Genomic DNA, 72,089 nt, shown 5'->3' on the forward strand with positions numbered 1-72,089 from the left:
ATGCATAACATCCAACAGATGCTCAGAAATGCATTATCAATTCAATAAAGGACAGGCAAGGTTCTCATAGGTGATAATAAATCCAAGCAGATATAGATGCATGTGCAAAGGCATGCAGGCGGGGACAAGAATGGCTAATTTGTGTGAATGGTAAAGACTGAATGGAGCAGATTTTGCATTAACACAGTGCTCGGAAGGGACTGGAAACCCATGGCATCAGGGTGGCTTTGCCCTATTGGCATGTGGCTCTTAGGATTAATGTGTACAAACTCTCCTGTGCTTTATATTGTTGGATAAGCAAAACTTAGGATAGAGAGTATAGAAAAGATTTCTCCTCCCCATCTTCCCAAGAAATGCAGATTCTCAAGGGAAGGAGAAATTCAACTCAGGAATCATAGACTCTTTAGTGTTCTTCACTCCCAAAACAGTAATCAAGCAGGCGTGGTGGCTCTCATCTGTAATCTTGCCATTTCGGGAGGCTAAGGTGAGAGGATCACTTGAGGCTGAGAGTTTAAAACCAGCCTGTGCAACAAAGTGAGACCCTCATCTCTAGAAAAAAAAAAAAAAATAGCCGAGCTGGGTGGCACACGGCTGTAGTCCCAGCTACTGGAGACGCTGAGCCCAGGAGTTGGAGGCTGCCATGATCACACCACTGCACTCCAACCTGGGTGACAAAGTGAGACTCCATATCAACAAAAACAAAAAAACCCAGAAACAAAACCCAGCAATCAATTTATAATCAGGCTCCTCCCACACCTCTCTTCTTAGAGAATTAACAAGGTTATAACTCATATATTGAAAGCGAACACATCTTCCAAGGCAAACCCTTGACTGTTTGAATTTCTCTGATGAGGCAATCTAGAGACGCATACTAGAAACACAGGTCTGGACCTCAACTCTTTCAGTATGATTTGTGTGGCAGGTTAGACCCAAACCCCAGAGAGATGTCTTGGGTCTGCCTTCATATGCCTTGGCAAGTAGTCTGCACATTAGCCCAGGGAACATGGCAACAGTGGAATGCATCCCCTTTCTTTCTTCTTAAAGAGAAACCCAACAAATCTTGCTATCCAATACTTTAAGGTTTGATTAACAAGTACCAGGTATCTATAATGCATAGCAAACATCTTCATATCTTTACTATTTATGTCCATTAGAACCTGCAGACTTAGCATGTTAGTAATAAAACTTTTAAAAAAAGTGTTCTCTTCCCTCTCTCTACCTTAAACCTGCTTCTCTTTATATCTCCAAAATGTTCGTGATGTTCAAACCCAGAATCCAAGTAGAATTGGAAATGAACAGGTTAACTTACTTTGCAGTTCTGGACTAAATCAGAAAACTATTTCCAAGTTTTGCTGATCAGTTGGCAGTGAAAAATTTCAGTTTCCACCTCACATTTTATTAATTACTTGTTGCATACTAGCCACTTTAATGAAACCTCTTTCACTGAAGTTCTGTGGTTTTCGTTGGTGCTCCATTCTACTCATTTCTGCTGGGTCAGCTTGTCCTTCTCTCTGATTTCAATCACCTATGGATACGCCAATGACTTCCAAGTCTGTACTGATGAGATGAAGCATATCACTTGAGTTCAAGATTCAAATGATCAACTATCTGACATCACTTATCTTTATCTCAGATTTAACATACTGGTAATAAGACATTTTTTTTTTAAAGTGTCCTTTTTAAAAAGGCATGGTGGCACATGTCTGCAATCCCAGCCTACTCAGGAAGCTGAGGTGAGAGGACTGCTTGAGTCTAGGTGTTCAAATCCAGCCTGGGCAATATAGCCAGACACCGTCTCTTAGAAGAAAAAAAAAGTGCCCTTTTTTTCTCCATCCTGAACACAATTCTTCTATATTCCTAAAATGTTCATGGCATATGTAGTGATTTAAAAATATGTTCAGAAATTCTTTCCCTTCAAGCGATGGAGCTTATGTGTGGACTGACTTATTTCTAACTAGAAGAAATATGGCAGGTCATGAAAGACTTCCTCCTTGTTCTTTGTCTTGGATTGCTTGCTCTCAGGTGGGCCAGCTGCCATGGTGTGAGGACTCTCAGGCAGTCCTATGGAGAGGTATATGTGGCGAGGATCTGAGGCTTTCTGCCAACAACTAATGAGAAACTAAGGCCTCCCACCGATACTATGAGTGAACCTTCCTGGAAGCACATGCTCTAGGCCTAATCAAGCCTTTAGAAACTGCAGCACCAGCCAAAGCTTGACTGCAACTTCATGAGACCGTTAGCCAGAGGGACCCAGCTAAGCTGCACTTCGGACTCCCGATTCACCAGAAACTGTAATAAATGTTTATTGTACTAAGTAGTTAAGTTTTAGGGTAATTTAATACACAGCAAATTGGTTATAAATAACCAATGTAGCATCCAAACCCCAAATCCAAAAGCAGAAATGGTTAAAGGAAATGAACACCTCAAATGAACTTTCTTCCCACTCTAACCACACTCCTTCTCCTGTTTTCTCAATGAACATCACTATCATTTGCCCATTATCCCAAATGAGAAATCTGGAAGCCATACTCCCTACCAACCACATAACCAAGTCTTTTTTCTCTTATATATCACTTGAGCCCACCCCTACTCCTACTGCTTTAATTCTGGGCCTTTACCAGTTTTTAAAATTACTACAACGCAGCCTCCCAACTCTTCTCCTTCTCTCCCTACAGTGTTTCCTAGCTCCACTGCATTCTCTAGACTAATGGCCAACAGGAGCCTTTTCAGTCACCTATCTGTTCATGCCATTTATCTTATTAAACTTCACTACTGGTTCCCACAATGCACAAGAAGAAATTCAAATGTCTTAGCATGGCATGTTTGTCTTTGTCCTACAGTTTTCTCTCTCATCTCCCCACTCACAACCTACAATCTGGCCACCTTTGGCCTTTAAATATGCTGCTTTCTTTCTTTGTGGAAGATTTTTCATTTCCCCCTTATAACTCCTATTCATTTTTAAAAGACTCAGCTCAAGCTTTATCTCAGAAAACCTTTCTTAACTCCAAGGATCTGGTTGGATGACTTTCTTATATTACCTTATCATAGTACTTATCACAGATCAGTACTATGTTCTCCACTAGAATGTAAGCTCCTAAAAAAAAAATCTGCCCTTTCTACACATTCATTTATTCATGCATCCAACTTATACCTACTGAGCAACTACATAATAGGCACAATATTAGGTGTTTGTTACTTAATGGTGAACAAATGTAAGGCATAATCAAATATATGGAAAAAAAAAGAGGCTTCATTATGCACAGGCGGAAAACTAGCTTTATATATTATCAGGGTTATCTAAATATATGGCCAAGATAATTTCAAAATAATAACTTGTAGGATCACAGATTTTACTATGTAAAAAAGTAATGTTAAAATAATGAAAGCCAAACCTTTCTGGTAGTCAGAAGTCTGAAGCAATCATTGTCCAGTTTTTTTTTTGTTTGTTTGTTTTTGAGACAGAGTCATGCCCAGGCTGGAGTGCAGTGAGGCCACCATAGCTCATTGCAGCGTGGCACTCCTGGGCTCAAGGGATCCTCTTCCCTCAGCTTTCCAAGTAGCTGGGACTACAGGAACACACCACCACACCCAGCTAACTTTCTTAGTTTTTGTAGAGACAGGGTGGTCTTGGACTCCTAGACTCAAGTGATCCTCCACCTTGGCCTCCTAAAGTTTGGGGAATACAGGCCTGAGCCACCACACCCAGCCCATTGTCAGCTTCTAAAAGAGCAAATTCCAACAAAATCCCTGCCTCTCCCTTGGTTCATTGCCAAATGATTCACAACTAAAACATTTCTAGGATAAGTGACTTAAAAAAAAAAATCTCAGTGTTTTAAAAAAGGGAATGTCAGGATAAGGAAATAATAGATTTGGATACATAAAACTATTTTTACTAATAATTACTTGTTAAATAATTTTAAAAATATCCTATAACCAAAAAAATCAAAACAAAACCAAACTTGGTTGAAGAAGATAAATATTTTCAAGAGATTTTTAGGCTTAATTTCTTATATTAACATAGAACACATAAAAAATTTCAAAAACAAAGCAAATATTGCCTAGAATCACAAACTTGTATTTTACGAAATACACACATTATTTCTGAAAATTTTAGTGTTCATTAAAGAACAGGGTTCTAAAAATTAAAGTTTGTTCCTTTTTAAGCCCAAATTTGCTACAGTAACATCAGCTGATTATGCCCTTTTCTGAATTCATCTGTGGTCCTGGAAAATTTACTCAGTGTAAATGAAGAAAAAATAGCTTATCCTTTAACATATTAACCTTGTTGTTTGAACAATGAAATTTTTTTCTGGAAAATATACTCATCTCTGCTTTCAGTAGTATATTTCAACACTCAGTGTGAATCTGTACCAAGAGATAGAAGCATTGGTCATTAAATCTGTTACACCACAAACTTTTTAAAAAAACAAACTGATAGTTACCCAGCAAGAAAATGATAACTTGTAACTTTTCAGAGGCAGGGAGTTTTTTTATTTTTGGCTTCTGCAATGGAATCTCACCAAGTTTTTAAAGGTATTAACTTTATTAACCTGCAAGAATCATCAGTTTAAAGTAGTATGTAACAACTGTCAAAATGAGTCAGAAACAAGGTTTACAATGCTCATAATTACATCTGACAATGGTAATAGTTAACCTTTTGAGCTAGTCTCAACAGACTGGCAATATATAATTCAAATTATTAACATAACGAATAATAAGAGTTGTTCCTGAAAAAAAAAAAAAAACAAATTATTTATCTTTATAATTTTTAGAAAAGGTCTAATGTAAAAATATGTCTCTTCTTAATATGTTTCCCTGTTAGGATAATGTTAAAACATCTAGATTATATTCTCCTAAAATTTTAAGAGCGAAGAGCATAACATTCCACTTGATTGAAACATTCTTCACATGGCCAACATATTTTTTTCAAGGCACTCTAAGAACTCTTGAGGATACTATAGGAAAAATGTTCCTCTTGCCTACTGATCTTTTAAGCATATTTCCCCTCAAACTTTTCTAAATTAAACATTGTTGTAATTCGTTTTTCTGAAATTTCATTTTCCACGGTACAGTCCTTAAGTTATTTTTCTTTTATTTGAAGCCACTCCTTCATTTTCAACTTGCTGAGCAGGCAAGCAACTGCCTTTGGTTTCCATGGAAACTGGATTCCTGTGGCTGCGTGTAGGCATTCTTGTTCCACCAACCTAACAGATGAAGCAAAGAACAGACTAGCTTAATGTAGTTACAACATACCTACATGAAGTCAACTCTGTATTATCCACACATGTACTAATCACCTTGGGAATGATCCCTTAAATAATTTTAATCTCCAGCTACTTGGCTGTTTCTAAACAAGTTTTAATCTCACATAGTTTTAAAGTACTAAATATTAAAACAGCAATCAGAGCAGGGGCTAGATCAGGGTACATGGAGAGAAGTGAATGGGGAAACCACTCTTTGTATTACACTTAGAAGAGGCTGAAATGTTAAATTAGGAAACAGGGAAGGGCAGGCCTTTTGAGCAATGTGTTTGTAATAACTAAGCTGAAGGGCAAGAAAAAGGAAGAATGAAAAACTGGAACAGAGCAAAAGGAAATACAAGGAGAAGGTCAGAGCTGGTAAAGAGGGAGGAGAAATTCTATAGAGAAAAAAGAAAGACAATAAGATAAGGAAGGTGACGAAGATAAGGAAAGAAAATGAAGAGACAAAGTAAGAAAAAAAGAAGAATCCAAGACAAAAGAGGAAAAAAGAATAAAGGTCAAAGAAAGAACGGAAGGGAAAAGAGAAGAATACAAGTAGAAAGGAAAAACTGAAGGGGTGACAGAGAAGAGCAAGAAAGAAATAAGAAAGGGAGAAGGAAAAAAATGGAAGGGGAATATAGAGGATGAGAAAAGGGGAAGAGGGAGGTTGGGGGTGTGGGGAGAACCGCTGTGGTGCTGGTTCCGCCTTCATGACTACCCTTCCTCACCCTCGCTCGGCTCACACAGTCCAGGGGAGACGTGTTCTGCTCTTAGGACACAATCCCTTGTTAATTGTAGCACTATTACAGATGAGATTTGGAAATGCTGTCACCTCCTTGGCTACTGAGAGAGCATAAAGTTTTTTAACAAGGTGACAGAGAAAGCCAGACCTTACAGAGAAGAACTAAAGCTGTGTAGCTTAAAACCATTTCCACAGAACCTGTCCCCATCTGCCTCTATTTTCCCTAGCCACCTTGTACTCTTTCTGTTTCTTCATATCCTGTCCGGTGAATTCCAGGCTTGGGAGTGATGGGTGACACTGTAAATCCAAAAACACTGTCTCATATTCCTACCCCAAGAGAAACAGTATTGGCATTGCTCTAAGAGGCTGCTAGCTCACTAAGAATGGATCAGACTCCAGTTTCCCTGACCTAATATTTACCGTTTCCTTAAAACAGCACTTTTTGGTTTATAATTACATGACTAAAAAGGACAAAGCTGAGTAGGGATCTGAGTCTGCCAGTCTGTCTTCATGAATCTGGTGAACTTTTATAACATACTGATTAGAAAAGTACTGTGATTTTTAGATTATCTATATACCACTCCCACTCAGCTGGCATTTCCTATAAAGGTGTACTGAGCACACTAATTGTATCTAGTATTCTTTGAGAAAAACAAGCATTTTGAAAACTTCTCTTGCAAGATTGTGTGTGTGAGTGAGTGCACATGCAAAATGAATACTTATTATACAAGTTGCAGAAGGAGAAAAGGGATAAGTATAGAACTGCTGCTAAAGGACTGGAAGGGGAAGTCAACAGTAGCACAGGAAGCTAATGGGACCCTTCAATATGATATCTGCTTGATGCAGCAGGGAGGCAGACACAGATATCTCTCAGGCTTAGTGCCAAAGGCCGTATACCAGAATGAGATTTGAGTTCAAATGGACTAGAAACTACCACTATGAGATCAAATTGGAGGTAAAAACATTTGTGTTACGAGATTTCACACCATAAAAATATGCAGATAATTTCTGTTTCATACAGGACTTACTTCCTTGGTTTCTCTGATCTTACCCATTGCTGCTAACACTAGATCCCTATCTGTGCCTGGCTTGAGACTGGAAAGTCCCATTCCTATGGCCTGGCTAGGTGGAAGGGAGGAAGATAGGGTAATTACTATCAAATATAGGCCTAGATTATGGGGAGGTGAGCAGATCATCACTGAAAACTTTCTATCGGCTTTCCAAATTATATCAAATCAAATATATTAGTTATCTAATTGTCTAGTGAAAGCTGGGCTGTCCAAGAACCTGGTCCTGGACAAACTCGCTAAATGTTTGTTCCATACTAATGCATGAAGCATTTTAAAAAATACAAATTGGCCAGGCATGGTGGCTGACATCTGTAATCCTGGCACTTTGGGAGGCCAAGGTAGGAGGATCCCTTGAAGCCAGGAGTTTGACACCAATCTGGGCAAAAAGAGAGACTGACTCTACTAAAAATATAAAAAGTAGTCAGGCGTGGTGGCCAATGCCTATTAGTCCTAGCTACTCTACAGGCTGAGGCAGAAGGATTGTTTGAGCTGGGGAGTTAGAGGTTCGTACCATTGCACTCCAGCCTGGGTGACAGAATGACACCTTGTCTCTCAAAAAAAAAAAAATTACATATATATAAAATACGTGTGTGTGTATATATAAGATATATATAGATATATATATAAATCAGTATGTGCTGAGTGATATACCTATAATTGAATTGTTAAACTTTATATTTATATGGCCAAACCCTGAATATATAGAATCTCTCCTTTTCAAATACAGTTATGCACTAATGATGTTTTGGTAAAAAATGCAATGCATGTATGAAGGTGGTCCCATCAGACTATAATGGAGCTGAAAAATTCTAATCACCTAGTGACGTCCTGGTGTGATGTATCACCTTATCTATGTTTAGATATGCAAATCAGCGGCCTACAGTATTCAGTACGGTTACATGCTACACAGGTCTGTAGCCTAGGAGAGCAAAAGGTTCCTTCCTATGTGTGTACTAGGCTATACCATCTAGGTTTGTGTAAGTATATTCCCCATCATTAAGTAAAACATGATTGTAAGTTGTTTTCTTACTGTACTAAAGCACATTTTGGACCATGTAATTAAAAATATCAAATCACTGAAGTATTTCCAAAGCATAAAGCACTCAATATTATTTTAGTGTCACTCTATATGAATATGGAAGGTATAAGAATATTACTCATTTCTTTTTTTTTAGAGTTACCTTGTACAAACATAATACATTTTTCCTTTCACCTAAAGTTGTTCAGTGCCAAGGTATTAAACTCTTCATTTCCACTAAAAAGGAATAAGGGACTCCCACACAGAATTGTATGTTATAGGTAAGAGACTATAATCAGTAGTTTCTAAATTGAGATCATTCTCCTAGAAAAAACATAGATACTTCAAAAATAGTTCCATTATTTTTAAGTTACTGAAAAAATTTTTTCCTTGAGGTTATAGAAATCAATACTTAAACTAGAAATATCCAACCAAAATTGTAGATAAAAGAGCTTTAAATATTAACAACTTTCTCTACTCTTTCCCTTGTGCCAACTAGTTAACCACATTTATACTTTCTTGGCCAAAGCTAAAATGTGTCAAGAGTTCTCATTTCTAAAGGGATACTCCTAAATAGTAACATTAGGGTGGAGAACTGAAAAACATAAACAACCCTGTTCATTATAAATTATTGAAAAATCCTCAGCATTTGCATTCCAGCTATTTCTCAAAAGGACTTGAGGACAGTTACAGATTAATTCAGTATAAACATAGAAGGGAAAAAAGAACAGAAAACCCAAAGGATACACAAGTGAAATATGCTCTGGGGCAAAAATACTGGGATTATAGAACTCAGACAATAATTTTGATTCAAAAATTTTTGGCAGCAAGTAAGGAAAATACACTAAATTTTTGTTTCCTAGACATTCAGATTCATTTATAGAGAGCAAAACTTTTCCTACAATTAAACTCAAATTGGAATTTCTTACATGAGATAAAGAATGAGTGACATGGTCCAGACTATATATAGCCATGCTTTATAAGTTTCAGATAGAGAAATGTCATTCAACTGGTATTTCTGGGAAGGGTTAATACTGAGTTACACAATACCTAGCAAAATGCAATTTAGTCCTTAAATTGTTTGGTTGTATTTTTAATACCACACTCTGTTCACTGATCACTAAAACTTGCCTTATTTTTATATATACTACTTATCAATTTTTAATTATATTAGTATCATGCTTTTATTATATGCATTCTTCTACAAATTGCCTCAAATAGTTAATGCAATTAAACAGTATACATAAATAAAAAATTTTTAAAAATACAACTTTGCTTTTCATGGGAATATGGGGATTTAACTATGTGGATGCCTTACCCATGCATCTATGGGGCAAGCTAAAAGAATTTTCTTTAGTTGACTTATAAACTCTACAAAAGTAAAAAGTTCCACTGACATAAAGAGCGAACTCAGCAGAGCATACACCTTTCCTATGGATATAGTTTTTAGAATGATACTGTGATTAATATGGCAAATGTGGACATTAGGTTGAAATATGGTATAGTCAGTTAAATAGATAAATAAGAAACAACATAATGAACACTCGATTTCAAAAAGGATCTTACCTTTTGTTGTGTTGTAGGATCCAGTGATTTGGGTGGAAAAGTACAAGGTATTCTTCCATGATGGATATGATACGGTAATAAGAGATTTGGATCTAATGGGACCCAGGGAACTGACAGACTAGAAGGTACACCAGGAAGGCCACAATGTGTTTTATGCAAATTATATGCTGTTCTAGTAACTTTTCCATCAGAGGTCTTATAGATCAGGAGTGAAGAATCTTCTGCTGCATGAGACAACAAGTAGGAACCCTCCTGCAAGCTAAATGCACACAATGAAACTCATTGGCTCATTGCATCAATTCAACAGCATTTTCTTAATCATTATCTATTAGTAAAACCAAGAACAATTATGGGAATAGAATACCACCTCTAAAATTATTTTTATGACCAAATAATATTTTAAAAGTCTTTTAAACTATTTTCCTGCCTTTTACACAGTTGTTTTAATTTGTATCCCGAAGTTCAGAATATCTGGTCATTTTCGTTTTACTTTTATATGTCAATTTGTAAGATTTCATGTAATGAGAAACAAGTATTATGCCTAATGAGAAACAAGTATTATGCCTAATTCCCTAATCCATGGACAACAGACGTTTATACTGAAAAGTCTTCCTACAGCATTTTCATTCATTCAACATTGTGCCTACTTTGAACCTAATGATAGGTGAATGGAGATCACTACATTGAGTAGTTTAAAATAAAGTGGAAAGAACAGTCAACTGAACAATCATAATATGATATGAGTTGCTATGAGGATAACAGAAACAATAGCAGCTAACAGGTATTGAATATCATGAGCTAACTATTGTAGTGCTATTTCATATCCATTTTCTCATTAAATCCTCATAACAAACCTTCAAGCCATAATATTAAGGAGACAAATTTGGGCTAAGCGACTTGCCCAAAGTTCAGAGTGTAGGACTTAGATATAAACCCAGGCAGTTGAACTGCACAGGCCACATCCTTAATCACAATCCTCTACTGTCAAAATAATCAGCCATGTCAAACATCAAATCCACATTTTTCTTTCCTTTATAGAAAGCTTTCAGGGATTCAATGTACCATTACAAAGAGCTAAAAGGTTATGATTAATACACCATGATTTCTTGGGATTACATACTCTTGTGGAGCAAATGCGCTAAGGAGAACATAAGTTCTTTCCCACAATATATTATTAAAACTAAAGATTAATCATACTTTAGCTATATAGATCTCTCTACAAACCTAGTAAGTTACATTTGCATTAACTTTTTTTAATGGAAAAGTAATAGGTGTTGACAAAGGAGGTCCAGAGGATTATTCTATCCTCTGGGAAATTTTTTTCCCCAATCACTTTCTTATTTCCACATAAAGAAATAAATAATAATTGATTTGGTGGTAGGAATAAATAACATTTCAAAGGCTGAAAATCATGTATGAAGAAAGCTTTGGTTTACAGAGGAATTATATCTAGTTCATGGAGAATGAGAGACACTCCAAGGAGGAGTTATCTTAAAAGTGCCATACAAGTGCAATGTACATAGACAGATATAAATTGTGACAGGCAGATAAGAGTCTCCTAAAAATGTTTATATTCCAAACCCTGGAGCCCGTGACTATGTTACATTGCATGGCCAGGGGGAATTAAGGTAGCAGATTGAATTAAGGTTGCTAATCAGCTGACTTTAAAATGGTCAGATTTTCCTGGATTACCCAATGTTAATCATAAGAGCCCTTCAATGTGAAAGAGGGAAGCAGAGGAGACTCAGAGAGAGATGTATTAATAACAGTAGAAGAGGTCAGAGTGATGCCATTTGAGGAAGACTCAACTTGCCTTTGTAACTTTGAAGACAGAGGGAGAGAGCTACAAGCCAAGGAATGTGGGTGGCCTCTAGAAGCTACAAAAGGCAAGGAAACAGATCCTTCCCAAGCCTAGAGAAAGGAATGCAGCCCTGGTGATGGCTTGATTTTAACCCAGTGAGTCCTGTTAGACCTCTGACTTACAGAACTGCAAGAAAATAAATTTATGTTATTTTACAACACAAATTTTGTAGTAATTTGTTATAGCTGCAATAGAAAACTGATATAGAAACTAAATACTGATAATAAAATTTCAAAAAGCATCTGGCAAATTTCATGTATAAGCATTATGTTTCACATGAAGAACAGAATATATAAAATAAAAATCCTGTCATAGAATCATTGAAAAGTACTTGGGACATTATTGCACTTGACATTATTATTTTACAAATAAGGATACTGACATCTAGTTGCATAATAAATGGAGTTAGAACCAGAACTCTGAGATTTTGACTCAGTTCAGACTCTTAAATTATTTTCAAATTTATCTTTTAGTAAAAGAGAAGAAATGTAACAGAAGAAATGTAAAAGTTCACATAACAAAAGAGTTTAAAAAATGATCAGGTGGAGAATCCATCTTCCAAGATCTGTCATAGAACCAATGATTTTGATCACTAGCTCTTATATTTCTTTATCCTGAAAATTAAAACAATATAGCTATGGTAGGCTGAATGATGGTCCCCATAACATCCACATCCTAATCTCCAGAACCTCAGAATATGTTACATCTAATGATTCCACAGATGTGATTAAATTAAGGATTTTAAAATGAGGGGATTATCCTGGATTATGTGGGTAGGCCCAATGTAATCACAAGGGTCCTCATAAAAGGGAAGCAGAAGACACTACAAAAGAGAAGGCAATGTGATGTGGATGCAAAGATCTAGTGATATGTTTTGAAGATGGAGGACAGGGCCACAAGTTAAGGAATATAAGTGTTCTAGAAACTGAAAAAGGCAAGGAAATGATTCTCTCCTCAGAGTCTCACCAGCCCTGCTGACCCCTTGACTTTAGCCCAGTGAGATTTTTGGATTTCTGACCTTCAGAACGATAAAGAGAATACATTTTGTAGTTTTAAGCCACTAAGTTAAGAAGAAATTTGCTATCGTGGCATTAGGAAACTAATATAATAGTCTTATAGGAAAATCTAATTGTAAGCTCATTAAAGTCAGATACTATCATATTATTTTTTAAATTTATATTTTTACAATTTCAACTTTGACACAATAATTTTTGCACCTTTAGGTTAGCTGCATCTAAGAAAATCAGACATACCAATGTAAATGTCCAAAATATACTTACCTACATAGTTTCTTTAGAATGTGTTGGAGGATGTTAAATAAACTTGAAATCCTATTAAACAGAAGAAATGCATATCAAATTAAAGCACAAAAACTTATGTTTAACAATCATAGCTCCTCAGGAAGACAAATGCCCTCAATAACAAAAGAAAACAGCAGATGATATAATGTGAAACAATACTGAAACTCATTTCTATGTGGATTAAATTATAATATTTACTTAATTCTTGCCATTTCCTGATTTCCCTTCATTAGCATACAGTATTTGGCTTTGTGTGAGTCAGAGCAGTTGTAAAGAGATCACTATTGTATATTCAAATCATACTTTAAAACATGTTCAGAAGTCTTTAGTAGTACTGATCTGCAGAAGAGTTTGCCTTTTAGAGATGGTGATAAGTTAGATTCCAAAGAAATTGACCACTAGTTTACATACATGATGACAGAGAAGTCACTGATTGGGGAAAGGATAGCAAAAGGGAAGTGAAATATAAGATATTATTCTAAAAATTTCTTTAGTACCTGTTCTAGGCCTAAACTAATTCCTTATTTATTTTTTATATTTTTTTGAGACAGAGTCTCACTCTGTTGCCCTGGCTAGAGTGCCCTGGCATCAGCCTAGCTCACAACAACCTCAAACTTCTGAGCTCAAGCGATCCTTCTACCTAAGCCTCCCAAGTAGCTGGGACTACAGGCATGCACCACCATGCCTGGCTAATTTTTTCCATATATTTTTAGTTGGCCAATTAATTTCTTTCTATCTTTTTTAGTAGAGACGAGGTCTCGCTCTTGCTCAGGCTGGTCTCAAATTCCTGACCTTGAGTGATCCTCCCGCCTTGGCCTCCCAGAGTGCTAGGATAATAGATGTGAGCTACTGCCCGGCCCTTATTTATTTTTTTAAAAAATAAATTTTTTATTTTTACTGGGAGTTTTACTGGGAGAGGTGAGACAGGTTTGGTAAATAGGATATGAAAATACTTTTCTATTCACATAAGAAAAGTTACTGCTCAAGAGAAGCAATGCTTATAATAGAAGTGCATTTATTTAAGTATAAGCAGAGAGTTCAAATTTGAACCTGGGACTCTTAAAAACCTGTGTCAAGACTGAAAGCTAGAACTGTGCAGCTAGTACAAGTGAGGACCACTTCTCATCCTAAGTGGTCAAACATTAACTATCAAAACTGTCACTAGCTCAGCCATGTGCTCTGCAGCACAGCACTCTAAGTCCCAGTTTCCTCATGTATAAAATGGAGAAGATACTACTGTCGGCCTTTCCCTGGAAGGTGTGAGATGCAAATGAGATACTATTCCTAAGTTATTTTCCTTTGCATTTAGGCACTTCTGTTCTGAGTATAATAAATTCACTTCAGTCTGTTGTATAATATAATGCTTGGTAGTAGGGCAAACTTTCAGAAATCAGAATGTCCAATCAGTGTGAACAATCTTGAGAACTAAGAGTCTGGGACTGTTCTATCCTTTCCCGATAAAGGGGTAAAATGCTTGCTTCCCATGTACTTCAAGATAGTGGGTACTCTCTGGCTCTAGCCTCCTTTGTCCTAACTAGAAAGGTTGGCACTACTGGCATTATGCTTAATTTGGAGATGGAGACAATTAATATGGATGGATCACAAATTGGGTCCAGGCTTTATCAAGGGATGAACAAATAAAGAAAATGTGGTATGTATGTATGTGTGTGTGTATGTGTGAGTGTATACACACACACATACATATACACCCAGCTCACATACACAATGGAATATTATTCAGTCATAAAAAAGAATGAAATCTGGTTATTTGTAGCATCAAGGATGGAACTGGATGTCATTATGTTAAGTGAACTAAGCCAGGCACAACAACAGAAAGACAAATATTACATGTTCTCACATGTGGGAGCTAAAAAAAGAGGATTTCTTAGAGATAGAGAGTAGAAGAGTGGTTACCAGAGGCTAGGAAAGAAAGGGGAAGTAAAGAGAAGTTGGTTAAGGGGCACAAAAAAATACAATTAGATAGAAAGAATAAGTTCTAGAATTTGCTAGTACAGTAGGGAAATTATAGTTAGCAATAATTGATTGTGTATTTCAAAATAGCTAGAAGAGAAGAACTGTAATGTTCTCAACACAAAGATTAATGTTTGAGGTAGTGGATATCCCAATCACCCTGATTTGATAATTACACATTGTATACAGGTATAAAATATCACATGTACTCCCAAAATATGTACAACTATTACATAATCAATAAAAAGACAAACACACAAACAAAAACAAAAAAACAAATTGGGTCTGGGAAGGCCTCAATGTATAAAAGGATTAAAAGTCTTAGAAATAAATTAACCAGTAGTTAGAGATAAAGGAGAATAAGTGACCACTTTAACAAGTCTTTCAATTCCTACCACAAAGTAAACTTTCTTACTTGAGTGCTGAAAGCTTTTCTTTTAATTCTTCTGAGGTAATTTCTTCTAGCAGGAAAAGCTTTGAAGTAAATGCATCAATATGCCCTAAAATAAAATATTAAACTTAAAAAGAACAAGCAACTGCAGTATTTAGAAAATAAAAATACCAACAAGTTAGCCAGTCTCCTTAAAGATGTTTTTACAAAATGTTAATAAGTGTAAAGGAATTTTACATGCTAAAAGATAGAGAAATATATATTTTATTAAGTCTATTAAGTAAAGCTATATTTTAAAATGACATAAAAATTCAGATTATGAAAGAAATACATATTCATTCTAAAATATTTGCTGAATGTAGAAAAGTTTACAAATGTCCATATACACAAAATCATTTCAAAGCCTACAATTTTTGAATACAATTGTTAAAATATGGGTGTTTCTAATTCCTATGAAAGTTATATTTTTATGGAGTTTTTTTTAGAGATACATGTACCAAATTCAAAGCAAGCAGATGAAGTCAAATTTAAAGTCTGGGCCTGTTCAATACATCTCTAAGACACACTTGGTTCTTAAGATAAAAATTAGATTATAAAAATCTGGCTTATTATTTTTTAATTAAAGTACACCATAAGATTTCCCATGGTTAAAAAAAAAAAAAATCAAAGCAGTCTGCTCAGAGTCTTACTTTCTTACAAACATGACATGAATCTAGAATTCCAAAAAACAAAACTGCAAATTCTCAAGATGACACCATTTTATTCATAAAAAAGTAATATGTACTTTCTAAAACAAAATAGGTTGAGACAACACCAAGGCCCTGAAATGTACCAAGGAAGAGTGATATAAAAGACAGCCCTGGGTTAAATGTCAAGTCAACACAAAAACCATGTTATAGTACCATAGTCAGAAACATCAATTAGCATGATGAGAGACAACGCTGAAAATAATTCCATATTTGTTTTTTTAACTCTCAATATCAGTTATCAAAACAAATTACCTGGAAAGTTGATGTCAATCACTGGGACTACAAAAATGCACATAATTTAATATCTCACTTTCATATCTAGCCCCCTTTCATATCATTTGCTTTATGCTCAGAGAATTAACATTTTTACCAAATGCCTTCCTTCTATTTGTTCCCATACCTTCGTTATCTCTTATGTGGAGTTTTAGTTTCACCTCTGCAACTCATTATATATAACAATCATTATACAGTGACATTTCTAATAACAGATTAATAGTTTAATAACCACAGGAAGAGAATATTAAGCACAAAATATTTTTAGAAATTTACTAAATATGCCTTTGAAGAGACTCACTAATAGTTCTTACTTTTTTTAAGGAAATAAAAAAGTATATATCATATGTCAAATATGGTCTGTCAAAAATAACTACACAGAGAATACCACACTATGTGCGATGAGTTTCTATATCCTCAAGGAGTTTACAACTCTTTCATCATTGGAGCTTTCTAACCTGTGGGCCTCAAATGAGTTATATGTGTGCTTAAGAGATTCATTTCTAGAAAAACAAACATCCCATGTACTTCCTATTAAATTGGAACTAACCAATGAGCAGCACATACATGCAGAGAGGAAAGTAAAACTCAGTGGAATTCAAGCAGGGGAAGTAGGGAGGAGAGGATGGGAGAAACCTACCTACCAGGTACAATGAACACTACTTGGGCAATGGGCACACTTATAGCCATGACTAAAGCATTATAGAAGCAATCCATGTGACCAAAAACATTTGTACCCCCTTAATATTTTGAAATAAAAAATTAATTATTTTAAAAAGAGTGAGATTAATCTCTTCCACCCTTGGGACAGCTAAGCAATGCCTGGGATGGCAAAAACTTCCTGGCCATTGTCCTTCAGCCATGAGCAATCTCTTTTGTGTATCACAGTGTGCTGTACAAATGTTTTTATGTGTGTCAAGGTTGGAAAGCACTGGTTTATACAGTATAAACAAAACCTTTATATAACACAAATACAACCTTAATATACATGCATTCATTTATACATACATGTATAAATACATATACATGCATACATACATTCATATGCGTACAGGAAGTTCTTGCTTTGCATGCAGTGTGGGACCATAAAACTAATCATACAGGCTGAAACACTGCAAACAATTTTAATACTCAATGGGAAAAATTACAATTGTTTCACTACCTTTAAATTTTTTGTCAAAACATTATAAATTCTCCATCAATTATAAATGTATAGATATGGAAATGAAAAAAACAGTAAAATTTTATTTAGTACACTGCAATTCAAAACATTAAAAACACTGAGAATTAAAGTGTTTTATTTCTAGACGGGTTTGAACAGTGCTTGTTGCCTTTTTATACAACTTATGATAGGAAGTAAACATCTTTTCTATGCTGTGAACTGTCATACTCCTAAGTTAGAATCAGCTTCCAACATTGCATGTTTTGTACTTTCAATGTCATGAAATATCTTCAGGAGTTCTTTCAATGTAAAACCTTATGCCAGTGTCCCTTCTTCATCCTTTATGTCACAACCACTTTCCTCATTTATGTCATGAAGTTCTCCTTCACTAAGTTTGTCTGGCAGCAAATCTAGAGTTTCTTGAACAGCAGCAGTGTCAACATTCCCTCTGCTATTTCTTCTATAATTCCATTTATGTTCGATTCAAATTTCACTTGAAGTCATACCACTTTTTGTTTCTTTGCTTTAATATTTGTTGGCCAATTGGCTCTTGCAATTATCTGCTTTGGTAAAATGTCACATGGGTTTATCACTGGGAGACATGGGGGCAATACAACTGAACGCTTTGCTTTCTGTGCATGAACTCGGTAACAGGAGCATGGTGACCAATCACAAAACAGATTTTGAAAGAAGTGACATGAGTGGTCACTGACTGTGTTGTGCCTTTGTTTTTTACGTGGTGATTTGTGAAATGAAGAGTCACCAATGAAATTTGGACTTTATGTAATTACTCAACTTTAAACTTTATTTAAAGTTAATATTAATATCATAACCAAAATCTGTGCTTATCAGAACTGTGCAAAGTGAGGACTCTCTGTATGTCAACTATATATAATAGAATTGATATATATTATAGGATTTGGAGGCTGGATACAGAAGTTGTGATGACACTATTTAGGACATTTTCTTAAAGGAATAAATCTTAATATTTTTATGGAGCAAGAAAAAAACAAGAGTACTGCAATCTAGGGAAGAGGGGGGCATGTTTATAGGAAAGCAAAGCAAACAAAAAAGAAAACAAGTGTGTTCATTCTACCTGAAAAGGAGACCATGAGCTATAGATGTGGTTCTCAAAGTGTGGTCCTATGGACTAGCAATATCAGTATCACCTGAGAACATGTAAGAAATACAAAGTCTTACATTTGCATGGTTTACTCCAAAAAAAAAAAAAAAAAAAAGAAAAGAAAAAATAAGAAATACAAAGTCTTAGGTCCTAATTCAGACCTACTAAACTAGACACTCTAGGCTTAGGCCAGCAAGCTCCACTTTAACAAGTCCTTCAAGTGATTTTCTTGAATAATTTAATTAAAAAGGTACACTCCAAAACTCATAAATGCTTTTAAAACAGCATTTTAAAATGTATTACCTCCCTCACATACCCATACTAAAAACAAAACCAAACACAAAAATCACAACCATACAATAATACATGGTTTTCACCAAACTGTTGTCACGGAAACCAAACACACCATCCCAGTACATTAAAATGAATGGCTCATAAGTTGATAAGATTCACGGAGAATAACTAGCACATAGGGCAATAATTACTTAGGACTTTTAAGAATACTTTAGATAAAGTAATCCATACAGTTGATGGCAGTTTTATCTGTTAAACTATACATTTAAAAAACTCAAACCTTACATGTTTTTGTCATGAATCTCCATTCTCTGTCAGTCATTTAAAAAAGAATTTCACTGATACGTTTTCTTTTGGCCCTTTCCTAAAATGTGTGTGGTTGGCAATTGCCTTCAAGCAGCTTGCATTAAGATTGTTGGTGTGAGATCTCTGGAGGAACAGTGACATTCTGGTTAGAGACCAAAAACTACTTACTACAACAAACTTCCAGCATGTGTATAAAGGGTGAAGAAGGAGGTAGTCCACCACCAAGTAGTACAGTTAGCTACTTTCTTTTTTGGGTTAAGCAGAGAAAATGAATTAATTATCTTACTAATACTGTCATAAAATATTAAAACAGATATTGATTAACCAAAATAGGAAAAAAGCGTTAAGTGAATAACTTTTTGATTAAGCAAGAAAAACAGACTCACAGCATTTATTACATACAAGGAATTATGCTAATAATTCAAGGAATTATGGGAATACAAAGTTTTATCAGACTCTGGCCTTAAGCTATTTATTGTCAAACAGGAAGAAGGGTTAGGTGTATGAAAGAATAATAAAGTAGAAAGTAACAAGTCATAAGAGAAGTAAAAGACAATGCATTGAGAGATGATGAGAAGGAAACGACTGAGTAAAGGGGCAGTTTGAGATGGTTAGGCGAGATTGAGAGGTATAAAATGAATTGAAATGTTCGAGATTAAGCATTCCAGTGGGAGAAAATAATACCAATAATGATTAGCAAGTAATCTATCATGTGAGATATGTTAACTGTACATGAACCCAGTCAATGCAAATTAAACCCCTTCTTAATTCCTGTCCCCCCAAAACAAAACAAAAAGTATAAAATCATTTTATCAAGATAGTATTTAAGATTCAAAAAACAATGTCATTATAATTTTAAGAAAATTTCAAAATATATGTATAAGTCAATTAAATAGTAAACCAATTAAATAGTGCTTTTAAAAGAAGCTTGCTAGAAAACATGTATCTTTAGTTATACTGTAAAATAAGTATTTTAAAAATAAAATTAGTATGTTGACATCCTTGCACATCTAAACAGATTTGGAATAAGAGGTAAATCGAAACATTTGCTTTAACTAACTCCATCCCACCATTTAATTCTGGTACAGGAATGGGAATTTAATAGAAAAGAATGTTAACATAATCAGAAAATTGAAAACAAAAAAGTACAGAGTGGAAGTATTTACAACTGAATTTAAAAGTATGTATTTACAAGGAAATTAAAAAGAGAACAAAGTCTCTTGTATAACTTACCAACGTAAAATGAACAGTTGGAATGCAATAAACTTTCAGTCCATAAGCGACAAAGTTCACTTTCAGTCAGAGCTTCAACTCCATAACAAGCTTGATACTCTACTTTTGGTAGTACATAAACTGGAAATTGCTGCAATGCAAGATTATACTTTTTCAAAACTCCATTGATTTACTATTAATAGCAAATATATTTGCCTATATAGCTTTGCCACTTTCAAAATGCTTTCAGGTTATCTTACCCCATCCTTTTAATTAGGGTGGGACTCAGATGGATACATTTGAGCCTAATAATAGAAGAACATTCCAAAGATGCAGGTGAGAGGTGGATGGAAAAAAGAAATCTCTCCTTGGCACTCCTGTCCCTAACTAGAATCAACATACCTCCTCACATATACAACATTTTATTTCTGTGAGGGAATGTGACTGACAGCAGAATCCTTAGAACAAAGCCTATTGTACATAACTGCCCCAAAGGTTCAAAGCTAGATCCTGGGAAGCAATGACTGTAATATATACTAAAAATTCTCAAGAGAATAAAAAAGGTAAGAATTTTTTGCTCCTTTAAAGTATTAGTCATACTGTCTCAGGCTCAAATACTCTGAACAGTTTGTTTTCATTTTATAAATGTATGAACATTGATTCCTACATTAATACCTGTGGATGCCATTATCGTCATTAACATAAAGGTTTTATTTTAGACACAAAGTGACAAATTATGTATTCAGAGTTCACTGCTCAGGGTACTACATAAATTAAGTAATATGACTGTCCCCATTATTGGTCTAAGAGGATATGCAAACAAATACGTTTGTGAAATAATGCAATATTAGTCATGTTCACTGTGCTCATGCCATCTCATCTGTCAAAGAAAATTCTGCTCTTAAAAAGTCTATTTCCAGCTACAGAAGGAGAGACACATGATTTAAGGTACTTACTCAAAGTGATATGACTAGTTAGTACTTTTGAAATTATACTAAGGTGTCGCTATTTATAGATTTGAAAGTATTTCATTAACATTTCTGAGTTACTGATTTTCACAAAGTGGCAAACTTAGTGGCCTTGGTACAATGGTGGTGGTAAGAACAAGTCACATCCAGTAAAATTTCTGTTATCAGCTGTGAGTGCAATGCATATGATTGCCTTTGAATTTTGTAAAACTTTAAAGAAGTGCTTCCTAAATTTCAATGTGCATATGAATAACCTGGTGATCTTGTTAAAATGTAGAATCAGGGGTGGAATTCAAGGTTTTGCACTGTCAACAAGTTGTTCCAGGAACCATACTTTGAGTAGAAAGGTCCCTAACTTGTCTTCCCAATAAAAAAAATAAATAATTTAATTAATCACAATTTAGTGATTAGGATAATTTTATTGTTAAAAGCATTTTAATGCATAATAATTCTTCTGCAAATGTTAATCCGCATATGATTTAGTCTCTTATTATCTTAGATCAAATAGGAGCTGAATAAATGAAGGCTCAGCAGGTTAAGAAATTTGCTCAAGGACACATGGCTGGTTTGTGGCAGAGCTGGGGGAAAACAGATAAAAAACAATCCCTTTTCTGGATCAGAAATGGGCAATACAGTTAATTCTATTTTTTTTAAATTAAAAAAATATACATTATTTCTGAATAGGAAATACTTGAGGGGATTTTCTTTGATAATACTACCATATCTATAAAAGTAAGTTCTAAATCTGGTTTTAATTTCTATATGTGTTCTACTGCCATCTCCAGGAAGCCAGGGGAAAGAAAGGCCTGAATATTTTATCTTTCCTTAGTATTTCAAAATTGAAATGAAAGTTTATACAAAGTTTTCATAGTATAAAAATGAAATTTACTATTTTCTTTTCCCTTTGACAAGTGGTTCCTATATTCCCCAGTGAAAGGTTTCTTGGTTCTATCTTCCAATTTTTCACATAAACCTTTTAAACTTTTATATACATTCCTAAATAAATATTTTATAGCTAGTTTCTCTCATCAAACTCTTTAGGTATCTTCTATTCCTCCTAACATTTGCCACCTTCAGGATCCTTTTTTATGGCCCGAGAATGTCAATATAAATCTTAAAATAACTGGATCTAAATTTTTGTACATTTTATTAAATAGCATACAGCACTTAGGATATTTGGTTAACTGAAACAGATGATAACATAATATCAGAACATCCAAATTTAGTTGGTCTGGATTTCATAATTTGTGCAGAACTCAGTAAATTCTAGCTTTATCTTGTGGTTCAAATTTGTCTCTTCACTTCATCCCACATTTGAAACTCCTTTGCAGTGCAGCTCTTATTAAGCAGAGTTTTTAAAAGGAAATGTCAATGATACTGGAAACTAAAATCTCAACTATGATAAACACAGAATTGAAGAACCAAAGAAAAACAAAGGAGAGAGGAGGTTGTTGAACATCAGAGGTTGAAGAGATTTCTTAGTACTTCTTAGTATTTTAGTATTTCTTAGCTTAGAGATTTCTTAGTTTTATCTAAACAAGCTTGTTTTTAGGTAGGAAATATTAATGAGGATATATTCTTAATTAGTTTAAATAGTACCACTTTAAAAATTTTCAAACTAGTTCCTCAATCTCCCTAAAGTTCCCTCCTAAACAATACCCCCTTACCTCTCCATTTTTCTCATTTATTCAGTACCTATTTATTGAATTTCTATGCTATAAAACATTTAGGTGAAATAGAGAGGAACAGAACATGATTCTAAGGGGCACACAATCTATTAAGGGGTTTAGGCCATGTATACCACTCAACTATTACATATAGGTGCAATATGATAAATGCTCACAAAAAACTTTCAAATTTTACTCCAAGTTTGACACATGCAAAAATGTAAGGTTTCTATGTGGATATTCTTTGGAGCTAAACTGTTTTGACGAAGAATGAATTCTCTCCTATAAGGTTATATCTTAACATTGACAAATTTCACTTTAGTCAAATGAATGGCAATGTCCTTACCAAGTTGTCCTGTTTAAGAATTAAATCAGTATCCAAAATTTCCCTAGGCTATTCTTACTTAAGAGACACCAGCCATTAACAATTCTAAGCGCTACAAGCTGAAAGAAATACAAAGTGGTTTGAGTTCACAGCCTAGGAAGTGAAAGAAATGAGGTTAGCCCCAAAATAAATCAGAGACAGAGAAAGTAAGAATTAAAGAAATAAAACCTTGAAAATACCATCTATAGCACTGATACTATAGATGCTTAAGTTTATGGCTTTTAAATTTATCACAGTTAAATATAGATGAAGCAGGAAAGAAATTAGCAAATAAAGTAACCTCTTAATTCAGAGAATATTAATATTTATCTAAAGGAGACTAACATCAAATTTATTTTGTCATTGCTTGATTTTCTCTTGTAAAAAGCATCACCCTTACATTTAATTTGAAACTACTTGGTTTCTAAAATTTCAAGCATGAACCCATAATGAAAACTAAATTATGAGAATTAGAAATTTAATAATTTAGGAATTTAATAATTTATTCACAACCTTCCTTCTACTTAATAAAGAATAAAAATATTATCAAGCAAGAGTTCCACTAAGTTCATTGGATTCTGATAGACAAAGCATACATCCTAGATCTGGATGGGTTAGCTTTAGAGCTTGTCATGGTAGTCAAACCATTACAGTGGTTATTAGCAGTGTGGAAAGGTTTCTCCTATGTTTCCTTTTTAATTTTTTTCCAGTTATTCTTTGATATGATATAGTAGTCAGAGAATACTCCACGGGGTCAATGCTGGAACATTACTATTCTGGATTCATGTGATCTCTATCCCCAAACACTCACTGACATTCTGAAGTGGTCAATGATGATTTTTATTGGGCAGTGGGCTACAGAACAAGAGACAGAGACACTAAAACTTAAAAATAAAAAAAAGTGTACTATGACAAATGTATATAACAGAAAAAATTCTCTTAAAAAAATGAAAGACACTATAATATTTATTACATAATCAATTATAATACAGAAGCTTCTCTTTATCAGAATTCAGTAGTCATTCACAGAAAAATTCAAACTTATCTGAAAGAGAACTTCAAATACCAAACATGGAAAATTGCTGAAAGAAGTAATGATTCAAATTGTAGCAAATACTTTTTTTTCCCTGAGGAAAATATTTATAGCAAACCCAAAAGAAAAAACAGGGAAAAAAAGAAAGGAAGAGATATGGTCTTCTAACAATCCTGGAAAGACCAAATGTTTGTGAAAGACTATCTTTCAAAACTTGGACTTCTAAAATGAGTTAAGACCTAAATTTAGAGAGAAAGGGGCTCATATGTCATAACGGAAATCCAAATTTACAGAGAAAACAGGAATATAAGTGCCCATCTAGGTCAAATCTATGATGTATAGTTTTTCATAAAGTTTATACAAGTTGAGTAACCCTTATCCAAAATGCCTGGGACCAAAAGTGTTTTAGATTTGGGATTATTTTTAGATTTTGGAATATTTACATATACATAATGAGATATATTGGGGATGGGACCCAAGTCTAAATATGAAATTTATTTATATTTCATGTATATCTTATACACATAGCCCGAGGATAATTTTATACAGCATTTTTAATTATTTTGTCCATGAAACCAAGTTTTGACTGCATGTGGGCTGTGACCCATCACATGTGGTCAGGTTGGAATTTTCCTCTTATGGAGTCATGTCAGTATTCAAAAGGTTTTAGACTCTGGAGCATTTTGAATTTCAGATTTTTGGATTAGGGCTGTTCAACATGTGTGTTCAATGCAAGAATGTTACTGGCATTTATGACTGTTATATATAATTAAACATTTCCCTTATTAACATTGATTTCAATATTTTAGTAAAAAAACTCAACCTGGAAATACTACAAGAGTGATCAACAATTTAAAATTAAGTTTCATAGCATGTTAAATATTTGCCGATTGTCTACTTATGCTACCATTTCTTAACTCCCCAAATAGCAACTTACTCTTCTGATTTTCTTCCGTTTTTTAGAACGCGGTCTTGTTTCTATTCTCTGGACACTGCAACGCACGAGTAACAACAAGTCTTGCAGGCTAAATAACTTATAAACAAAATTTCCTTCCTGGGGAGCTAGATATTCCGATGTATCTTCAACATAGTCCTGAAGTTCATATGGCAATCCTTTAAAAATAATATTTCTCATTTTTATTTTAAAATACATTAGCTCTTTACCCATTATAAAATAATTCAGTTAACTATTTTTAAATGTCTATCGACTTTAATTTTCTACTTTCTCTGCCTAATTAACCCTCACACTATTACCATTTCTGTTTAGTTTTACTGGAATTGCAGTGAGAGCTGAAATCCAAGCTTTACGTTTCTTTTCCTTTTAACTATTACCCTTCGCTAACTCTAGGCAAAGTCCAAATTAGTGAGACAGCATATCATGAGAAGAAAAAACACAGTTTAAAAAGTAATGTTATTCCTAATCTAGGCAGAGCTAAGATTTATATTTCACAAAATTAAAACAAATTAAAATGTACAAAACTGCAGTCAAACACCAAGTATAAATTTTGGATTGATCAATGTGTATGGTTATTTTTGATGTACTTACTCTTCATCAATTTGGTGAGCCACGTTACCTATAGTTTAGTAGCCACTGTACATGTTGGATAAACATAAGTAACCAAACCCAAATACCTCTGGGCATATGTCTATTACAAAGAAGATATTTTATAAGCTAAAATACTGATTGATAGATGGATAAATGAAATGTCAGTTACTATGTAAAGATTACAAAACAGATATGACATAGAGAAAGTGAAGGAATGAGGGAGAAATATCTAAGGAAATGGAACAGATACAACAGTATAAGTTCCTTTTACATATTTACTTACGTCCTTTAGGCTTCTGAAATGCAGAAGGCCATCCAGATCTTGGCCAATTGGAGGCATCTGAAGGAGCAGAGAGTTGCTCAGAAACAGAAGGCTGATTAGAATTTTCTAAATTCATTAAGGGTACTTCAGGTACTTTTCTGGAAATTGGCTTTAAGAGCTCATCTTGCATTTTTAAAATCTCTCCAACTGGATCAAATTTTTTATATACTCGTTTGATAGGTTTTTTTAAAACACATGACTCTTCTGGACTACAAGCAGCATTGGTCTGGTTTCCTACAGATGCCTGTCCTGAGGAAGAATTTGGGCTAGCTGGTTTAGAGCTTAAATTAGAACCCACAACGGTTGTCTTTCCATTATTATTACTATTTTTACACTCTGTATCAATGATTAAACAGTCCTCATCTGTATCACTATTGCAAAGAATTACATCCTTAGTTTTAGCTGCTTCTGATGTAACAGTTTTTTCTTTGGAGTTGTCTATGGTTTCTAGAACATTTAGTCTTTCATCATTGGCATGTACCATATCTGTAGTCATATCATTTTTCTTAGAAATTTCAATTTCCTTAGAACTTCTTAACTGTGAGGCCTCAGATGTTTTCAAGTCACTATCTTGTATCAGCGACTTGTCAGAATTTGATACCTTTTCTCCACATGGTTCACCTTCCTGATCATCTTTATTTTTGCACTCTTCAGGGCCACCCTCCATACCAGTGACCAGTTGTTTCTCCTTCTGCAACTGTTCCATCAGTATCTGTGATAAACTTCTAGAATTAGCAGAAATGTCTGGTGCACTTGGTGCTACAGGTATAGCTGCTGCTTTCGGGGCTGTGGGAGTATCTGTCACATTGGGTACTATGGAAGTATTTGCTGGACTTGGTGACTTTGATGGGTTGGTGGTGGTTACTCCAAAAGTTTCAAGTTCTGTGACATCATCATCGAAATCCAGATCCGAATTTTCAAGAGTCTCAATTTTTCGGCACTCATTAACTTCATAGGATGTCTTAAAAAATATATTGATAAATAATTAATAAAAATTTCAGGCTGTCCTCCCCTATCTCTTAACATCCCTATCCCTCTCATATATAGCTCATGCTCTTTAAAAGTATAAATAAGAGTGTAATGGCTCTAAAATGTTCTTGCTTAAAAAGACAACAAATTACTAGCAACTCCTTAACCTTACCTTCCCATTGAAATGTTCTTAAAAACAGACACATTTGCCAAGTTGTAATAGCACAGGAAATGGAATACTTGTGAACTACCATATCCCAAGAGGAATTTCTACTAGTCGAAACCAGACAAGACTACAAAGAAGAAATGTAGGGCCAAAACAGGAAGGCAGTAGGTTTTCATTTATGCCTATTCTGTATACTCTTGCAGAGACACCACAGCTTAGCTGAGCAAGAGGAAAGCCCCTCTCTGCCACTGTGAGGAAGCTGCTTTCCAATGCAGCCAGAGAAATGTCACCAACCTCGGTGCACCCCTAACATCGGTTAGTGACTTTCTTAACACATCTACTGAGGGAAAAAAACTCTCAGTAATAAGAGATGGGGCAGAAATGGACAGGAAGTTTATTTCATTCTGGGACATGAAGTCATTAAGGTTGTAGTTTTTCATTTACTGTTTTGATAATGGAAGAACTACACACAGTTTTAATTTACTCAGGAATAAATTGTCCCCTTTACAAATAGACAAGCACCAGAAGATCTCTCCTCAATCGAGCAGAGCACTTTAGATAAATAACATGGGAATTTGGTGATGGGTTATCTACACCCATACAGCTAGATCTGAGAGAAAGATTCCAACAGCAGTCAGGCAATAGGTAAGAAAGATCAACCCAAGTAAGTTATTTAACCTCTCTGAACCTCAATTTCCTCTCTAAAATAGGTATAATAGGGTCAGCTTCTTGGATTTGTTCTAAAGATTAAATGAGAAATTATATATAGAAAGTCTCCTGGCATAGTGCCTGGTACACAGTAAGTAACTTCTTTGTAAACGGTCACTCCTACTGAAAAATAAAGACTATAAAATTTAGTAAAAATGTAAAATTATACTATATACTACTTAAATGAGGTATTCCTACACAAAAAGATTTAAAACAAAATAAGAGATGCCATCAAGAAACAAAAAGAGGAGAAATAACAATATTAGTATTAGACAAAGCAGAATTCAATACAAGAATTTCTATTAGATAGAAAAGGAGGAATACTATGTTAAAAAAGGATAAAATCCACAATGAATAGATAATGGTTGTGAATTGTGACATGCCAAATAACAATATCAAAATATATAGTCAAACTGAAAAGTAAATGGAAAATTTGAGAGAAACACAATTGTACTTGTGTTAATGATACATTCTAAGTAAAAATAAATAGGGATATATAAAGTATGAATAACATGAATTAAATGACGGAAACTATATGAAAGATTGAATACACATAGGTAAATAAACTACAAACATATACCTTTCCCTCCCAAAAATCCAAAGGTCACTTCCAAAAATGGACTATAAATTAATACACAAAGAAAATCTCAATATAGTACAAAGCAGAATCTGCTAAGGTCTTACACTCTCTTCAGAAGGAAATAAAATTAGAAATCATTACAAAAAATGTAAACAAACAACAATAAATCCAAGCATGTGGAAATTTAAAAACATTCCAAACTGTTAGATAAAAGAAGAAATCAAAATGATAGTCACAGAATACTCAGCAATAATTAGAATACTAGACGTTAAAAATCAGAAATATCAGAATTTGAGGCTCAAAATGACATTATATTCCTCTAAGAATTATTTTCACTACTTTTGTTAGGTGTCTGGAGACACTAGCAATCCAAAAGCATTTTACTTGCAGTTCAGGGCCTGAAAACTCAGGCTGTAATTATAGTCACTGAGAAAGCTGATTTATTTCTGGTTCACCCTTATTCCTGGGGTCCAAGCCCTTTGTAGAAAACTGAACTCCGACTTTTGTTCCCTTAGTCCTGTGATTTTGCCAAAAGCACAGTTGATTTTCTCAGCTGCCTCTTTAGAACTGGCAAAAAGACCCTAAACTTATCTCCAGGCTTATCTTCTGAATTCCTATCTTCTTTAGAATCTCAGCCCTATAATTCCTCGCTATCTTGTTAGCTCTTTAATGCTTCTAAGAAAGACATTTTTACATCTCATCCAGCTGTTGTAGTTGTCATCATAATATGAACGTTCATAATATGAATGTCTAAATTATCTGGTCTACTATTACTGAAAGAAGTTACTGTCACTTTTTATTCCTCTTAACCTGCCTCATGTTTTTTAAAAAATTAATTAATTAATTAATTAATGGAATGAGGACTTGCTTTGTTGCCCAGGCTGGAGTGCAGTGGTATAATCATGGCTCACTGCAGCCTTGAACTTCTGGGCTCAAGTGATCCTCCTGCCTCAGCCTCCCCAGTAGCTGGGACTACAGGTGCACACCACCGTGCCCAGCCCTTTGTGTTCTTTATAACACTTGTTACCTCCTGACATTCACCTCACACCAATATGAATTTTTGGTAGATTTGAAAAAGTAAAATGTATAAGAAGAAAATGTATGAAAAGTTGGAACTGCTATATGACATACACATCATAAAAATATTAAAAGGAAAATGGCAAATACAGAAAACATAAACAAATACAAAAGACAAAAGGCCAATATCCTTAAAACTGTATGAGCTCATTTTTATATTTTATTTTTAAATTTTGCTTGCTTCCTCTCTTTACTGAAGTCTCTGTTCATATGTCCTGTCCTCAGAAAGGTATTTCTTGATCGTGAATATAAAATAGCCCCATCCCCATCCCTCTCCCTACTTCCTTTTAACCTACTCCATTTTTCTCTATAGCATTATCACTACTTACTCTTTTGCTGTTGTTTTATTAAATATCTGCACCCTCTGCCACTAATGTAAGCTGAGAAAAGAGATTGTTTTTATTCACTGCTGTATCCTCAGTACACAGAACAACACCTACATAATAAAAATTTGTGGAATGAATAAATTAAGTTTTTGATAAAAAATGTCTTTAGTAATCATTGAAAAAATATTTTAAAACACACAGAATAATAATGAAAGCTATTATTTATAGAGTGTCAAGCATAACTCTAAATGCTTTACATGTGTTACCTCATATAAACCCAAACAACCCTATGAGTTAGGTAATCATGATACCCATTTTACAGATGAGAAAACTAGACACAGAGAGATTATGTAATTTGCCCAAGGTCATACAGTTACCAAATATACTGGAAAGGATCTGGCCAAACACTTTCTGTACTAATCAAATTAAACTCATCTGTTCCTGTTTACACTGAATAACTTTTGAATATGAATGAGACCAATGAAACAAAACTTCCTATTAACCCACTAGCATGACTACCACCTCATTGACTGAGTTTTTAGTACATACATACTAAAAACTGTGCTCAGTATTTTACATATAATACCAAACTTAACCCTCATGACAACCTTGTGAAGTAGGTATTAATACCTTTCTTGTAAGAAAAGAGAAAACTGGGGTGGAGTAAAAGGAAAAAAAAAAAAAGAGAGAGAAAACTGAGGCTTAGGGAGATTAAGTTATCATTGCCTAAAGTCTAGCTAGACTTGAAATTCAATCTTAAATTTGAATTAAGGCCTGCATTTTTAATTATTAGGCTTACAGACTTGCAATAAAACTTTAGGCTTCAAAAGGATAAAAAAGTACATTCTCCTAAGGGAATAAAAACATATTACGTACGTCCATTTCAGATATACACTCTTCAGGTTTGTCCATAAATACTGCAGAGACTGGAACAGAAGTGTTTTTGGACATCATGAGTTTTAACGGAACTTCATGAAACATTTGATTTCTCTCTCTCATTGTCATTTTCTTTTGGGGAAGTGGTGAATTAATATATATTGCTTTAACTGGTTTTGAACCTTAAAACAGAAACAGAAGAAAAGGGGTGATTAGTATCTAATAGTCATATTTGTTTTAAAAAACAGGATATATAACGTAAGGATCACTAAAGAGACATAGGACAGGACAGTAGTAGCACATGTCCCATATATTTGCCACCCTTGGACTAGAAGACTTTAAAGTCCCTTAGAAATCTAAGGGCAAGAGAATCCAACTGGCAGGAGAAATATGTTCTCTTCCTAACAATGTTTAAAAAGGATTTTCTGTTTTTTACTATTATAGTCTTACTGTCATTATTACTCAGTTCTTACATGAACTTGCACAAAGTGATGAAATTTTTACCATCAAGAATATATTATTAATACATTTAACTCTAATTTGTAGTTTTGTTTCATTAGACCTACTCTTTTACTTATTGCATTTATGTTGTAATATATAATAATATTAATTCTGGAAGATATGAAAAAATATATAGACCTTAACAGTAGGGGGAATTTTTTCATATAGAGGAATTAATGTGCAAATATTAATTTTATCGTCAAAAGAGAGACTATCCCACTGCTTATAAGTACAGATTTACTGTAATTCTGAATTCCAATAAAAGACAAGCAAATAAGTACTGGAAACTCACCATTTGAGGTTGTCTAATAAAGTACTGCATTCCTTTCATTTCAGTAAAAAACAGAACCTCACCATTTCATGTACTTTTGGCCACCCTAGTGCAGTTACTTATCTCTTACCCCCCAACATGACTTCAGGTACTATAGACCTAATAATTCATTTAGAAGTATCAATTTTACAGTAGCTTTATATATGAAAAAGTTCTACTGAATGTAAATGTCAAATTTACATCCTTCTTTAATCAAGACTTACATTTTTGTTTGACAAATGACTACCTACGTTTAGACAGATGAAATGGAACTATTACAATCCCTTTTTGAGAGCATAACTTGACATAGCAAATCACAAACCTGCGACAGGTATTATTTGAATACACACTGGAATTTCCCACTGTTCCTTGTAGTTTGGTCCATGATTATTTAATAAGGTAAATAATGATTGACTAGTAAGAGCTATCTGAGGGTGGTATCTTGAAACAAGCTTCTCTGCATTTGGATCTTTACTAATATCCTGAAAAACAACATATAACTTGTTACTTGGTTATACTTACTGAAAATTTCTTTGGTAAAGTAATGAAAAGAATGAAGAATGTCAGAAAGGGCACTTTAGAACAATCAGGTTACATGTACTTTGTGAGGTATAAAAAGATTATTTAGGAAGATCCAAAACTACCTTGGTACTTACATAATGCATAGCTTTAGCTGTTTGTTCTGGTGTTTCAATGGTAGATGTGTTATCTTTTGAGAGCTGTAACTTTGCAGGCATTGAGGGAAATACTGTTTTCACATATTTTACACTGCCCTAAAATTAGAAAAAAATGAACCACTTTATTATAAAAATTCTCAAGTATTTTTTTCTGAGAAAAGTATACTTCATAATATAAAACTCTTAACTGAAACTTATTCCCTAAATGCAAATGTCAAATTTAGAGCCTCTTTAAGCCAAAATATTCACGTTTTAGCTTGACAACCACCACCAATGTTTTTTTTAAAAAAGATCCAAGAAAAGGGTTTCATAGAATTTTCTCTGCTACTTTAAATTCTTTTTTTTAAAGCACCATGTTCTGCTAGATGCCACTTTAAGTTCTATCCTCTCTTTTCATGAAGTACAAATCATAATCACATATAGTAGAAACTAAAATATACTCTGTACACACTTATTTTCAATGTTTGTGAATAAAATCCCTTAAAAGAAAAAGGGCTTCCTGCATATATGCAGGAGCATTAAGAAGAATGGAAAGTAAGAAAAGGAAATCAAGAAACAAAGTAGTGGCACTTTTTAAAACATCAAGTATTTGGATTCATAAAATAAAAAGGGACACAGATTTGTATTATATATTTTAAAAGTTATCTCATTATTGCTCAAAATTAAAACATAAAATAATATATGCATGAAAAACAGATATGTTTTAGACAAAAAAAGCTTATACTTTTCACATGATAAACCTTACCAATGCAAGAAGAGTTTTTTCTAACTTTAATCCCATCTCTATTCTGAATGGGAAGAATCCCATTAAGCTGGTGACTTCATGAAGAGAATAAAATTCTGGATACCTTTTCACTTGTTCAATGCAAGCTTTTAAAATTTGCTAAAAAATAAAAATTAAGAAAAATTCATTTGTATTGTACTTCCTTTAATAATGGAAAAAATTTTTAGTTACATGTGACTATATAATTATTCATTGCAAAAATTAGCCTTATTTCATCAATCAAGCTTCTAACAATAGTGTATTCCTTACTTAATCTATTTTATAACAATTTTTAACCTAATTTCTTTAAATACTGATATTGAATATTAAAATTAGCACTCTCAAAATCTGAAATTAGAGAAGACACATATCATATTTTCTATGCTACTTAAGAAATTGTCAAAGTCCTATGAAATTTCAACACACTTTACTGCAATAAAAGCTGTTATATGAATGATTAGAAATAAATAATTTTAATACTCTAAAAGGATTCCCAAGCACAATGAATTAAGGAAGTAGTTATCTTACAGGTCTTTCTAATCTACAACCTAAAAAGTAAATGAGAGATGTTGAAACTAATTCGAATGATGGTGTACTTAGTATTCTATTCTCTACAAACTCTTCAGAATATTAATAATTTATCAGGAAATATAATCAGTAAGGAAATAAAACTCACAGCTTTACCCAAGAAGAGTATGTGCCACTTGAGATAATATGTAAATAACTCAGAGACACACAGCTGTTTTGGTGGTGGGGAGATGAGATGTTTACAATTAAAATACGCACATATATTATCTTCTAAGATACATTACTTTTTCGTCTGTTAACAAACCTTATCTGAATCATTTAGAATATATTTTAGATCACAAAAGCTCTTAGTAATGTCTTTATTATTTGTCTATATCTCCTCTACCTTTAGACATTTGCAAAATGTGTAACATTACAAAACAATAGCCTTACTCCAGTATATCTTTTCATCTGTAGTTTCATAACCCCTTCTCCCATTTTTGTGGTAGATACACCAAAGAACCCTCCTATTCAAATAAAACTAGATCCTGGATAAAGTATAACATAACAATTTTCATGCATCGCTGGGCTTGGTGAAAAGCTAAGAAAATCTCTAAGAATCATAAATCAATAAATATTTCTCAAACACACAGAGAAACAAGAGCAGTGAGCAGTAAGAAAACCCATGAAAAGTGAGGTGGTTCGAGGGCAAAAGCTTCAATGAGTTCTAAGATCTGGGGGGAGCTGAACATGAGACTTATACATTTAAGCCTTGAAAAGTAGGGATTTGAACAGATATACACACACTCAAGTGCTTAGCTACATTATTTACAACAGCTAAAAGGTGGAAGCTACCCAAGTGTCCATTAATAGATGAACAGAGGCTGGGCACGATGGCTTATGCCCATAATCCTAGCACTCTGGGAAGATGAGGAGGGAGGATCACTTGTGCTCAGGAGTTCAAGGAGCTCTTGCCTGAGCAAGAGCGAGACCCCATCTCTATTAAAAATAGAAAAATTAGCCGGGCATCATGGTATGTGCCTTAGTCCCACCTACTTGGGAGGCTAAGGCAGGAGGATCCTTTGAACTTAGAATTTGAGGGTTCAGTGAGCTATGATGATGCCACTTCACTCTACCCAGTGCTACAGAGTAAGTCTCTGTCTCAAAAAAAAAAAAAAAAAGATGAACAGATACACAAAATGTGCTATATCCATACAAAGGAATATTATTCAGCCTTAAAAAGGAAGGAAATTCTAACACATGCTACAACATGAACTCTGAGGACATTATACAAAGTAAAATGAGTCAGTCACAAAAAGACAAATACTATATGTTTTCACTTACATAGGGTACCTAGAATAGTCAAATTCTTAGAGATAGAAAGTAGAATGGTGATTGCCAAGAATTAGGGGGAGGAAGGAACAGGAAGTTATTGTTCAATAGGTATTGAGTTTCAGGTTTTTTGTTTTTTCTTTTTAATTTTATTTTTTATACACCACTAAATGAATGAGGATTGAATTTTGTTTTGGGAAGATGAAAAGTTCTGCAGGTGGATTGTGATGATATCACAACCATATAAATGTATTTAATGCCACTGAACTATACACTTAAAAAAGGTTAAAATAGTAAATTTTATGTTATATATGTTTTATCATAATTTGTTTGAAAAAGAGAGAAATGAAAGATAGCCTGATGTCTACCCCAGGGAAATCTGGGAATTCCAGAAAGAGCTGAGAGAACAAAGGAGAAAGAATAAGTGAAAATGGTTGAGAATTTTCCAGAACTGATGAATAATATGAATTCACGGACACAAGAAACACAATGAACCAGTAGGATTAAAAAAAAAAAAAGCGTATTACGCATGTTATAATGAAACTGTAAAACACCAAAAATAAAAATAAAGTTCAGAGTGAAAAGACAGATTTCCTAAAAGAAATGACAACTAAACAGATAACACACTTTTCAGTAACAACTAGACAGAAAATGTAAAATAACTTCAAATGTTGAGAAACAATAACTTTCAACTTAGAATTGTGTATCAATAAAATTATCTTACTAGAATGAAAACAAAACAAAAATATTTCCAGATAAACAAATAAGGAGATTGATTGTTCACCACCAAGAGACTGTCATCAAAGGAATATCTAGAACATATAGCATTTCAGGAAGAATGAAAGGATCTCAGAACATAGGTTTAGGAGGAAAAAATTATGGGCCAACAATTTCATAAACCCTTTTTGTAGGTAAATTAGAACAAACATAGTCCATATAAAATAATAATACAAGTACGTTTAAAAAAGAGCATTACAACAGCAGCAGCATGTAAGTTGGGAGGGATGTGATGAGAGTCAAAATGCTCTATGGTTTTTGTATTGTTTGGGAGAAGGGTTAAGATATTAGATAAAGGCCGGGCGCTGTGGCTCACGCCTGTAATCCTAGCTCTTGGGAGGCCGAGGCGGGCGGATTGCTCAAGGTCAGGAGTTCAAAACCAGCCTGAGCAAGAGCGAGACCCCGTCTCTACTATAAATAGAAAGAAATTAATTGGCCAACTGATATATATATAAAAAAAATTAGCCGGGCATGGTGGCGCATGCCTGTAGTCCCAGCTACTCGGGAGGCTGAGGCAGGAGGATCGCTTGAGCCCAGGAGTTTGAGGTTGCTGTGAGCTAGGCCGACGCCACGGCACTCACTCTAGCCTGGACAACAAAGTGAGACTCTGTCTCAAAAAAAAAAAAAAAAAAAAAAGATATTAGATAAAATAAGTATACACTGGAAAAAGTCAAAAGTAACTAGTAAGAGAACAGAAATAGAACGTATAAATTCCAAATCAATAGAGAGGAGAAATGAAAGGGGAAAAATAGGTAAACTGCCTCAAAAGAAGTAAAAAAGACAGCAGCACAGAAAAAAGAGAAACAGAACACAAGCAACTCCATATACACCAATTACAATGAATGTGACTAAACTTTCCAATTAAAAGACAGACTATCAGATTTTATTTTAAAAGAAAAGCAATCTAGCTAAACACTGTTTTAAAAGATACCTGTAAAACACATCTATAGATTTAAAGCAATCCCAATTACAATCCCACCTAGCTTTTTGTAGAAACTGACAAGTGGATCCCAAAATTTACAAGAGAATGCAAAGAACTGATAAAAGCTAAAACAATTTTGAAAAAGAACAAAGTTGCAGGACTTCCATCACATGATTACAAGACCATAAAACTACAGTAATCAAGATCCTATGGTTCTGGCATAAAGACAGACATGTTTCATTTTGTTAATAGAAGAAAATAAAGTCAAGAAATTGATCCATGTGACAGCGACAAGGTAATTAAGAGAAAAAACAACCTTTTCATCAAACTGTGCTAACCAGTTCCTCAACATTAGCATTACTGACATTTTGGACCAGATAATTATTTGTGGTGTGGGGCTGTCCTGTACATTGTACAATATTTAGTAACTTCTCTGGCTCTACACACCAGATGTCGTAAGTAACCCCTACTCAGTTGTGGCAATCCAAAATGTCTTCAGACATTGCCAAGTGTGCCTTAAAGATGCAAAATCACTCTAAGTTGAAAACCACTATGCTAGAACAACTAGATTTAGGGAAGAAATGAACTTTCATCCTTACCCCACATCTTATACAAAAGTAACGTAAAATGAACATAGACCTATACCTATAAGTTAAAACTGTAAGACCTTTAGATTAGTTTCTTAACATAAGCACCACTGACACATTAGGCTAGATAATTCTGTGTTGTAAGGGATGCCACATGCATTTAGGATGTTTAGCAGCATCCTTGGCCTCAACCTAGTAAATACTATTAGGTAGGTGCAACAGTAATTGCGGTTTTGGATTGTGAATTTTAAGTCATTATAATTAGGCTGAAACACACCTTTATTAGTCAGAATAGGAACCATTACAATCAACACATTTTTGCCAAAGAAAAATAAGTTTGTTTATTCCTGTAGCATAAAAATCTGTGCTTCAGAATTCAATGAATTCTTGGAAAGCACTTTCTGCATCCTGCTGGTTGTGGAAGTGTTTTCCCTGCAAAACATTGTTGTAGTTAGTGGTAGTCAGCTGGTGAGAGGTCAGGTGAATATGGCAGATGAAGCAAAACTTCGTAGCCCAATTTGTTCAACTTTTGAAGCGTTGGTTGTGCGACGTGTAGTCGGGCTTTGTCATGATTGAGAATTTGGCCCTTCCTGTTGACCAATGCCGGCTGCAGGTGTTGCAGTTTTTGGTGCATCTCATCGATGTGCTGAGCATAATTCTCAGATGTAATGGTTACACCAGGATTCAGAAAGCTGTAGTGGATCAGACCAGCAGCAGGCCACCAAACAGTGGCCACGACCTTTTTTTTGGTGCAAGTCTGGCTTTGAGAAGCGCTTAGGAGCTTCTTCTCAGTCCAGCCACTGACCTGGTCATCGCCAGTTGTCACATCAAATCCACTGTTCATTGCACATCACAATCGGATTGAGAAATGGTTCACTGCTGCTGCGTACAAGAAGAGAACATTTCAAAATGACAATATTTTTTATTTTCAGTCAGCTCATAAAGCACCCGCTTATTAAGCCTTTTCATCTTTCTAATTTGGTTCAAATGCCGAATGACCTTGAGTTCTTCAGCAACTTCTTGTGTAGTTTTAAGAGGATCAGCTTCGATGATTGCTCTCAACTGGTCGTTGTCAACTTCCAATGGCTGGCCACTGTGCTTCTCATCTTCAAGGCCTTAGTCTCCTTTGCAAAACTTCTTGAACCACACTACACTGTACGTTCATTAGCAGTTCCTGGGCCAAATGTGTTGTTGATGTTGTGAGTTGTATCCACTGCTTTACGACCCATTTTGAACTCAAATCGCTCGAATTTGCTTTTTGTCTAACATTATTTCCATAGTCTAAAATAAATATAAAATAAATAAGTAATAAATCATTAGCAAAAAAACATAACATGAGAAATGCACATTAAAATGACATATAACATAAGCACATTTATCTAGGAATGTATTCCAATAGGAAAAGGCAAATTTCAACAATGCTAAAACCGCAATTACTTTTGCACCAACCTAATAGTAGTATTCTACCAGTTGTAACAAACAAAAATGTCTCCAGATATTGCCAAAGGCCCGCCCCCAGAAGGGAGACGTGAAGATGTAAAACTAACCCCAGTTGAGAACCACTTGGGGTAGGTAAATATTTCTATGCTAGAACACATAAGAACACTAATCATTAAAACATTTTGAAAAACTAGGCTTCATTAAAATTAAGTCTATTCTCTGAGACACACTATTTTAAAAATATGTCACAAACTGGGATAAAACTATGTATATAATGAACTTGTATTTAGAATATATAAAGAACTTTTATGACAATAAAAATAAAGGCCATTAAAAAAATCAGCAAAAGATTTTAATAGACATTTCACAAAAGAACATGTATAACATGAATGAGCTCATAAAATGATCTTCATTGGTCATTAGGGAAATGCAAATTAAAACCATGAGACCACTATAAGATTGGCTAAATTTACAAAGATTAACAATATGAAGGTGTGGAGCAACTGGAACTCTCATACATTGCTGGTGAGAGTATAAAATGGTACATCCACTATAAAAAACAGATTGGCAGTTTCTAATAAAATTAGACTGCCTCCCACATGCTCAAGAATTTACCTAAGAAAAATGGAGACACAGGTTCCCCAAAAGCCTTCTACAAGAATTTTCATAATAGCTTTATTCATAATAGTCTCAAACTAGACGTAACACAAATGCTCACCAACAGTTGAATGGCTAAACCAATTTTGGTATAACCATACAATAAAACGAAAAGGAATAAAAAGGAACAAATCATGGCTACTTGCATCAACATCAACAAATCTCAAAAACATTCTGAAAGCAGACAGACACAAAAAAACACTGTATATGATTCAATTTTTATGGAAATCTAGAAAAGGTAAATCTAATCCATGGTGATTAAAAAGCATATCACTGGTTTCCTGGGGGCATGAGGAGAAAGATTCCCAGGGATCTTTTGGTATGATAGAAATATTCCGTATCATGACTGTGGTTGTGGTTGCACAGGTGTTGTATAAATGTGTCAAGACTCACTGAAATGGACTTATCATGGGTAATTTTTTATTATATGTAAATTATACCTCGATAAAATTGATTTAAAAAATTAAATGTGGATTTAAAAAGGGAGTTTAGTATGTAATGGCTATATGTTCAAACAATACAGATCTAGTACAACCTTTATAAAAAAAATGTTGGAGAATGGGAAGAGCACACAAAACAATTTTTTTCAGTAGTTTTCAGTAATCCTATTGTTTAGTAGTATTGGTACTGTTGCTCTAAGGCTGCTGTGAGTACAATGCAGGATAAAGCAAATGAGACACATGAGGGGTTTTTTTTCTTTAAATATGTATTTCCTAGCTCTATCCACCGACATAGTTTCAGAAACAATGACCAACCCAGCAGCAACCTGAGCAGCCCTAGTACCCAGATTGTCATCTTGAAATATCATTTCCCACTAAAAAGAAACAAGGGCTCTAGAAAATGTTTGATTCCAAGGTTTGAACAGAAAATGCACAAAATGATCCTCGAAGACTACTAGAGTGACTCAACAGAGCTCGGAAGCCAATATGGCAAGACTCTCATTGACCAAAATTGGTATTATTTGGGGTTCACAAAGGATTGCAGGGTACTGAAATCCATATGTGTTTAACTCTATGATTTAATAATAATATTTTTTTAAAAATTGATCACCATTGGAGAATAAGGAAGAATAAATTGATTTTTTCAAAAGTGGTATATGAAGGGAGAGAATCTAGCATTTACTTTGCTACATTTTAAGCTCCACAAACTGGGAAACTAAATAGTAGATGAAGAAAAGCATATCTTTATTCTAACTAATCAATGATGCAATTAAAATATCATAATTTTGTAACCCCAATGGATGAATGCATCCAGGCATTGAGCATCAAAAGCTCAGGTGGTTGGGGAGATGTTGGTCAAAGGATACAAAATTTCAGTTAAGTAGGAGGAAAAGTTCAAGAGATTTATTAAACAACCTGGTTTAACAACAATACTATATTCTTGAAAATTGCTAAGAGAATAGATTTTAAGTGTTCTCATCACAAAAAAATAAGTATGTAAGGTAATGCATGTTAATTAGTTCGATTTAACCTTCCCACAATGTATATATATTTTAAAACATGTACATGATAAATATATACAATTTTTACTTATTAATTTCAAAAAATAATAAAATTATAAAAAGAAAAAAAAATTGGTAACATACATAGCCCATAAAGTTTTATATTTGGAATACACAAAGAACTCTGACATATCAATAAGAAAAAGAACAATCCAGTGTAAAAAGGGCAAGACTTGAAGGCATTTTCCCAAGAAGAAATGACCAATAAGCACATGAATACATACTCAGTCTTGTATATATATATATATAGCACGATTACCTCTTGATTGGCTAAAACTAAAATGACTGTATCAGTTGGCATGGCGGATGTGGAGCAACAAAACTTTTTCACACTGCTAGTTGGAATATAAATTGACATAACCACTTTGGAGAACAGGTTGCATTATCTATTCAAGTTGAAGATACGCATACCCTATGACCAAATGATTCCACTCCTAGTTATACAGACAGTTCCCCACTTATGATGGTTTGACTTACAATTTTTCAACTTTATGGTGGTATAAAACTGTCACCATTTAGTCATAATGTACAGTATTCAATAAATTACAAGATAGTCAACACTTTTATTTATAAAATAAATTCTGCTTTCGATGATTTTGCCCAACTGTAGCCTAATGTAAGTGCTCTGAGCACATTTAAGGTAAGTTAGGCTAAGTAATGATGTTCAGGAGGTTAGGTATATTAAATGCATTTTCAACTTAACAATGGGCTTATTGAGATGTAACCCTATTGTAAGTCAAGGAACATCTGTAAATCCAAGTGAAATGTGTGCACATGTGCACTAAGAGATATAATGTACTACTATACGTAGTAATACAATGTAGAGTATAGTAAAAGAGTAGTGCTTAGAATAGCTCCAAACTGGAAACAACCCATATTCTGATCAAAAGAATAAATTATAGTTTATTCATAGAATGGACAGAAATCAAAATGAATGAACTACAACTACAGACAACATATGAATCTCACAAACACAATATTGAAGTGAAAGAAGGAACGCACAAAAGGCTTCCGTTCACATAAAATTCAAAATCAGGCAAAAGAGAGGTAGAAGAATTACAAAAAAAAAAAAAAAAAAAGTAGAGAAATTATCACCACCAAAGCTGAGATAGTGATTTATTCAAGGAGGAAGGAATGTTATTATCTGGTAAGGATACATAGGGGGCTTTTGGGTTACTGGTAATGTTTTATTTCTTGACTAGAGTAAGAGTTATACAAGTGTTTACTATAAAAGTATTTGTTAAGCTGTATATATTTGTTTTTAATTATTTACCAAAGAATGTTACTTTGCTAATAAGCATTTTTATATTTACTCAACAAATATTTATACTGAGCACCTGAGCTCAGGTGTGTGCCAGGCACTATTCTAATCATTAGGAATATAGCAGTGAACAAAACAGTGCTTACATATAGGAGTACGGAGAAAGACAATAAATAAAAATAAAACATAGTAAAGGAAACACTGAGGGTGATATTATTTCCTATAGGGTAATCAGGAACATCTTTATAGATAGGTGACATCTGATAACAGAGACCTAAAAGGATCAAGGCACTAATCCATGCAGATATCTAAGAAACAACTTGGCAGAAAAATGGAAACAGTAAATGCCAAAGGCCTTAAGGCAAGATCACATTTGGAAATATTCAAGAAACACAAAGAGGTCAGTAGGTAGAAGTATAACATCTGAGAAAGCGATTTATAGAAGATGAAACTAGGTGATGGTAGAAAGGGAGAGATCATGTAGGGCATTGTAGAACTTCGTAAAGACTTCCTACGAAAGAAGGGAAGCCATTATAAACCAGTGAAATAAGGGAATATGCGTTATGTTTTAAAAACATCATTCTGGTCCTTTCAAAGGCATTATTAAAATAGGAGCAGCTGCCAGTTCCCTTTTCCCATAGAATAATATGATATTCCATTTGAGTGTTTTATACTTGTACATTATAATTGTACAGAGCAATTAAAAATAAAATTCTTCCTTTTATTTAGAAGAATCACTCTTCTGGTTCGTATTAACAACAAAATTCTACCTTACAAAGTACTTTTTTTTAAACAATAAAACCAATATCTCTGCTGCCCCCCCCAATTTATAGTGACTAATTTTATTTTTTTTAATTGTGGTAAAATACACATAAAACTTACTATCTAAACCATTTAAGTGTAGTGTTCAATAGTGCTAAATATGCCCACATTGCTGTTTATAGTGACCAATCTTAAAGACTTAAAAAAATTCATACTGGTATTTGTAGATTAACTCTACTACAAAAATATATATTAATAGTTATTATTTAAGTAGTATACTTTAAATTTTTCCTAGGCTCACTGAATGATGGTGGGGAACAAGGTAGGGTGATTAACAGGCTTTGCTAATAAATATGAATGATAGAAGTATCAAAAAAATAAACTCAAAGTTGAAATTTAGCATTTGGTGATTCGTTACCATGAAGGTAATGAACACAAGTTCATATGACTGAGTTCTAAAGGACCATTCCAATTTTTAAGAGACAAGATAACTTCTTATACAGCTATTCTTTCACAAGGGAAATCAATGGATCAAATCAAACTATTCATGTGAGTAAAATGTAATGCTAAAATACAGTAGTTGGATCATTAAAAAATACAAACACAAGTGGTTATCCTGTAGTACACAACTGTGAGATGTTAGTAGTTCTACTATTTTAATACATGATGAATAAAACACCCATGCAAAACTTGGTGTCTAAACTGATAATACTGTCAGTTCCATATGCTTTAGGCAGGCTCACCACACATTCTAGAATGCTGCTATTGCCTATCACTTGGCAGTTTACATAAGATGTAATTTCTTTTACCTCTGTGAAGAGACGGGCATCATCAGAAAGCATATTATAATCCTGTGCACATTTCTTTGCAGAATTCTGCAAAAACTTTAGGAACTCAGTAACTTCTTCATTCACATGTTTTTTCATATCCTGATTTTTAAAAAAGTAGACATGTCTTGGAATAAAGTTTCATTAAAAAACAATCACTTCTCAATCACTGCTCTAATAATTTGGACTTAAAAGAATTACAATATCAAATCCAGAGTAGAAACCACAAAGTTAACAGAAATTATATAATGATAAACTTCTGTTATAAAAAACTCCACAAAAATAGAGAAGCACATGACTAATACTGTAATACATGCTTAGTAATTAAGAAACTTACGTTATAAAATGCTGTCAACATTAAAAAAAGAAAAGACAAACACTCAATGGAAAAATGAGCAAACAATATGAATAGATGAGTTATGAAAACAGAAATAAAAATGGCTTATAAACACATGAAAAATGCTTATTTTCATTAGTAATCAATGTAAATTAAATTAATGTAAAGCAAGAGATCATTTTCCCTCATTTTGCCTCGAATTAGAGGCAAAAAAGATAATGTCCAGTATTAGTCAAGATAGTTTTTTTTTTAAAGAACTTTCCTAAAAGAGTGGTACAAATTGGTTTAAACTTTTTGCTGAACAATTTACTCATATGAATTACTGTAGATCAAAGTGTTAAAAACATGCACAGTCTTTGACCTAGCAATTTAATTTTTATGCATTTATCTTAAGGAAACAATCACAGAGATGTGAAGATTTTGATACAAAGATGTTCGGTACAGCACGATTTATATAACTGAGAATTTGGAAACTTCTTAATTGAAATAATACTTAAGCAATAATTAAAAATTGGTACAATAAGCTATGTAAAGTTCTACTGCTAGTACTTAAGATCAACTTAAGTGAGACATGCTCTGAAGTAGAGCAAAATGCCTGAACTATAATAGAACCAACAAAAGAATTAAAGCACCAATACGGTCAATTAAACTTAAATTTTCCATTTTAAAAAATATGACTGCGTTACTGAAACCTTAAAATCTGTACCCCCATAATATGCCGAAATAAAAAAAAAATGACTGCATCCAAAAACATAAATGTAAATTTTGAATAAAATATTTCCTAATTTTAAATATTTTTTTCTGAAGCTGAAGAATAGAATACATACCAAATACTGAAAGTAGTCATTTTTATTTATTCCAACAGCTTTGGAATTTGCAGGAAACTTTGCGTATTTAACCAACAAGTCCACATAATTCCTCTGCTCTCTCTGTGAGAAACGAGAGAAACGAGGATAAGGAACTCTTGGTTTTGGAAGAAGAACCATTCCAATTGTGGTTTTAACTTTTTCCTTTGCTTGAGTTGCTGAACTAACTGCCGGCTCATTTTCTACAGAACTTGCTGAGGCATTCAAATTTTCTCCTATACGTCTGGAAAAAAAAATATAATTTACAAATATGTGCTTTTCACATGAAGATTACTATCATGGAATTTCATGATTCTCAATCACTGGAAGAATACAGCATGATTAACAGAGTAAACTCTGGATTATTATCTAACTCTGACACCTGCATTTTGATATTTAGCCATTTAGTGTAGATTAAGTATTCTGCAGGATATGATCACATTGCAAACTTACCTTCGATTACCTGATGGAGAGGAAGAGGCATACTTATTAGACTAGTTATTCAATTTAGAAGTTTTTTCCTGTTATTGAAGAGGGGAAAATCATTCTTCCCAATTATACTTGCAAAATATGCAAGTATTTTGTGTTTACATTTTATTACAATGCTAGTTGTTTTTTAATGCTTAAACTCTTCAGTAAGTTGTATCAATTAACATGATGACCAAATCCACTAAGAACAGGATATAAAGGGAGTCACAAACTTGAAGTTAACAAATTCACTGAGATTCTAAATTTTCTGGTTTCCTTTACTCATCTCAAGAACTAAACAGAAAATTCCAACATTTTGCGTTACATTTTATGGAAGCAGTAGTGGTTTTAGAAAAGTTGTACAATCCTCTATCGCTCTTGTACAGGGCTGAGTCCATGGAAATGTCTTTATGCTTTTTATGTATGCAAAAGAAAAATTCTGGCATTATCTATAGGAAATGTATCATAAGAGAAGGCAGTGAATATCTAGAGAACCTGCTACTGTATTTCTTTATGAAATGTGTGAAAGTTGTCAGAATCAAAACAGAGTCACTAATATTTAAAAATCCTGAGAGCGCCGGGGAAGTCTACGAAGAGAAGGTTCTCACACTTGTATGCTGGACAAAAGACACTTCTGCAAAGACATCTGCCCAGCAACTGCTTGTCTAACCTTGGACTGGTGTCACTATTGTTATTGATCTTTGTAGCCAAGTATAATTATTTCAAAATAATTGTACTCTCCTCTTAATTTTTTCCTTTAAAAACCTTTATTTTCATTTACCTCCTTGAATATACATACAGTTTAATGGCATGTGTATTCCCATTGCAATGCTCTATTCCTATATAAAGCACATTTTTGTTTTCTTTTCTCTTTTCTTTTAGACAGCCTCTCTGTTATTTAGGTTGACAAATGCTACGCTTATTTTAAAAAGTCACCTTACCATCCCAATTAAGGTGTATGAATATAAATGTCTTATCTTGTTCATAATCTGCCTCCACTCTTGCTATTCAGTTATTATAATCTACATTTTTAATAAGATAATTTAGAAGCCCCCCCCAAAAAAAACTATTTTCTTCACCTCTACAAGGAAATTGTGCTTTTCACATGAAGATTACTATCATGAAACTTCCATCATAGTAACTATTCCTATGACTTGACTCCAAGTTATACAACAAAAATCCACAGATGAAGGGAAACTAATGATTCATTTGTCATCCACCACTCATTAATATTTATTGAGTGACTACCATGTGCCTGCCTCTACAAGGGACTGGGGATACAACTTTGAGCACAGTACACTCTCTGCTCTCCAAAACCTTCTAATCAAGTGCATTAGACAAGTGAATGGAGAAGAAAGAAAATTATGTATTAATACATCAATACAATGTGACTATGGTTAGGTTTCCAAACTGAACATATCAAATAGGTGCCTGAGGGCCGGGCGCGGTGGCTCACACCTGTAATCCTAGCACTTTGGGAGGCCGAGGCGGGCGGATTGCTCAAGGTCAGGAGTTCGAAACCAGCCTGAGCCAGACCCCGTCTCTACCAAAAATAGAAAGAAATTAATTGACCAACTAAAAAATATATATACAAAAAATTAGCCGGGCATGGTGGTGCATGCCTGTAGTCCCAGCTACTCGGGAGGCTGAGGCAGAAGGATCGCTGAGCCCTGGAGACTGAGGTTGCTGTGAGCCAGGCTGACGCCATGGCACTAACTCTAGCCTGGGCAACAAAGTGAGACTCTGTCTCAAAAAAAAAAAAAAAAAAAAAATAGGTGCCTGAGAAGAATCCTAAAGACATCATGATTAGGGATTAAGAGGGAGAAAGGGAAGGAGGGAGAAATGTCCAGAGCAGTGGTTCTCAATCATGACAGTGTTAATTTCCTCAGGGCATTCTGGAAGCCTATAGGTGCATCTGGATTGTCACAAAAGAGAGGGGGATTAAAGGTGTTTAGAGGTGAGGAATACTAGATGCCTGGAATGTGTAGTACTACCCAATACAACTTTTCCGCCTTTCTCTTATCATATGCAAATAATTCTGGTCTGTTATTATTTATCCTAACAGTACATTTTATTCCCTTTTATTTTTTCTGTGATTCTTTTATAGTATTATTTATATTACTTCCCTTAAATACAATTTTATTCACTTTAACTGGTGTATCTCGTTACTTTATTATATCTTCCAGTATAGTGGTGTCTATGCATTTACATATTGAGACAAATGATTTTCCTTTTATTTCACATTTATGTATGTAGGATATTACGTTATTTTTTTAAAAAATTATGTTTGTGGTAATTATTATCTATTAATTTCATTTCAGTCTACTAAAGGAGGTATCTTATTTCTTATAAATATTTGTGAAAAAAATGGAAGGGTTTCAGCCTTTTAAGGCTGAGAATTACTAATTTAGATCTGTGTCTAGACAAAGGGTGAGTTAAGCTCCATCCAAAACTACCACTGATTTCTTTTAAATCAACTTTATAATACTAGAATAAATGTAAAAATTTCAAAAGATGGCAACAGTATGTCAGAAAAAGATTCAGATCTCCAAAATAAAACAAAATATTCAAGAACACTTTCCTAGAGCTAAACAATGGATTAAGAAACTAATCAAGAGAGCTGATTAGTGAATGGAAAAAGAATTTTGGAAATTAAAATTAGGATGCTTAGGCTGGCTCTGAAAATAATACAGGTGAAAGAAGACATACTTAGCTACTAAAGTTTCTCCAATAACTGTATAAAAATAAGCATATTTTAGGTTAACAAAATGAATATTAACTGCTGATCTTGGGAGAAATGTATTACAGCAAATTGATTTCTCACTAGAAAATGTCTTGAGAGCTATTCAAACCTAACAGTATTGTGTCTGCAACTCTTAACAATACTGCTTCACAGCTGTCTCTCTGAATATGAGAACATGTCTGTCCTTGTGGCACAAACTGGCAAATTTAATTAAGCTGCTGCAGCAACAAGATGCTGACTCAGATATGCCAGCATAGGAATGTCAAGAAATTCTAGCAGTTTAAATTGGCTACATTCAGCAAAGAATGAAATGGTAGCACATCAAGATCATTTCCTTGTGCAGCGCTGTCAAAATCTTCATCAGGGTGCAAACCAAAAGCATCTGACAGGGTTTCTCTATCCACATTTACAGCATTATATTTTATTTCAGTTGATGGTTTGAAGTTTTCCCCCTTCATTTTGTCAACTACCCATTCTCCTCTTTTACTTAAAGTTTCTATGAAAAAATGGCAGAATTTAAAACTTTTAGTTTCTATATTTTAAGCCTATTGGTTTGTAGCATCTTTAAAAGTAGCATTTGGAAATGGTGCTTGTAGTCTCCATCTCAAATCCACTTGTATCATCTGAGTTTGATTTACTTTGCTATATTAAATACATTAAAAGTTTATATTCTTTTTCTATTTAAAGCTATTTTCCCCCTTGTTGGCTTCAAAACTCAGTTGTAAGTATCTGCACACAGAAATTTTAATTTTTTTAAAAAAGGCAATTGTTTAAAATGGCTATTTCTACATGAATAGCTCACAGGACATTTGAATTTTCTTCTTTGTTCTTAGGTGGACTTTCCAAATATCTTATAACAAATATAAATTATTTTTGATGCTTCACAGAAACATAACACAATACTAACCTTTATATTATTCATTTGTAAAAAGGCTATTCAAGTTGTTCTTTCATTTTATAAAGATTTATAGAGTACAGAGAGAAAAAGGAAAAGCTTTTTATCTTGAAATTAACAGTGAAAAGCCTTTTTTGGGGAGGAAGAAGGGTTGAATAAAAACCTCATATTGTTGAAAGCAGCATAATTAAAGGTATCAATATTTTTCCAACATGTGAGAGAACATAAAAATACAAAATTAGGGATAATAAAAATTTTACATTCTTCCTGGTTTTTTTTCATCAAGAAAACAGTTGCAAATTAGTAACAGAGCTTGAAAATCCATTCCTTACTGTAATAATTCTTACTAAAACTTAATATTAGGAAAAAAGACTAGAAACACATAATATCAATGCCTTGTATCTTTATTTTTCTATAGTAAAAGGTAAAATTATACTAATAAATTATTTTGTGCTAGATAGAAATCTAAAAAAAAGAAGCATATTTTTAGTTTCTTTTTTTTCACATTTTTTTTTTTTTAAAGAGATGGGGTCTTGCTACATTGTTTAGGCCGGAGTTCAGTGATTATTCACAGGCACAATCATAACACATTGCAGCCTCAGACTCTTGGACTCAAGTGATCCTCTCACCTCAGCCTCCTGAGGAGCTAGGGCTACAGAAAACAAACATATTCTAAGAAAAAAAGATTCTAGGAGTTAGGCACACCCAACTGCCAGCAAAATGCCCTCCCTCTTATACAAAGCCAGGCTATAACACACACTTGGGATATACTAAGCAGAAGTGGACTTGGAGAAAACCAGTAAAATAATGAAGAAGCAGTGGAAAGGTGAAGAAGATTTATATTAGAAATCTTTAGTCTGAAATGACTAAGGCTGAATTAAGAATTCAGAAATAATGAGATGATTTTTAAAAAAATGATAAGGACATATGTTCTCTAAATCCCAGGATACGAGAATTGGTAACCGTTTTTTGATTCAAATAAATAAAAGTAACTCTTTATTTGATAAGTTTTAAGAAATTAGTTATCTCTAAGACATGGTACAAGTTGAATAATAGAAATAGTTTTTCAAAATATCCATAAATATACAGACATGAGGGAGTCTATTTCCTTACCCTTGTACAGCTGACATTAGCAAACACATTATAATTATGTACCCTGGCAAGAAGAAAGTTGCTCTGAAACTGCCTCTTGAAAACATTTATTTTTGAAATTGTATCTTTAAGAAAACTTCTGCTGGATTTTATGTGAACTTATCTATTCATTTGACAGAATCAAAAAAGCACTTTTTTCTTTAATGTTTTTAATGGCAACCTGGCAATATCTACCAAAATAAACATACACATACCACCCTCCACTTATAGGAATTTATCCTACTTACATAAAGCACATGTAAAAACAGAATGCTCATTGTAACAGTAGAGCAACAGAAACAAGCTAGCACACATCAATTAAAAATTATCTATATCCAACAACAGAATATGACACAGCAATGAAAAAGAATGAGGTCAATCTAGGCCGGGCATGGTGGCTCACGCCTGTAATCCTAGCACTCTGGGAGGCAGAGGCGGGAGGATTGTCTGAGTTCAGGAGTTCAACACCTGCCTGAGCAAGAGCGAGACCCCGTCTCTACTATATATAGAAAGAAATTAGCCAAACAACTAAAAATAGAAAAAATTAGCTGGACACAGTGGTGCGTGCCTGTAGTCCCAGCTATCTGGGAGGCTCAGGCAGGAGGATCGCTTGAGCCCAGGAATTTGAGGTTGCTGTGAGCTAGGCTGACGCCACAGCACTCTAACCCAGGCAAGAGAGTAAGACTCTGTCTCAAAAAGCAAAACAAAACAAAAAAGAATGAGGTCAATCTATACATACTAATGTGTAAAAATCACCAAGGTACGTTGGAAGGGGGGAAAGCATAACGCAGACCACTATATATAGTTTGCATCCATTGTACAAAAAAGGGGGGGTATACTAATATGTGCGTATTACAGTACACATACACCTATTATAGGCTAAGTCAATTCCACAGATGCATCCTCAACCCTCAGAGATTCAGATTCAAAGGGCTGGATTTAGAGTGCAAAATCAGTGTTTTATTTTATTTTGCAACAGGATCTCACTATGTTGTCTATGCTGATCTTTTTTTTTTTTTTTTTTTTTTTTTTTTGAGACAGAGTCCAGCTTTGTTAACCCAGGCTAGAGTAAGTGCCATGGCGTCAGCCTAGCTCACAGCAACCTCAAACTCCTGGGCTCAAGCAATCCTTCTGCCTCAGCCTCCCGAGTAGCTGGGACTACAGGCATGCGCCACCATGCCCGGTTAACTTTTTTTTTTTCCTATATATATTAGTTAGCCAATTAATTTCTTTCTATTTATAGTAGAGACAGGGTCTCACTCTTGCTCAGACTGGTTTTGAACTCCTGACCTCGAGCAATCCACCTGCCTCAGCCTCCCAGAGTGCTAGGATTACAGGCATGAGCCACCATGCCCGGCCCCCATGCTGGTCTTGAAATCCTGGGCTCAAGCAATCCTCCAGTCTCAGCCTCCTATAGCTGGGACTACAGGTACATGCCACTGCACCCATAAAAATCAGTGTTTTTTAAAACCTCTGGGGAGTCTGATGATCAGTCAGTGTGGGAAGCCTGAATATGAAGATAGCAAGAGTCTGAGAAATACTAGAAAATCAAGGAGAAAACTAGGAGAGTGAGGTATCTCCATAGTCAAGAGCTGATTGATGACCATGAGAAGAGCAGTTTTATTAGTGAGGATGGAGGCCAGATTAGAGCGGGATGTTCGGTGAAAAGCAAGTACACTGGGATGTGCAGTGAATGGGATATTTTAAATCCTATCTTTAAAATTCACTCTGCCAATCAGTCTTTTGACTGGGGAGTTTACTCCACTTAAAGTAATTACTAATAGGGAAGGACTTACTATTGCTATTTTGTTAATTGTTTTGTATCTTACAGCTTTTTTGTCCCTCACTTCTTCCCAGCAAGCATATCCAAGTCTTTAAAGACATCTAAGTACAAATGAAAGAAGAGTTAAGGAAGTAACAAGGAGGGAATGTGGAGTCCAGGATAATTTAAAACAGGAAAAACTTTGAGCATATTTAAATACTTATCAAGATGATTGAAAATAGGACAGAACAAAGATACAGAAGAGGGGATAACTGACAGAAAAGATACTGAGAAGGCATGAAAAGATGGAGAGGTATGCTTCCTCCATTGAAAAAAGGGAAAGGATGAAAGTAAATGTTGAGTTTTCCTTGAGGAGGTTCCCTAATTCCTCATTTGGTGTATTTAGACATCTTTCTGGTAAAAATTACTTGGTTTCCAGATTCATCTACAATAGAGTAGAAATAGTCAATTAAAAAGAAAAGAAAAGCTGCTACAGGCAGGTGAGCTGTAAGAAGTGAAAATTGTCACTTGATAGTCATTTTCATATCAGAGAGGAAAAAACCCTTTAGCAGTTTGGCAGAATCTATTAAAATATAAAATGTATATACTGTCTGACCGAAGAGTTTAATTTTTATGAATTATCTTATAGAAATAATTATTTAAAAGTCACCAATATGTTGTTTTTAATTATAAAAAAAGAGGAAAACATTTTGCAACACAGAATAAGCTAAATGAATTAAAATCACATCTATATAATTAATATGCAACCATTAAGATTGAGCTATATATAGGAAAGATATATACAAAATATCACTTTAAATGAGAAAAAAGAAAACTTCAAAATAGTTTCATAGTATTTTATATTATTTTTATATAAAACATATTAAATTATTTTATATATGTGTTTATACATATATATGTTCATGTATAAAGGTCTGAAAAGGGCCAGGCACGGTGGCTCACGCCTGTAATCCTAGCACTCTGGGAGGCCAAGGTGGAAGGATGGCTCAAGGTCAGGAGTTTGAAACCAGCCTGAGCAAGAGCAAGACCCCGTCTCTACTAAAAATAGAAAGAAATTAATTGGCCAACTAAAAATATATAGAAAAAATTAGCTGGGCATGGTGGTGCATGCCTGTTGTCCCAGCTACTTGGGAGGCTGAGGCAGAAAGCCTTGAGATCAAACTCCTTGAGCCCAGGAGTTTGAGGTTGCTGTGAGCTAGGCTGACGCCACGGCACTCTAGCCTGTGCAACAGAGTGAGACTCTGTCTCACAAAAAAAAAAAAAAAAAGGTCTGAAAAGATAAAAACCAAAGTGTTAAGGGTGGTTTTCTTATTTTCCACATTTCTATAATTTGAATGTTTAATAGTGGAGATACATATAACTTCAACTATCAGAAAACAACAATTATATATGGAATAAATAACCAAATATATAAACATATTACCTGCTAGATAAAACACACAGTTCTTTTAAACTTGGAGCCATGGAATGATCTTTATAATTTTCTCGAGTGAAAAATGTCTTAAGGCCATTTCTGGGGGAAATATCCCTGTGAAACAAAGTAATTTACTTGCATTTGACAATCCAAAATTTCATGCTAGACTAAGAAGCATTATGGTACAATGGAAATTTATAACTACATGCTCTCTATATCCCCTTTCCCAGGCAATCACCTCTTAATATGTTTAACTTCATATATCAGATCTGTGAGCTTAGATGTTTTACTTCTTGGATAACTGTAAGCCCAGGCCCGTTATGAAATTCTCCAGCTCCAACAATCAACCTTGCATTTCCTTTAGTTCCTAATTAAACAAATGTCAGTGAGACTAGAGAGTAAAAGATAGAATAGATTGAAGTACAATCAAGGGTCTGTCAAAGGCAGGGCTCACCTCTGACTCTGAAGCATAACATTAAGATGTTTTGTTGCTGAAAATAAAATGCTTGTCAACTTATTTTGTCAACTTATTTATGTACTAATTAGTGTGCCAGGCCAAAAGGCACTACAAGGCCTAAATATCCTACCTATTTTTGTTAACTTGGCCAATGGGATAAATGGTGCACCTTTGCTAAAACCACCTTGAAAGTGACACATAATTTTTTATAACATCATAATTAATTTAGAGACTATAAAGTTAATGCTTTCCATATAGTAAGCATCCAAAAAATGCTGACTGAATGAAGGTATTAAAAAAATCAAAAACACTGAGAACCATTAATCCAGGGAGGACAAAGTTTAGTAGAATTCTGTGGGCTACAATATTGTGCAAAGGTTCTAAACCACATTTGGTTTCATAATGCCAGTGGCAAATGAGAGCATCTGCACTGCATTTGACCATATACTTTACAGCACTGGCAAGGACCACAATTGTGCATACCTCTTAAAAATCTACAATCGAGCAATCTAATCAAATGGCAACTTCTGGCTGTCCAATTCCCCAAATGGGAAATTCTAGCATATTTGTTCCATACTCATTCCTTACTGTTTTAAAAGGCATTTACCCAAAACAGTATGATTAAGGTATTAATGATAAAAATTAGAATTTATTTACTATCTACCAGTGTAGAGTTTCTTACCTTGTCATGGTGCTGCATCTGTGACATCTCATTAAATTCTAACGTTTCTGCATATCATGTAAAAACAAGGCCAAGGGCCTCAAAGACTGTGAACTCCTTGGGGATGGAGTACTGCTTGCAATAAACAAATACTTATTGAACATATTGATTTAATATTCTTTGATATTGATTTAATATTCAGGTACTATTTTAATAATCTTAATAACCTCTTGTGACTTTTGTATCCTCTTTGGCTGGCTTAGTCAACATGTGTTAAAATGACCTAAAGCAGCACATGTATTCGTTAGATGTCTATAAAACCACTGTATTACTTAACCGGGTTCTCTATTTGCAAAGTTCTCACACACTTCTAAAATACAGTCTATGCATTTATATTATCACTTGATATAGATTCCAATATAACAAAAAGAAGCACATCTATTCTTAAAGAGGGTCTTTTTTATTACCTGTATGGAAATGGGCAAGGTTCTTGGACAAGAAAATTCCATCATCTCTCCTTCACAAGAGACCACCAATAAATATATAATGGACTCACACCTAAAAACAATCTTGAGTGCTGAACTGTTGTCACTTTAGGAGTGGAAGTACAGTCAGCTACTCAGAAATGTTCAGTATGTGAAGATAAGGTAAATTCTGAGACCCTGAATTTACATCTTTTATCTGTTTCCTCCAAATCTCTTGAAGCCAAAAACCCTTTCCTATGCCAACCACCAGCCTCACTTAACTCCTCTTCAGTGGATTACAAAGTGGATACAACTCACCAGTTCAGTCTTGGTTCACTTGTGGCCATCCTGGAGCTCATTTTCCTAGATTTCTGCTTTACTCTAGCTCACAGTTGCTGCTGCCTGGCAGCAAAAGCTCCAATAGAGGCAGGATCCCTCCACAATCTACACCCAACTGAGGAAAAACAAAGGGTCAAGATCAAAAGCAAGTGATTGTCTAGGTCAGGTGCTGTTAACTCAGGTGAGGAAGAATCCCTCCCTAACATCCACCCTCAACTGACTGTGGCACTTAAAAAAGAATACAGCAGACAGATGAATGTTCTCAAGGTTCTCTGTAGTACAGCAACAATGAAAACATAGGATGAGTCCTTCGTTTAATTTAGGCCTGGAATGTCACTCCTGGAACACTCTGAGGAAATAACAGCCCAATGGCGTTTTCATTGCTTATATACTAGAGGAATTTATGGCATGGAGCTTTATGTTTTAACTCAGCTCTCCTCCACTCCCTTACTGCCAAACTAAATCTTGCTTTTGTTTTCCCAATCATACGTTGTATGGGGCAGTTTCAGGCAGGCAATGCATGACAAAAGCTCCCTGTACATTAAGAATCTTAGACCTTTCACAAAGACCTTCACATTTGAGGAGGTCCAGGCAACTTAAGTAACATTTCACAGGATCACTTAGAGACATCATGAGGACTACAAATCTGGCTTGATCTCTCTCCATGTTCAGTGCTTCTCTTGTCACCAAGGCAGACTGATAAAGTGTCATGGGAGAAATAGTAAAATTTAGGGGATCGGTCTCTTGGCACTGGAGGGGCCAGATCCGGCTTCCACTTAATTCACCTCTCACACTCCAACCCAGTGTGGGCCTGGAGAGAGGGAGTCCATGAAGGGAGAAGGAAGGGTTAAGGGAAGGGAGTCGAAAGGAGAAGCGAAACAAAAGTTGCAGGAAAGCAGGTAAAGGGGCGAGCAAAGCCAGGGCAGGAGCCGCATCAGAACCGGGAGCAAAGGGCCCCGGCCCCGCCGAGAGCGCCGCCATGTTCCCTCCCCCCCCAGCACGAGCGCGCCCGCTGGCCGGGGCAGCACCCTCCCTTCCGCATCTCGGCTGCCTGGCAGCCTTTCCGCCCACCTCACGGTCCGCGGCGGCTCTGGCCCCGGCCGCAGACCCCACTCCACACACGCTCCACCCCACTCCTCGCACAGTCGCGCGCGCCCGGGGAAGGCCTTATTTAAAGCACCGGCCCGCGCCGCCCCGGCCCTGCGTGATGACGTCACGAGCGACCCCGTGGGCGGGGCCTGTGTGTATCAAAGGAGCCTACTCCCCTCGGTTCCTTGCCACGCGAATCCTAGCGGTTCTGGCAATGAAGTGTGAGACCGGGTTCGCTGGGAGGAAGTGGCAGCGTGTTATCCTAGAAAGTTCTCAACCTTGGGATGGGGAAGAGGGAGGGGAGTGATAAATTGGAAGGAGGACAAGCGACAAGTACAGTACTGGAAAGACCCAGGCTTGGTTGTGACTTTAGTCAAGTTTCTTAACCCTGACTCCTCGATCTGTAAAGTGGAGACGATATTCTCGCTACTACTTCGTAGAATTTTGGAAAGAATTAAGTGAAACAAGGGGTGGAGTGGTGCTCAGCCCAGTAATTGGCACATAGTAGGGTCTCATCGAGTGCTACTTCACCTCCATTCCGCTCCCTGTCCCATTTTAGCTGTCAGTTTCCACCAGAGGCTACTCTGGTTCTCAAACTGGCTTTTTTCTCATTCGTTGAGGAAAGATTTATTAAGCTCATACTTTGTGCTTGGTGCTGGGTACACATAGGACCAAGACTGAATACTAGTTTTTCTAGAGCATTTGATCTTTAGGAATCTATGTTTACATTAAATAATATAGAAAGTGATAAGCTACATAAGTGAGGTATATAGAAAAGATTGAGCTCAGAGAGGGAGAGAAATTACTAGTGTGAGGGGCAAAAGAGCAGCTTTAAATAGCTAAAGACATTTATTGAGTTCTTATATGTCATTTACCACATTGGGCACTTGCCATGTGGGCTCAGTTGAAGAATTTGGGTATGTGGAATGATGGGAAAGGGAATTCTAGACAGAGACCAGCACAAGTGCCAAAAAAAAAAAAAAAAAAAAAATTACAATACATTTGAAGATCTCCCCTGGCTTTCTTGAGATTCTAGAATCAGTTAACACTTCATTCTATAAAATAGAATAAGTGTTCCAATGAATCAAACCGGAAGTTGGCTTTATAGACAGAAAAAGGGCTGAAGAAAGCAGAAACACAGAACAAAAAGTACACTGGTCATTTCAAAGTTAGTTTCCTTGTAAAGTGAGGACAGTGAGAGAAAGCAATGGAAAAATAACTGGTTGACGTCAGATTACTTCAGGTTACTTTTTGTTGTAAGAATTAAAACATAGGGGACTTCATTATCATGCTGATCGAAGATGGAAACTGGCCTGTCAGGGAAATTAGGTTGTTACCTTCTTCTCCTGATTTCTCGGGAGGCCAGATAACAATTCATTTTCAGTTTGGTGAGCATGAGTGATCTGGTTTGATTTTCAGTGTGGTCTGTTGGGGCCTAGTGCGGTTTAGTCCAAAACAATGGCCTCCTATAATTATTGTTCAACACAAGGAACTGCATAAACCTATTGCATGAACAAAGTCTAGTTTGTATACTATTAGGAAAGCGTGTATGTTTTAAATTTTAGAATGATTTATGATGTTGTTAGAAATTATGTTAACATAAGAAATATGCTATCCAGACCCACGAGTAGGTTATTTTTCTGGAATGCAAGGTCTCCAAAGGGTAGTAGAGGAAAAAGGATTGGAAAAATCGGTTGGAGCCAGAACACAGAAGACCTTGTGTGCCAGAGAAAAGAAGTTTGACTTTATTATGTAAGAAATGAAATGCTAGGGAACAAACAAAAAAGCGGAGAGATGACACACTTGGAGCTGTCATGTTCACCAAAGTTTATTTTGCAACAAACTGAATGAATTAGAGGGAGGAGGCCAGTTAGGAGACAGTGCTTGTGAATGCTTGAAAACTCAACTGATGCAATGACTGGCGCTGTGTAAGTAGCATTTCTCATAAGGTAAGTGATATCGATGGCTTGTGCTAGGACAAAGGCAGTGTAGAAGTTCATGCCTTGGGTACTGTCTCACAAAGCAGGCAAGTAGAGTTGGGGAGTCCTATCCTAGCTTGCAGCAACTGCTGTAATTGTTTAAGAACTCAAGCTTCTGGGATGTACCAGCTTATATTAGTTAGTATGGTAACATCACCAGACATAACCTGTGTTGAGATTCCAGATCATCGCCAAACGCTATGATCTGCCCTAGTGTATTTGAGTTCCAGTGGTTGCAAGATAGCGCTCAGAATCAGAATTTTCAGAACCAGAAAGCACTTTGGAGATTATCTAGTCCAACCCTCCTGTTTTCCTTATAAGGAAACAGGCCTAGATTGTCAAGTGCCACGTGATCAGTGATAAAACTGATTCTAAATATCAGGTCTCATAACTTCTGCCGATGTGTGCGTCCTCCCCAAAATTCATGTGTTGAAGCCTTAACCTTCAATATGATACTATTTGGACATGGGGCCTTTGAGAAAGAAGTAGGTTTAGATTAAGGCACAACAGTGAGCCCCAGTGATGGAATTAGTGCCCTTATGAGAGGAGAGACCAGAGCTCACTCTCTCCACCAAATGAGGCCACAGCAAGAAGGTGGCCATCTGCAAGGCATAAACAGGGCCTTCATCAGAAACCTTCATCAGGCCGGCTCCTGGGTCTGGATTTCCCAGCCTCCAGAACTTTGCAAAAATAAATCTATGTTGTTTATGCCACCCAGTTTATGGTATTGTTATAGCAGTCTGAGCACACTAATACATATTATAATATATTAAATATATTTATAATTTATTCTTTATGCTCTGCCTTGTAAACCACAAGCAGGTTAATGGGAAAAAGGTGGATATTTTGGATCCTACCAGATATGTACCTTAGGTTTGCGTCTCAGTTTTTCTGCCTATTGGCAGTGTGATCCTAGATATGTTATAGGTCCTCTTCAAGTCTCAGTTTCCTCATCTGGATAATGGATACAGTATTCCATCACTTACAGGATTGTTGTGAGGATTAGAAGTAAAATATAAAAAGTGCATTTCAAAGAGTCAGTGCTCAATATATAGTAGCTATTAGTATATATTTTTTTCTGCAAAAAAAATCAAAGATCAATAAAACACAACATAAGGTGGCATTTTAAGCAGGATTATAATATGAAGAAGAAATGGCATACACATATATAATAGAAGATTCTATGGGAAACAAATGAGGAAGGAGCTCATTCTGATGAAGACAGTTTAGTGGCTACTTCAGAAAAGAAGTTTAATTTATGATGGGTCTTGAAGAATGAATAGGAGTTCAATGGGTAGAGAAGGGGCCGTGGGTTTTACAGTGTGAAAAAACAGAAGTATGAAACAGTTCTACATGTTCTGGGGAAGAAGAAAAGCCATTACATTGCTCTGTGGGGAAATAAAGGCCATTAGACTGGAAAGGTGGAGGGAACTAGAGATTTTGGACTTTATTTTCTGGGTTATGGGGAATCACTGTGTGTGTGTGTGTGTGTGTGTGTGACACAGCTTTACTGAGTTATAATCTACATGCCATAAAATCCATCCATTTTATTTGTACTGTTAAGTGATTTTTAGTATATGTATGGTGTTTTCCATCCATTAACACTAAAAAGTTTTATAACATTTCCATTACCCTAAAAATTCCTTTGTGCCCATTTGCAGTCAAGCTCTCTTTCCACACCCAGCCCCAGGTAACCACTAATCTATTTTTTGTCTCTCTATATTTGCCCTTTCTGGACATTTCATATAAATGAAATTGTAAAATAGGTTCTCTTTTTTCTTAGCATGGTGTTTTTAGGATCATCCATGCTGTGTGTGTTAGTATATATTCCTTTTTTGTTGCTGAATAGTAACTCATTTATGGATATACCTCCATTTAAATGGTTTCCACTTTGGGGCTATTACAAATAACACTGCTATGAAGATTTGTGTACAAGTGTTTGTGTGAACTTTGTGTTTTTATTTCTCTTGAGTAGATATGTAAGAAGTGGAGTTGCTGGGTTGTATGGTATATTTATATTTACTTTTTTAAGAAACTGCCCAATTATTTTGCAAAGTGATTATACCATTTTATTCTGTGGTTTTTAAGCAGAAGAAAGATTTGGTTTTCCATTTCTGCTAAACTGAGGAGCAAACAAACCCAGAAACTGAATGAGGAGTCAATTTAATTTTGAAAGAGTTTATAACAGTATGTACTTGTTTGAGTTTACAAAATGTTACATTGGACCAAAATTTCAAAAAGAAATCTTACAACTGCAAGGCTAAGTGAAGTTATCTACTTGTTACTAGATATGTATTACTTCTTGTGGACCAAATCAAGACAGAAAAATGTGCAAGATTATCTTTTTATTATTATTTTTTTATCCATGCTAAGTCATTTTCCTACCCTTCGGCAAATGAGCTTCCTTTGCTTGATTTGGGGTGAACTTGGCCTTGGAGAGTATATAGCTTGGTAACTACTTCATTCAGGGAATTGCTTCATGAATTTACAATCATCTGTAAGGTACTTTCAAACTGGGAATCCAGAAATAGCCCTCTAGCAAAGAGGTTTCAATCTAGTAATTGATGCAGATATTTTGGGGGAAAATACTGTCGCTAGTAGTAGTTTGTTCAAATCAGGCTTTTTAGCAATAAATGGTATTTCCAGTGGGAAGGGAATCATCATTTATCCTGAAAATCAGTAAAACACTCCAGCCCAGGATATGCCGTGTTAGAACAGAATGGCTACAGTGTTCAAATTTTTCTACTTATAAGATAGTATTTTCTAAAATATATTTTGTTATGTTCTATATTACATGGTCTCTGGGCTGAAAAAAAGACACAGAAGTAACTGTTCATCTGAATGCTGGTCTTTTATAGGCAGTGCATAAGTACCCATAGACAGAGGTTGATGGTAGAGATAATTCCAAGTAGAATAATTTAAAAATTATATTGTCTCTGAACCTTTTTGACATCAGGGACTGGTTTCATGGAAGACAAGAGTGTCTGCAAATACACATGCACCTTAGCTCCAATGCCCACCACACCCCTGCTGGTCACTTCCTACTGTGCAGACAGTTCCTAACAGGCTACAGACTGATACCAGTACACCACCCCGGGGACTGAGGACCACAGCTTTAGAATACAGCATGAATTTCATTAGGAGGGTAGAGAAAGAATGGTAGAAGGGGTGCGTCTGGGGCCTGTTAAGTGGTCATTGTTATAATTAATGTTGGATGAGGCTAATATTGAAATTAATCTTTGTTCTCTAAGCCTGAGGTCCCCAACCTCTGGGTGAAGGACTGGTACTGGTCTGTGGCCTGTTAGGTACTGGGAGCAGAGCAGCCAGCCTCCACCCCACCCCTACGCCAGTCCCTGGAAAATTGTCTTCCATGAAACCAGTCCCTGGTGCCAAAATGGTTGGGGACTGCTGCCTAAGCAATGAACAATTGATAGATGAAGCAGCTCCTCCCCCACAAAAGAGAAATCATTTTGGAATTGAAAACATTGTTTGAAAGGTCAATCAAATAGATAAACAACAAATGGATTACTGAGAAATGACCATATTTTACTGGAGTCAATGTTTCCCCTCCGAAGAAGGAATAAATCCAGAATTAAATTAAATGCCGAAAGGCTGGTTTCTTTCTTTCCAACATCAGAGATAAATGACATTAGAACAAAACAGGATTTTTCTTCAGGTCACAACTGGTGGTACTTTGAAAGGATAGAGTTCCTGTTAGTCTCCTAGCAGGAGGCTTCTGCCGTCATTGGGGGTCTAGGCTTGCCTTAAAAGCTATGGTGGGCCAGGCATGGTGGCTCACAACTGTAATCCTAGCACTCTGGGAGGGTGAGGTGGGAAGATCGCTTGAGGACAAGAGTTCAGAGACCAGCCTGAGCAAAGGTGAATCTCCATCTCTACAAAAAATAGAAAAATTAGCCGGGCATGGTGGCACGTGCCTGTAGTCCCAGCTACTCAGGAGGCCGAGGCAGCTTGAGCCCAGGAGTTTGAGGTTGCAGTGAGCTATGATGACCTCTCTGCACTCTAGCCTGGGAGACAGAGCCAGACTCTGTCTTGAAAAAAAAAGTTGTGATCGGGGTGGGAGTGAGGAAGAGTAGCAGTGCAGGATCCATCAGTGTGATTCTTTTGGGATCCAGGAGGGTTCTCTTGACAAAAATTCCCTCCTCACTCCAAGGATTTTGAAATCCCTTAAAGCATGTGAACATCTTTTTTCTTCCTATCTCTGGTGACTTGTATGACATTAATAACTGGCTTTGAACACCACTGGGCCCCATCTTCAGTTTCTTGTTCAAAAAGGGATACCAGGGTGCTGAGCTGCGTCTCAGCACAGCAGCTGTTAGCCTTCCTAGCACCATGAGCATGGCTCGGTGTTTTCACAGACCTGGTAGGAGAAGCCAAGGCCCCTGTACCCTTCCATTTGATCCAAATGCACATTGGACATGGAAGTCTACTTTTCGGGGATTAGACTGCTTGAACTTGCCTCATGAAAAAGTTCAGTAGCGACAATAGCAACTAAGACATTCCTGAGGACAGGTCTTAACGACTAGTCTGTGATGCTTACTTTTGCTTTCTTTCCCAGAGTTTATTAATAATGTGGCATTTGCTCTCCTTTCTGATTTTCCTGGGAGACCATCATAAACAGAATTCTAAGAAGACTCTCTTAAACTCCCATATAAGTTTCCTTCTTGAAACCAAGCAAGCTGATCCAAGATAGAGAGGTGAGTATAAATCATCATTTTTAGCAAAAGGGGCTGAGGCATGGGTTTGAGCAAAGGCCTAGAGGTGACAGATTTCATTTTTTTGAACTCCATTATTTTCATTAACTCTCAATTTCCTTAGAAAGGGGTGAATATTTATATTTATGTAGAACTTAATGGTCTAAAAGATTCCACATGCATAATCTCATTCTTCATCTTTTCTGAGGTGGCTGAAAATAAAAGCAGTGTTAGAGACTGTTTGCTACATGCAGCAACTTCGGGGATCAATTCAAATATATATTGAATGCCTACAGAGCGTGAGGAATGCTTAGGCACTCTAGCATGTGTATGGAGGCAAATGCCAGCTCAGTTGACTTTCCTCTGACTTCTGAATATTTTATAATTTGAATGTCCTGGAGGTTACTTTAAAAGTAATTTACAAGTTTTTGCATATTAAAACAGTGTGATACTTGCCTAATGTTAAATTTATGGTTCTCCCCTAAGTAATCTACTCAAAAGAAGCGGGTGGGGCAATGACAGTGTAGGTAAGTGAGAATTTTTAAGTCTTTGGCATCATTTCTACAATTCCATTTTAATGATTTCTGAAGCACAGATGACAAAGTAGGGTGTGCATTCAGGATTTCTCTCCTTCTACACTCAGGGAAGATATCACTAATTAGCCAGGGCATCCTTCTCCTTTGAGACAGGAAGCAGCCTCAATCCTGCACTCCCAACAGCATCTACCAATCAATGGGTGCTATCTCACAAGTTAATACTTCTTTCTTTGCCATCTCTGATCAAAAGAGTAGCTTACTCCTTGCAGACATTTTTTTCCCTGCAAAATGGAAGTGAATGATTTTTTTTTAAGTACTATACTATAGACCAGTGCTTCTCAAATTTTAATATGCATATCTATCACCTGGAATCTTATAAAAATGCAGATTCTGATTTAGCAAGTCTGGGGTGGTGCTTGGGATTCTGGATTTCTAACAAGGTCACAGGTGATGCCAATGCTACTGGTCTGTGGACCACACTTGGACTCTTTGACTACCAGGGTTTTACTAACAGGAGTCCTCAAACTACAGCCTGTGGGCCACATGCGGGTGTTTTTGACTATTTGTTTTTTTACTTCAAAATAAGATATGTGAGTGTGCACAGGAATTTGTTCATAGTTTTTTTTTTTTTAAACTATAGTTCGGCCCTCCAATGGTCTGAGGGACAGTGAACTGGCCCCCTGTTTAAAAAGTTTGAGGATCCCTGTCTAGACCCTTTACTAGAAACAAGATGTAAGCTAGAAAACTGTGTACAATGCAGCTCAATAACAAAAAAAAAGAAAAGAAAAACAAGGCAAGTGTTCCATTAGAAGCTGAAGTTTTATTATAGGATAACAGTACATAAAGCACATCTAAAATTGATGTGTTCAATGCACTTTTAATAAAGGTAATGTAATATTAAAGGTACAGTTTCTAAGTACAATATAACAACATTCATATTAGAATGAAAATCGCAGTATTTAAAAGACAACATTAAATCTCTCTTTTTTTACAGCTTGTATTTACAAAATGAATCAAAATATTTTTTTTTTAATTCAGGACTCAATAAAATAAACAGCTGGAAATAAGCAGACTACTGTAAGAGTGAATTGAAAAGAAAACCCAATGTAAGTGAAAAGTTGGATGATCCTCTAATAAAGATCATTAGCAAAGTTTTAGTTGAATACTATTTTTAGGGTTCCCATAAATGGCTTGCATTTTTAGTGTGGCAGAAAAGGAGTTTTTTACATACTGTACACAAAACAGACAGCATATATTTATAGGTACAGTATTACTGTTTCCAAACTTGCATGTATATTTACAGAAGGCTGAGTTTGTTACTCACAGAGGTTTGTGAAATTTGTGTGCTTAATCCTTGAGACCTACACACAATTAGAATCAGCATTTCATGTGGTCTTTTAAAATGTGGCTTTAATACTTGGTTGTAGAAGAAAATGTTAACCATAAGGCTTGGCCTATTTTATAAATTTACCAAAACAACTCAGGAAAAAATTTTAATTGGGGCACACTTGTTATCCTTTTACAATTATCAAATGCTGACATGTGCTGGCCATTGTGCAGACGCAAAGAGATACATACAATCTCTACCCTCAGGAAGCTTAGGATGCTAAATGGTGCTTTAAAAAAAAAAGGTTTCAATCTCTTTCTAAGCAAGGCAGTTAAGGAATGACGTGATTTGTATTAAAAGAGATTTCTCCCTAAACTGTAGCCAATCCATTTTAAAAGGTTAACTATTAGCATTAGCGCTCATTAACCACACAATTGCATTTATAATCAAGGTAACAGCAACTCTTCCATAAAAATGGAAAATGTCTAGAATTGTGGGTAAATATGCAGTGCATGGAAGCCAATAATCATGGCTTGAGAATTTATCACCTTCAATTACAAAAAGTGCAGTAAACAGAAACATTTGCTCTATATTTATAAATTGCTCAAAAATCTTTGCTAAAGATCTTACAAATTCAGTAATATTACAGAACAATTCTAATCAATATTTAATAAGGTTAACTACATCCTTAGTTAGATATTTGATATACTTTGATTTTTAACAAAGCCAATAGATATTGGGAGACTGGGTGAAAGGGTTTAATTAAAGTTCATTACTAAATGACTTTTAAAACAAAGGTCCTGCACTCAGTTCATGGAACTGGTTAAGGTCATATTTAAATCAGAACATCCCTTGTCAAATTTGCTTTATGGCCCATGTTCCACCAGTGATGTCTCCATACTTCTCATGACTCAGGTAGGAGGGGAAAGGTTTATTCTGCCATCAAGCCACCAAGGATGTTTTATATAAATGCCTACTGTCTATAATAGGAGCTAAGTATACAACTCTGTCAGGTACCAATAATATAATTCCTTAATGAGAAAAAAAATGTATTACTCCATTAAATGAGAATGTTTCTTTAGGATCTTGAAGGCCTGGCAAATTATTTTTCAGCTCAGGAGATAAGGTGTAAAGCCAAGTAGCAAACATAAAGTAAATGCTAATAAGTTTTCATATAACCATATTTATAAACAAATTCACCCTATAGATGTCAAATATCCATACTAAGGAAGTAATTTTATCCTAATTAAATACACTCTAGAATAATTTATATAATGATATTATGTATTTAAAGAGAAAAGCACGTCCCAAATCCAGCACTCTGATACAGCTGCCAGTTGGGCATAGGTAGATATATATATATATGTATATATATACAAATATATAGTTATACTCAGTGAAATTAACAAGACCCAAAGGTGGTATTGTCTAGGAATAAAAGGGATATTTTTTTTGTTCACAAAAGTAACTTATCTAGCACCACACATCAGAAAAACACAAAAATAGCACACTCTAGTTCTAAACAGCTATGTCTAAAATAGATTATATAGTAAAACCGGTATTATACAGCATATTGTGGATTTGATAAACAGATAAATATTTGCACTGAGTAGGCTGTTTATAATATAACATTTTCTTATCTATACAGAATGAAAGCCAAAAAGTTAACTGTATAGAGATGTGCAGAACAACATTAAATATTATGACTCAAAAGCAGGGACGAAGGTAAATTTGAAAGAAGAGTAAGAGAGAAAATGTTTACAGGCCATTACAAGTTCTTAAGTTAATAGTAAATAAGGAATCAATTGCTCAAGTTGAAGAAAGCAGTAAACAAGAGATTGCATTTACATGCAGATGTCTAAAATTTGTATTTTTTTAAGTCTATGCACAAAAGTCATTTGTTTTATTGCTTGACATTCAGTTATGGCTAGATTATTTAACCTATTTTTTTTTTTTTTTTAGTACTTTGGAAACAAGAATATTGTTAAAGGTGCCATAAAAATGGACAACATTGAAAACGGTTTGCAAATAAACCACCTAACACTGCAGTTCTTTATACATATTAAAAGCCTTGTCTGGGGTTTGTCATATGTTAAATATATTTAAACTGGGAAAATATGTTGTAGCTTGAAGCCTCCCATTGGCCCAAACATCCAATACAAAAACACATCTCCACAAAAGGAGCAGGCAGACAATACAGGTACATTTAAAGAAGCAGCCAGCTAATGTCCTAATGTTTAAAAATTTACCACTGTTTAAATATGAGATTTCAAACTGTTGTGGATAAGAAGAGAATTTTTGATTCAGGAAGATGCATACAGTACATATGGATTTTTTTTTTTTGTGAAATTGTATTCACACTATATTGCTCAAGAATTATCTGCATTTACATATGCAATCTTTTCAATGATAATCAAGTTCCTAGAAATAGTATCCACATTAAAATAATAATGGTGAGAAAGGAACCACACATGAACACTGGAGAGAATTTAGTTGTTCTGAGAGAACAACAGAATGGCATGTGCAGCATGTCAAAGCCAACAGCAAGCTGTCTTTCATTATTCTCAGAAGGAAAAAAGAAAAGTGTGATAACCACTAATGTGGCAAAGTACGCTAAATGTAAACAGCAAACAGGAATTCTCTAGGTAACTAACATACTCGTATTCACTTTCTCAACACAAGGCTCCATGTTTTATGTTGCATCACTGAAAAAAGGTTGTTTCTATTTGGATTGAATATTCTGTCATTCATTTGTAAACAAATGACTGAATGTATTTATTGCTCTAAGTTCTGAGGGTTTGGTTGAACATGGAGATCCCCCCATCTATGATGGCTCCTTGGTATGATTATTTTAAAAATGATTCTGAGAGCCTGACAAAACTGATCTCATTTATGCAAACACATAAGCAAACAGACCCAGAAGTAAAACCAACTGTGCTATGGAGACATTGCTAGACAGCCTTCCCTTCTCTTAAAACTAAACAGCAGTAAGCAGTTCTCTGTAATCAAATCTGGTAGAACGTTTTTTATAAGACTAGGGTTTAGGGACAGAATGAAGACCTGTATCACAGACTATTAGCAAGAGATCAAGATTTGCTGTTGCAATTGCATTTCTGGGTACATAATTTGATCCATGGTATAAAGTTGTGTTCATGGGGTTAACTTTATCAGTAAGAAGTGGCAATCACATGTCATAATATGTAAAAATGTCAATAACCTGTGTCAATGAGAAAGAGAGAGAGTGTGTGTGTGTGTGTGTGAGAGAGAGAGAGAGAGAGAGAGAGAGAGAGAGAGAGAGAGAGAGAGAGAGAGAGGGAGATTCTGCCATTTTCCATATTTTTTATTATCAAAAACAACATGGTAAAGGCATCTTTTGCATCTGGCAGACATGGGAAGTTTTCCCAAATTATGGTCCTCTATCATAGTAAGAAAACAAGTAAATCTTCTTCTGAATGTGTATTCCAGGGGGGGAAGAATCAGAGCTAACAATTACACTGAGCTTTTCTGACTTTATGGAAAATAATATGTGGAAATGTGGGAACAGAATTGTATTTCAAAAATATAACATGTAACCATAAAAACGGGCTCAAGTTGCTGTCATATAGGCAGGTTTCATTTTGTCTTTAAACATTAGCTCTTTATCAGGTATAAATTTATACCTGTACTACAGGTATAAATTACAGGTATAAATTTACAGCTGTAATTTATCAGGTATAAATTACAAATGTAGAAGTAAGAATTGTTTTGTGTAAAGGAATTTTTGGTTTGTGTCTAGAGGAGAACACATGGAAATAATAGTTAACAGCTGGCATTTTAAAAACATGTTTCATCTTTTACCTGTCTCACTATACTGATAGGCAGGTCTCTTCTCTCATCATTTGTTTTTATATTTTTTATCCATAATATGTAGAATTTGGAATAGTTTTTTAACATATAATGCTATATATATTTATCATGAAAATTTTAATTATTATAGACATAGTAAATGGAGCATGCGAGGACTGCACTTTGAATGATACTCTTTGTTTGTACACTACCTATTAGTTTATCTTTTGAACACACTGGCATAACTTTGCTTTGGAAGTTATTCAATGCTTTTAAGCACACAAAAATGAAGAGTACACACGCTGTGACCTCAACAAAATGAGACGATAGTGAAGAGTTTACACGCACACAGTTCTATACAGTTCGCTTGTGCCTTGGAGGGATAGTATTATTATCATTATTATTAATAATAAAAAACACAATTTGTCCCAGTAGTACTGGCCACCCTGTTTTAAGAGTTTTAGAAGATCCCTGAGCACATTGTTTCTGACTCTTAACCCCAACTCCAAAATGATAGGGCTTCTATTGTTGATAATCAAGATGGATTGTCATTCACAGTAAGTCAATCATAAGGTGCTTATTTATTTACCCTTTTTTTTTTCACCAATCAGCACAAAGAACTGTCAGAAAATAACCTTTTTATTATTATCTTAAAATAATAGCACTGGAAGGACACATGATTTAAACAATCAATGTTTGAAACAGTGGCTTTAGGATTATTATCTGGCTGCCCCTCAACAATTACAAGTGATTCGATCGACATTCCTTAGCCAAAAACAAAAGGCAAAACAGAAACGAAAACAAAAACAAAAAACCCAAAAAACTGTACAAATATGTATTTTTCCCTGAGGGATCAAGGTACACCTGCAAGTGCTCTATGTACATATTGCACTAGAGAGGAATGAGGAACATGTGCAAAAAAGCAACAATGAGAGAAGCTTACACACTACTTAAACCTTTTCATTAAAGATTCTACTAGGTTGTTTTGCATTTTGGAATGTCGGAACACAACAGCTAGCTATTCCTTAGTCTAAAACTAAAAACACGCATTTCTACTATGGCACATTCAATGAAATAAAAAGTTTTCCAAAGACAGATAGACAAATTCCATCAATAAAATAATACAAAGTTTGTTTGTTTGTATTTTTTTTTTTAGAAAATTACATTACTTTCTTTCTTTGTTTCACATTACAAAATCTTTTTTTTTTCTTTACACAAATCACATTTTATTGCAGGAATATTTCAAGTGCCATCAAATATTTATAGAAGGGTTAAAAAAATAGAAGTCTCTCTAAAGTGGTCCAGACAAGGCTTTGTATAGAATAAATCTTTTTTTTTTTCCATCTTCTAGTTTTGATTTAAGTATTTTGAATACATTTTCTTTTCCATTGACACTTAGTAGCCTAGAAGCGGTCCGACACACACATCATACACCTCATACACCTCATACACACACGGACACACACATACACACGCTCCTTCTTCACCTCTCAGCCCACCTCCATACGCTCACAAATATCTGGGTATCCACACTATAAAGAACAACCAAACTTAGAAGCAGTGTCTTAAGTCATATTTTTCTTAAGTTATAAAGGGTGAATTAGGATGCTGAAGACTTTAAAAAAATCCATAGTTTTAACACAAATTAAGATGCTGAACACTTAAAAAAAATCCATAGTTTTATAACACTATTTGCAAACTGCCCCAAAAGCACTTTCATCTGCACTTTTGTTTGCATTGTGACCAAGGCCAGTTTTTTCACAATATAATGCAACCATCTGAACACCATTGTTACAGAAGGTTTTCAGGCTTTGTACAAAAGCCTTATTTACCTTATGGAAAAAAAAAAATTGTATGAGGGCATTATAGCAGCCGGGTTGACAATGGTGTAGTTCCAATCTTTAAAAGATGATTGGACATTTAAGTTTAGGAAATTTTAATTATAAGAACTATTAAGAATAGTTGTTCTGATATCACCAAATATTTTGTGTCATCATACAGGTGTTTTTATAATAAAGGAAGAAAATAAAAAGGCAAAAGTTTTTCACATCCCTTTCTGGACTCCATGTTTTTTCAACTGAATTTATTGTTTAACCTCAGATCCCAACTTAGATCCAAATAGTCAGTTGTTCCCTCATTTCACTGAGCATGTCTTTGTCTCTACTTTCTCTTCCTACACTGTCGATGGACTTTGCTCTTAAAGCCCACCTCTGCTTTTCTTTCAGAAACACCTGGAACCAGCATGATGTTACTCTAACTTGGTTTACCATAAAAGCAATGTCACCATGGCATGACTATTACTCATGTTTTTTTTTTTTGCATTAGGTACAAGCAAAATCCTTTCTGGGAAAAGGAATTTCTTTTAAGTTCAACATTATGTTCTCTCTCACCCTTAGAGAAGTTCAATTAGCTCTTAATTATTTCACAAATGGACACTGGAATTAGGTTTAGTTGCTCTTTAATGCGCTAGCACCTGAGGCTGGTCATATTCAGAAAGCTTTGGTTAAAAAGAAGTTAATATACTTGGATAAAACCATCCCCAAATTTAGTGAATCTAAACGACAAAACAAAACAAAGAAACCCCAAAAAACAACACCACACCATTTTCCCCTAAAGGAGAAACAAAAGAAAAAAAAATGGACAAATAAATAACTGAACTAAGCTTGGTACTCTTTTCAGAGTATAAATACTATTGATCTTTAAAGGAACTATGCTTACTTAAGTTAAAATTTTGATTTAACCCTTCTTGACCAAATATAAATACTATATGCTGACAGTTAGCCTCTCTATATAAACACTTACATAAAATTGTATTTGCCTGTAAGAAATTTAAAGGAATATTCCTTTTGTCTTCCCTTACTATATTTCTGAAAAAAAAATTTTTTTTGGATGTTATTTAGGCTTCATACACATGTCCGTGTGAATAATTCCTTCTCCTTTTCCACCACCGTCCCTCAGGAAACAAGTCAGAAAGTCAGTGGAGTTAAAAACAGAGTGAAATGCTCTGAGAAGCCCATGCTGTTCGCCCAGCAGGACATCAGGAGCTGAAATTCCTGCGGAAGATTCTGCAGGGACCCTGGTGGAGGAGACTCTCTGATGTGAAGGGCTGCTTGGAAACTCCCACTTTACACCCATGGAAGATGTTCCCTTCTTCCGTACAAACATGGTCTTTGACGTCAGACCAGTAGTTTGGATCCCACCCCTAGTGCGACTAAAGAAATCATCTTCTAAATGCCTACATTCCTAAAAGGTCACTTGTTTTTAAAATATGCACATTTGTATACCAGACTGTTCCTTTCCCCTCCCCTTACTGGGGATTATTTTTTAAAAAAATAACAACATGAAATTAAATAAAAACACACTCAATATTCCTCACCTG

At 35.0% G+C, this 72,089-nt stretch overlaps 2 protein-coding genes across 4 annotated transcripts in view; both read right to left on the minus strand.

Annotated features, from left to right (window-relative positions):
- Positions 1-4,185: 4,185 nt before the first annotated feature.
- Positions 4,186-56,462, minus strand: ICE2 (interactor of little elongation complex ELL subunit 2). 2 transcript variants are annotated; one of them, XM_012782989.2, is made up of 16 exons: positions 56,314-56,462; positions 55,222-55,357; positions 53,331-53,435; positions 44,870-45,131; positions 43,688-43,807; positions 33,115-33,252; positions 32,349-32,465; positions 32,015-32,174; positions 30,882-31,063; positions 26,141-27,140; positions 25,249-25,424; positions 20,301-20,430; positions 15,185-15,269; positions 12,778-12,828; positions 9,637-9,895; positions 4,190-5,204 (listed from the first exon to the last, which is right to left on the minus strand). In XM_012782989.2, exons 2-16 carry the CDS (start codon positions 55,260-55,262, stop codon positions 5,076-5,078), a joined length of 2,955 nt encoding a protein of 984 aa, XP_012638443.1. In that variant the 5' UTR covers positions 55,263-55,357; positions 56,314-56,462; the 3' UTR covers positions 4,190-5,075. The 2 variants fall into 2 exon arrangements, with proteins under 2 accessions (XP_075860551.1, XP_012638443.1); XM_076004436.1 differs by lacking the exons at positions 55,222-55,357; positions 56,314-56,462 and adding an exon at positions 54,461-55,215 and having other exon boundaries at positions 4,186-5,204.
- Positions 56,463-67,234: 10,772 nt separating this feature from the next.
- Positions 67,235-72,089, minus strand: part of RORA (RAR related orphan receptor A) — a 697,613-nt gene continuing 692,758 nt past the window's right edge. For both annotated transcript variants that reach the window (XM_020286044.2, XM_012782993.3), the window contains one exon: positions 67,235-72,089. This exon is cut by the window's right edge and continues 1,720 nt beyond it. The gene's annotated coding sequence lies outside the window, so the exon portion shown is untranslated.

Source organism: Microcebus murinus, chromosome 6 (assembly GCF_040939455.1).
Source record: "Microcebus murinus isolate Inina chromosome 6, M.murinus_Inina_mat1.0, whole genome shotgun sequence".
Lineage (NCBI taxonomy): Eukaryota > Metazoa > Chordata > Mammalia > Primates > Cheirogaleidae > Microcebus > Microcebus murinus.

Coding starts and splice junctions, on each gene's coding strand:
- ICE2 (XM_012782989.2), bottom strand. CDS start 55,262: ATGAGCTCCAGGATGGCCACAAGTGAACCAAGACTGAACTG. Junction 45,132..53,330: donor CTGTGTGTTTTATCTAGCAG/GTAATATGTTTA, acceptor TTTTTTTTCCAG/ACGTATAGGAGAAAATTTGA. Junction 9,896..12,777: donor ATTCTAAAGAAACTATGTAG/GTAAGTATATTT, acceptor GTGTGCATTTAG/CTTGCAGGAGGGTTCCTACT.